The sequence below is a fragment of the Telopea speciosissima genome, chromosome 10 (genome assembly GCF_018873765.1).
Source record: "Telopea speciosissima isolate NSW1024214 ecotype Mountain lineage chromosome 10, Tspe_v1, whole genome shotgun sequence".
In the NCBI taxonomy this organism is placed as follows: domain Eukaryota; kingdom Viridiplantae; phylum Streptophyta; class Magnoliopsida; order Proteales; family Proteaceae; genus Telopea; species Telopea speciosissima.
This window is the reverse complement of record NC_057925.1, coordinates 6493037-6564328: the sequence shown is the minus strand read 5'-3', so window position 1 is coordinate 6564328 and position 71292 is coordinate 6493037. Positions and strand designations below refer to the sequence as shown.

The window sequence follows — 71292 nt, the reverse complement described above, 5'->3', positions numbered from 1 at the left end:
GAGTCTTCTACCACTGATGGATTAGAATCCCATGTTCATAACAAACCCCATTTAGAGTAGGAAACCATGTGGTCAATCACCTCTAATTCACGGGTACCTCCAATTCCTCTAATAGGGGGAGTGGACCCCATCTTGGGTAGTGTTTTTGGGTAGAGGATAGGGTGGTCATTTCAGCCCCCATGTGAAGAATTGGAGGAATTCGAAAGGATAGCAAATTAGAGAGGATAACCATTCAGGACTAGAGGGATCCAATGGTCTCGGCTTTGCGTACTTTTTCATCCTACGCTTGTTATATAACATTATTGAATTCTCAATATCAGGTTAATATCAGTTTAGATTGATTTGTTTTCGGGTTTGAGCCACAATGAAATCTTAAATTCATAAATTATAGTGAGGAAAGATTCGATAAAAACACTTCAATTCACCTTTCCAAATCAAAACAAGAATACAACTAAAAATTAAAAAAAAAAATTGATTTGATATGCTCATGTTGTAATTTGAACAAAAAAGAATAATTATATGGAGAGGAATGGAAGATAATTAATATTCAAATCAATGGATAAATAGAGTTTGTAGAGAAACCATTGTTACAAATCATATAATTATCATTAATTGTAAGGGGTGATAATTAAAATTGAAATCCGTGAATAGTCCCTGAGAAGATAATTAATATTGAAATCACAAAATTTACCCTACTATCAAATCATTTATTTGATAGCCAACTAATTTTGTGTAGTAACCAAGGAGATCAATGGAAGAAGCATGGTTACAAATCAAATTTTTTTTTCTTCATAATCTCATACTCATTGATTTGTGACAATTCCCCTTAAAACCACAAATTTACTCACTAATATTGAAATTAATAGATAATCAATTTACCTATTCATAACCTTACACTCAATATTTATTTTATCGGTTTCAGTTGGTTCGGTTTACGATTTCTTATCGGTCGATCCAATGCGGTCTGGTTTGCAGACAGTCCCATCATACCCTAGTCCAAAACCAATCCAATGAGGATCAGTTCGATTCAATCCGGGTTTTTTTGATCGATTTCAATCGATCTTAACGGTTCCGGCTAGGTTTTGACACCCTTAGTATATATATAAACCTTAAATTGGGCAAAACCAAACCCCAGAATATCCAAACTAAAAGTGTGGTTTTAGATTGACTTAGTAATAAACCGAGACTAGATTGAGCCGACTAATTGACATCCGAATCTTTGTTCCCTTAAAAAATGGGGAGGGGTTTTGTGCACAATGTTGCATTGTGCACGGTTATGCATCGTTGGATGAAGCAAGAGGGTGCATCGTAGACTCTCATCCCTGATCCAACGGTAGTGTGTATGGCTTGCATCATAAATGGCCATGCATAAAACCTTTTACTAAAATATAATTCAAAAGGAATTTGGTTATAGAGAAAGTTTTCCTCCATGGTGCGTGAAGGTTCACCACAGTATAAGAGTGTAAGGTTCACAAACCCTATAGGGCTTTAGGATAGGGATGTAAATGGATAATTGAAATCTGAATCAGTATCCGTATTCGTTTAGAGATATCCGAAAAATAATCCGAATACTCCAATTAAAATCTGTCAAAAAAAAAAATCCGAATATTTAATAATAAAAAATTAAGTAAATAATGATTTTGAGGGTTTTTGAAGATTCAACAAGTTCTAAAATATGATGAAAAGAGAATCATGATCTAAGAGATATAGATTGAGAGTGAATTGTATCCGCTAGAGGGAGGAAGATCCGGGTTACACAAGACAGAGATGTAAACAGATGGTAAAAAATTCAAATCCGATCCGTATCTGAATTTGTTTAGAGGTATCCATATTCGATCAGGGAATATCCGGCTCCGATCACATCCGATCCGAATCTAATCCGTTTACATTCCTACTTTAAGATATTTCTCAAAATACCCTTCGGGTACCCCAAACGCATCCGAAATTCTGAACCCCCTGTGGAAGGAAAACTCGGTCCGTTAGTTATTATCTGGTTTACTTTTTGACCAGACGATTAGTCAGGACGTATACTTTTTTGGTTATGGTTTTATTTAGGAATTATTAATTTTTTTTGGGTAAAGAGGAATTATTATTTCATTATTTTATTTTCCATAGAGAAGCCAATCAACAAATATCTAATCGCTTCACTATCTCTGTCTCTCTCTCTCTTCTTTTCTCCTCGCTTCGCTTCTTTGTTTCTTTCATTCCTTCAGTCTTCTCTTCTCTGTTTCTTTGCTATCTGGGTAGGTCTTGAGGCTCAGTTGGCAGGGAGTAATCTTTTCGACTCAAACGTATTACTGAAAAGTTTCCTGTTTGTTTGATCTGGGTTTCCATTGCCCTTTCCTCAGATCATACGTTCTCCATTAAATCCTTACTTCTCTGCTTCTACTGTTACAGCCATCAATACACACCTCTGGGTTTGGGCTATTGGGAGGAAGACTGGGTTTCATGCGGGAGATGGAGAGAAGCGCAGCATCATATAAGGTCAGCTTCATTTCTCAGTTCTTACTCATTTTTATATTCCTTTTCCACAGAGAGAGGATGTTTTATTTCTACTTGTTTCGTTACTATTTCGGTGATGGATAATCGTTTCGTGAGGGACTATTTGGGTTTCTCAAAGCTAATTGCTTTGGGTTCGATGAGCAGTTCAGTTCATGTCCGTTTTATTTGCTCAATGATTTTGCCCCTTTATGCAAGCATTCGAAGTGAAGTTAGATGGATTTGTTATCACTTTTGTTGATAAAGTTATTATCTTTCTCTACTTTATTATGTATTTTCGATTCAGTAGGCTTTAGAAGATTGTTTTGTAAAGATTCGTTTCTTCGTTATTAACTTCTGCTTGCCTCCCCCTCTTCTCCTTATGTTATTCCTATTGCCCTATGTTAAGGATCGGAGATGTTTATGGGAAACCCTTAGATTATGCATACTTTCCAATCCCAACTATTTTCTGGCTTTATTTCCCAATCTGTTCAGATAAAGGAACACAGTTTTTTTTTTTTTGCCCCTGACAATGAAACTTCGATGTCTCATTTTGAGAAAGCTTCTGGTTAGTTCATTTAGATAGTTCTGAGGATACCCTTTTGTTCCTTAAGGATGGATTTTCTTTATTGATTTCCTGAGCATGATATTCAGGGGGTTTGGATTTTTCACTTCCAACTGATTGCCCCCCCTGCCCTTTTCTTCTTATCGTTCGAAGTCTTAATTTCTGATGTAGACTATTGATATTATCCTATATTTCCCACCAGCTTTTTGTCACATGAAACCATGAATCTGCAGACTGTTGTTGAAATTCATTCAATATATGACTTCTTTTTAATTTTTTTTTTCAACCGTCTTTTTTGTTGTTGCAGAAATCATCTTTAATTGTTTAAGCATTTCATTTTGGGCATTTGAGGATTATGGGTAGAGGCAGGGGAAAGGGGAAGAAGTTGATTGTTGTTACGAGTCATGAGGATCCTGGTAGTGGTGGGGAGGAATCACTTCCTGCATACAAGAAAAGGGGGAGGCCGCAGAAGCCATTAAAGGATGAGATCGATGAAGAAGAGGTTGAGAAGATTGAAGAGGAAGACGGGCAGGAAACTAAATCAGTTACTTCAAACAAAGAGATAAAAGGTCCAGCAGTGACAGATAATGGGAAGAAGAGGAAGAGGTACTCGCAAGCAAAAGAGAATACAGATTCTGTCAAAGAGGAGAACGGCACTGGAACCAAATCAAGCACTGCTAACTCGGTCAAATCCAATGGTTATCGACCGAATGGGAATAGGCGTAAAAGCAAGCCACGGAGGGCTGCTGAAGCTGGTGTTGAGTGTAAGTGATATTTGGGTTAGCTGTTGCAATGAGTTTCTTCCCTTTTTCCCTTCACCAGATAACGCGTGGGTCTGAGAATCAGTTGTTGGTTCATCTCTGGTTCTTTATTGTTCTTTTTCTTTCAGCTTTTTCTGTTTCCTTTTCTTTCCTTCATTTGTAATTTTTGATTTTCAGTTCCTTGTTGATGAATGATTTTGTTTGGGAGGTTTGGAACAGGCTGTATTGCTTTTTTTAATCTTCCATTAAGGTATTAATGTTGGATATTTGCACTTGTTTTATCATATTATATATATTTGATGTGGCATGCTCATTTGTTCACACCACTGAATTTTGTTTCTTTTCATTTATATTTTTTATTGTTAAAACATGCATCTGGCTCATAACATCTCTGCATTATCTTTACTGTGTTGTGCACCTTATTGTTTGTGCTGTTATCACATCTTCCTTTTTTTTTATCTGATTTACATTTTTCTCATGCTTTCATTATCCATCCTTTTATCTTGTTCAGAATAGTACTGATGTTTAATCTACTACATGATGTGTATGTATGTGGATTCTAGTTGTCTAGCAATCTTGTATGTTGATTTTTGTTGGCAAGGCTCAAGGCCTAAGCATAGGTATTAACATAATCAAACTTCAACAGTTTTCTGCGGATTTAACAACTTCTCTCGCCCTTAGTTGCCTTGAACAATTTCATTTCTATTTGGGTTGCTTTCTCCCTTAGTTGCCTTGATAAACTTCAAAGGATTGTCTTACTTTTGGATGCACTGCTTTGATATAGTACTCACAACACAGTATTGCAGTTCCTTAGGCTTGGGAAACATGAATAGAAGCAGCAACCTTGTTAAAGAATTTCTAGATACTGAAATCTGTTGTATAAGCATCCGTTGGAGTTTTATTCTTTCAGAGTATCTAGAGATGCTCCATAGTGAGTATACAGAGTAATTTGTGGGTTTTTTTTAATGCTCTTGCACTTTTCTCTGATTTTTTCCCCTCACTTCAATAAGTTTGCATTTGTTTCTCTGGCCATTCACTATATACATCTACCCATTTAAAGCTTCTTTGCTTCTTTAAGGATTGTTCATTGTTGCTGCACCTTTTTTACCTCTTTTTTCTCAACTCTTTTGCATAATCCAAATTGTCACCATAATCTCTCTCTTGATTTGTCCTTTGAACATTGGCTTAAATAAAATATCCAATTTCTTCTCATGACAAGAAGAGCAATTGTTGACTTCATGATTTAATGGATGGTGTTTCTCTATGGAGATGGAAACACCTTGTCTATTAAAGAAAAGAGCAACAAAATGAAATGAGCTGTCAAATTCTTCACTAGAAATATATGTTAGAAACCTACAAAACCTGAATTTGTACTCCATATTCAATTCTTGTGGACTTTTTTCCTTCTACTATTATAGAATTTGGAAGCATTTGCAAAATAGAGAAATACACATTGAAAGAAAACTAAATGTTTTATGGAATTTAGTTTAATTCATATAAGAGTGTGTTAGCTAATCTTGGTTATATGTTGAGTATTAGGTTCGAGTTGAATTTTTATGGGAAAAGTAGTTTAGGTTTTTTTATGAAGCCATGCTCTTTGAATGATCTCCTAAACCTGCTAAATTCTCCATTCTCCTAAATCCCACTTGTAGTAACTATTATAACTAAATTGGGGGGTGGGGGTTGTCCTTTAACGATGTTATGTAGATGATAATTTTGAAAGTTTTGAAGGTTTAACTCAAACCTATGAAAGGAGAGGAGAAGTTATGATTCCTCCCAAGAGCTTTGACTATAATAGAACTTGCTAAAAAATCATTTTATCACCTTGTAACTATAGTAAATTATATTGGAAAGTACTCGATCTTGTCTCTCGACATAAGTAGACGAAGAAGGGTTTTATCATTTTGACTCTATTCCTACATAGTTAGAATTGGCTGTTGAAGAGTCATATATATGTGAGTCCAATCTAGGACTGAATATGAATCACCTCTTTTCATGCATTTTGGAATAAAGGTCAATCTACTAACTGAGGAGAATAAAAGTATCAAGAGGCCGTTCTAACACATCAAATTCAATATTAGCAAATACAATATAATCACTATCGTTTTACTATAATTGAAAAAATGCAATATGTATTTAACTGGCTTATTGGTTTTCTCCTTTGGTTTCCTCCCATGTCTCATTATTGTTCTTTTCACAACCCACATCCATAGATTTACATGATAGTTAAATGGTAATATAATATCATTTTATTTATAGACAAATTGATAATGACCATAAGAGGAATGACTAGTTCCATGAATGTTTATTTTGTGATGAAAGTCATTGTGAATATGCATCTCATCCTCATGCATAATGAATGTCTAAGAAGGTATAGTGGAAACAATGTTGCTAAGAATAAGAGGTACTCAGATCATTTCTAATTGGCTTAGAATATAAATTATTTTTATTTGAGCCTATGATGAACCACAAGGTCATGTATTGGTAGTGAGTTTATATAATTAAACTTTAAAATTTTTGGTCATGGGTTTTAGGACTGATGACTTGTATAGGACAACTCCATCAGGTTTGGGCTTGATCTTGTGTGGGCAGTTTACCGATGGACACAACCACCATTGAAGGGTATAGGAGATATGGACCACAAGCATCATATATACCCTTCAATGTATTGACATATTCCTGTGTGGCATTTTCCTCATATTTTGAAGGCAAAAGTTTTTCCAACCCAGCAAGATCCCATGTTTTGCCACATGGAAAGGTGGTATGGCAATTTTAACCATATGGAGATCTAGAAAAATTGGAGTCGGATTGGTTGAATCGACTGATTTGGATTGATTGAATCAGATGTGAACCATCCTGATTTTGGCCAATTTGGCACAACATCGTTGAGTTTTTAGAGATATGAAGGCCGATTCTAGGATTTTTGGGACCGATTCCAATCTGGCAGCAAGCACCGATTAGACCTCCAGTTCCATTTTAATAACCTTGGGTAGGATGTATAGCTCAAGATTGGGGAGACTGAAGAGTTCTTCAAACTTATGGCCACCTTTAGACTCAATCTAGTCGTACTATATTGGATCACATTAAGAGGAAAAAAAATTAGGGAAAAACCAATATTGAAGCACAATGTGGATAAATTCAAAGTTTGTGAGAGTACTCTTACCGTTGGCCTAGCTTCTCCAATACGGGAGCATCGATTTAAAGCTAGGGATTGAATCAATTAAGGATCGAGTTTTCCTTCAGCCACAGTGATTGGGAATCCACTTGCCGTAGGCTGAATGATGGGCGTGAGAGGGTATCACAAGGGTATTTTGGGAGTTGTACTAAAACCCTATTGGGGATTTTGAACCCTAGGATGGAGGTGGTAAACCTTCATCGCGGTGAAAGAGAAAAACTTTCTCCTTTAGTTAATGTCCCCTCTAGTTTTGGCTGATTTTTCTTCAGAGTGAACCAGGTATTTAGGTTAAATGGACTAGGTCAACTTAGTATTGATAGGGTCAAATCCTGCTCTTGATCCTTAGTTGTTTATAGTACTTGTATGACTTTCAGTAGTAGTTGAACAGCCACACTGTAGGTAAAGCTATTCAACAATCTATTTTCTTAAGTGTGACACTCCATGTAGGGAGAAAAATAAAACTAAGTAAAGGAAAAAAGAGTCTCTAGATGCCTATTGTAGAGATCCATTTCACATGCCAACTATATTTTGCCACGTAGCAAGATTATCTGGCTTTTTGACCATTAGATCATCTGACTTTCTCTTGTTTTTTGAATGGTCCTTGTTATTTTGTTAGTTCCATAGAGAAATGACCTTTTCAAACAAATTTAGGAGCCATTCTGATGGCATATGGAGAAATTAGGTTGATTGTAGAATTTATTTCATGATTAAGTGATGTTAAAAACAAAAACAAAAAAGTGTCCACTAAATATGAGCACTTATAAAATTTTTCTATGGCAATTATTTGCAATTACAATGGGTATGTCATTTTAATTTCATTAAACGTGCTGAAATTTTGTGGATAGGTAGATCTCAAGGTCTCTCTGCTCACATGTCAAGTTTCAACCCAAATAAAGTTTGTTAAGTGACAAAATAAAACATTGAAAAATTACGAGAGATCTAATAGTGGCTGGAGTACTAGATGAGAGTGCATTGAGGCTGAAATTTAACACGAAGCCTATTTACTCTATTCTCTAAAATTCAAGCGACCAGATTTGCCACATCAATCTTTGCATGACAAAACAAGATGTGTTTTTTAAGAAGATTTTTTTTCCCTAAAAAAACCGTGTGGAAAAACTTTTTGCAAAAGGAATTCTTTTAAGATTCATATCTGAAAATAAAAAGGGCCGAATTTTTCTTCAGCCACGGTGAATGGGAATCCATTCTTTGTAACGGGTTCAGATGTGCCAGGGAGGGGGGTATCAAGGTGTTTTGGGGAACATACTAAAATCCTATAGGGGTTTGTGAACCCTAGGATAGTGTGGTGAACATTTCAGTCCGGTAGAGGAAAACTTTTTCCATAAAATAATTCATGAACTATCTATTGGGTTTATCCCAGCTTGATTCTAAAGTGAGTCCCCTACCCAATGTGCTAATATTCTCTTAGTTCTATCAGAACCAGCCTCGCTTTTTCTCAGAGAAGCCCATAATATTCCTTGGTTGTGTGAGCTTTTTTTAGGCTATTCCTTGCTTGTGTTTATGCATCAGTTCAGTTTGAGTGCCCATAAGTTAGCGTGATGTCTCATAACTCTTTATCTTGGCTGGTTATCAATTATGGGAGAGAGTTCCCATGACGCTAGTGTATGTTTTGGGTGGGGGTGGGGGAGGGGGAGGGGGAGGGAGGAATTTGTACCGCACACCAATAGTAGTGGGGAGAATGATATCATTCACATAGGCCCACATGGATCAAAGAAAGAGAGAGAGAGAGAGAGAGAGTCTGTGTGAAACCTAAAACTCATTATGTGAGGTTGTGGAATAGAATCTTCACTTTGGCGTAATACCATTTCTATGGACTCTGGAACTTATTTAGTTCATCCCTTAATAGTTATGAACTATATATATTGTCTTACCATTTAACTCTTCGGTATATGTTCCCAAAGAGGAGCAAATGAGGTTATCCATAAACTCATTTGTAGTTCTGTAGGTAAATCCTATCAAAATAATCTTTCTTTCTTTTCCTCAGACCTATATAGGGGTTTTTTTTTTTGGCACAAACCCTCTAGGGCAAAATTTATTAAGCTTCATTTGGCAAAAATTGGTTTACAATGCAAGATGTCTTTCACATTCCAATCTACCATTAAAATCTAGCTTTTGATAGGGGGGGCGGGGGGCAAAGCCACTCAGAAAACGCTTGCATTCCGTTGTTTTCATATCTCCCACATTACGATGGCGATGGCATGAGAAACAAAGACTTTATGTTTCTCATTCTTAGTAAGGCATGAGCTTCTACCCTAATCTTACATCCAATCGAAGAGGTGACAACTTTGGTGAGTAGTAACTTGCATTGTCACTCAAGATGCACTTGAATTTCTGGCAAAATGTGAGGATGGGGGGAGAGATTGAATCTCTAAGCCTATGTTAATTTCACTGTAAATGAACTTTTAGAGTGAGGGCCTCAACAAAGCCTTAAGTATGGAGCGGAATCTTTAGAAAGTCATATGTTAAGGGAGAATGTTCTCTGTGTTGCAGCGTAGGCTGCACCCAGCCATATGGAGTTTTTATCGTCTATGGTTCCCTGACCGGTGCGCTTCCCTAGTGCCTCTCACAAGAGGAGGGTGGACCTCACCCTGGCAGAGTGCTATATCAAGTGCCCCGGGTGGGCCCCACCCCCTCTTGTGAGAGGCACTAGGGAACCGCATCGATCAGGGAACCACAGACGATATAAATCCAAGCATATGGGCCTGCCACTCAGGGGGGTAGGGTGGTCATTACGCCAGCCCCCATGTGTCTGGGTGCAGCCTGCGCTGCGGCACAGAGAACAACGCCCCATTTCATTATATAGCTAGGGGAATTTTTTATCTTAATTTTTACATTGCTAATTAGTTGTGAACATGATTAGTAATGGAGAAGGAGATAAGTTAGTAAGTGAGTAGGTAGTAGTTATCCCTATTATAAGCTTATTTATAGCTGAATTATCTAATGAAGTGTAACTCTTGAAATCCAACTCAATTACTCTTTCGAGTAAGAGGTCATGGTCTCCTCTATTAGACCAACCATTCATCATTAGTAGCACACATTAGCGTTGTCATTCCCTATTTTCTCTTCTTTAAGTCAATTAAGTAAGATAGGGAAGCCTTTCTCTTCAAGCTATGTATCATTTGGTATCAATGCCAACGAATTACCCACATGCTATGGAGCAAAATTTCAACAAGATTCATGATATTTAAGCTTGAAATTTGACTTTGGTTGATGAAACCATAAAAAAAATTCTAACATTGTTTGAGAATTTTGACTCACGACTCAATTGAAGCCATCATAACGATGCACCCGGAGTAGCCAATGAGCACCCTGATCATGCACTATTTCCTTCAAAGTGATATCATTCCCTACAACGAGATTGACACGCCATGAGATGATCATTCCTGCTTTGTTAATTGGGATTTTCCCTATTAAGGAATGGGATCCTAGTAAATCCTTACTTCTTTTAATTTCATTGTCCTTAAAAAAAAGGAAAATTCCAAGGAAGATGAATTGCTACGTACAAGAGTGAGGGTAGTTATATAGTTATAGGAGTGTTCACCCAATGTATAGTTATGGGAATCTTCTATCTTTATTTGGAGGAGATAAGTTAGGAATTGGGTAGTTTGATAACTGAATAGTAGCTATCCCTATTGTAAGCTTATTTATAGCCAATTATCTAATGAAATACAAGTCTTGGAGTCCCACTTAAATACTCTATCGAGGGCATGGTCTTCTCCATTAGACCAACAATTCATCCTTAATCTTTTTGTCCTAACCCATTAGCAACACACATTCTTGTTGTCTTTCACTATTTTGTCTCCCTCAAGTCAATTAAGCAAGATAGGGAAGCCTCTCTCTTCTAGGTATGCATCACCTGCTAACGTCACAAATGGTTTATCCACTATCTAACAGGGATTATTTAGGTAGGGTATTTCATTCACTATCTTCGTCACCTTCTCCCTTAATTAGGATATGTTAGAGATCCAACTATTAGATTTTGACGATCAACAAACTCTCAGAAAAGAGTTTTAGATTTACTGTCCAAGGTACGACCACTAGTTTTTGGTTTACTTTTTGAGATCTACGAGATGGTATTCGTCCCGGTTACATATTTGGACTGTATTGGAAAATTAAAATGAAAATTTTGATGAAGCTTAACAACTTGGTTTAGTTGGAACTTATAAAAAGAAACCTTATTAGTCGAACAAGATTCATTATGGTAGTTCAATTCCATTAATAATATTTGACTGCAAGTAGCCAAACTTATGGTAAATCCAAGTTAAGAAACCTTAACTAGTTCAACAGTTTAGATTGGCTTCATTAGTTATAGTGTGATAGCTAACCTAAACTAGACTTACAAAAGCTCTAAAAGTTGATTCACATTGGATCAAATCTCAACCGATTGATGGTTTGATGCTTGATTTGGTTTTGAAAGCTACAAAATATCTTGGAGCAGAGAGAATCTTTACAAGTAGAATTGTGCCATAGACATGACAACTATTTTGGACTCTCTCTCTCTCTCTCTCTCTCTCTCTCTTATAGGTCACATATATAGCTTTTGATATAGGTACAAACCTTACATATTGGATTTTTCTTTCTAATACATTGGATGTTGTTCTATGATCAAAGTATCAAAACCCTAGACCCCCTCCCCTCCATACTTGATAAAGAATGGACGGACACCTTTGTCTGAACCTTGCCGTCCTTATTCAGAGAATGATACCAACCTTTACTAATCTTCACTTCTTCTCTTCCTCAACAATCAATTATAATAGCTAAGACTTTCTTTTTTTTGGGTACAAATTCCACATCTAAATAAAGTAAGGATTTTGATTCAGAAATGAACCATTCAAAACTAAAGAAGAATGAGTGCACTCTTTTTTTTGTGTGGCAGCAATGCAGTATAAACAGTACACCATTCTTGTCTACCATAATATGATTATGTTTTATGGGAGAAATAATGCCATCCAGTTGTGCAACGTACGTCGTCTCTGTGCTCAGGCATAGGAGCACGCGTAATGATCGTCGTATCTCCTGGTCAACTGAGCAAAAACACTGAGCCTATGTGATAAACCCAAAATTACACTGGCCAATCATGAGCGTGCCGCCACGTGCTCTGGCCCAAGCGGGAAGATCATCCCAAGCCCACCACCTTACGTCTCACTTGATTAGTTCGGAAGGCAAAGCACCAACAAGGACATCCAAGAACCAAGACCAAGTACTACATGCAAGCTACTAACATCACCGACAAGATATACATCACCTCATGAGTTGAGGGTACCACCTACCAGAGGTACAATTCTAGAAGGACTCATGCACCAATGACCTTATCCAACATACTAGCTAGGGCGCATGCATGTCTATCTACCGAGAACATCCTCCCTACTGGGACTCTACCTCCCATGAGAGAGCAACCAACCAAGAGATGAATCCTACCAACTAGGAATGTCTATCTACTATGAGGGCTACTCGTTACCAACTGAGACTCTCTACACCGCCTCACTTCACTATAAATCCCAAGGTACTCTACCCCATTAATCCATCTTGAATTCTAACTATTCATTTGTTGTTCAGAGAGATCTAACTTAGGCATCTGAGAATCCTAGGCCGGAACCATACTGGTTTTTCCTTGTCACCAAAGTCTTTTTGCAGGTTACGACACTCAAAGGAACCACCAAGCGATTTCTTGACGCAACACTATGAAAACTTTGATTGACTCAAACCTATAGCTAGCATGGTTATTTCTTAAATCTGGGCGAGTCTTCATAACTGTTGACTTGGTTTTCTTTTTTTTTCTTTGGCTGATTGACTCGGGTGACTCGCCCAAGTCATCAAATGTCCAACTATGCAATTAACAACACATCCAAATAATTTTATCTCTAGTTAATTATCCAAATGTTGAATATCGGTTTAAATATTAAAAATCAAACAGAACACATTAAGCTTGAACAAATTATAAGAAAATATACAATATTTAAACCCAAAGTACAATTACTTATCATTTTTATTTATTTTTGGTAAACTACAATTACTTATCATTGAGAATAACTCTTAAAACCTTATTTGTAGAGTATGGTATACGCAATATATATGCTCCGATTATTATTTGGTTATGCTATAATTGAGTTGGTTAGGACTCTATGCCTATGACGGAGTTTGACGTAAACATAGAAAATCCAAATACAAACCTAGATGAATCCACCTCACCAATCATCCTAATAATTATAGTGGTGAATCATACAATAGAGTTAGGTCCAAAGTTAGTTAAACAACAAAAAAAAAAAATAATAATAATAATAATAAATAAATAAATAAGGGGAAAGTTTTCATACACAGCCATGTAAGCATGCACGGTCGTGTCCCCTCTCACAAAGAGTTGGAAAAAATCATAAACCCCCACCCATTAATTAATGCCTTGAAACTCCCACCCTCTCACGTACACAGCACAGAATTTGAACAAGTCGGTAAAAAATGGGAAAAGGAACCTTAACCGGTCGCTAGGCGCGGTGTATCTACACCCAGATACAACCGCACGTGAAATGACGGGAACACTCCTTTGGAAAGGCAGAAAGGACTAGAGGTACGCAGGTCATTTCACATCTGGCTGTGTCTAGGCGCAGGTACACGTCGCCCCCAACGACCTCTTAGCTTTGTTTATCCCATAAAAAATATAGTCAAACATTTTCAAGAATAAATAAATAAATAAAACAGATATTCAAGTTTTAAAATGCGTGTTAATTAACGATAATTAAGCCTTTAAATTTGACATGTGATCTCTCAAGAGGATTTTCCGTCCATCTAATGATCAAATTGTTAGGGACTTGGGTTAAACTCATCCTCAAAAACTAGCATTTAAGGAGATGGCCAGTGCTCAAGTCCTTATAACTCCCTACACTCTTCCATTCATATTCGATGTGAGACTATTTTTTCGCCTTTCGCATGGAACCCCAACAATCTTCCCCTCCATGCAGGAGCATCGAGTGCTTCTCCTCTACCTTTACACACGAGAGCATTTAAGATCACACTGGGTTCTCGCACCCTGATTTTGCTAGAATCTTGGCCCTGCCAAACCTGGCTTTGGTACCACTTGTTAGGGGCTTGGTTAGAAGTCATCCTCAAAAGCTAGTCGTTAAAGGAGAGGGTGTCCAAGTCCTTAATTATACATTCGATTTTAATTTCGAAACCTTCTTCCTTCATTCTCCTTGCTCACTTTTCATTTCCTAAATCTCCTCGCACCGCATCCACCGAGCCTCTCTCTAATACCACTTGTTGAGAAAGAACCCAAACAAACAATTGCACACAACACAAGAAATTTATCGTGGTTTAACATGATTTCCTACATCCACCCAAGAGTATCAAAGTTTTTCTATTATTTCTTGAAAAACTCTCTATACCACTCTTCACCTCATTAATAGCTATCATTTCCTTGTAGCTAAGGGTTTTCACAGAGAAACAATACATAAGGAACCCCAATACACTAATCCCCATACAAATATAAATTTTATCTCGTATATATAATGATCTAAAACGTGTCTCAATTACAAATACATACCCAATAATAATGATGCGGATCCATAAAATACAAGACATCCTCAAACCCCCCAACACGTATGACTAAAATAATTAAAAGCTTTCCATTATCACATATACGACACAAGTGAAAAATGTTACAATTGATTGAAACTATGGAAGCTTCCAAAGTAAGATAAGAACCCATCGAACATCTTTAATGAATTGCAAACTGTTCAAAGGAGGGAGAAAGGAAAACAACAGCCTATGTTGGTGCCCACAAACAATAATGGAGAGGGAAAGACGCCCACAACGTGTTTGGTAATTGATACTGTGATCAGTCGTCATCAGTCTCTGCGCACTCTTATGAGGTTTTTGTACGTAAAAATGAAACAGTTTGATCTTTAAAAGGATTCACATGCTCGACTGCGCATTGCCTACGTTGGCTACGGACGCTCCAGAGTCTTTTGTCTCAAAACCTGCCTAACTACTACTCTAATGGGACCAAACCTTTCACCCTCTCAGTTGTCTCTCACTCTTTTGTCATTTTCCTTGTTAATTTTCTTTCCTTCATTCATGGTGATGACAAGAAAATCTCTTCGGCCATGAAATTAAAGGCTCTTTTTTTTTTTTTTTTTTCTGACATTCAAACTCTACGAGTACATATGAGAGGTAACCATCTGTCCCTTTTGTTTTTATAAATATCCCTCCTCAACTTTTAATTGGCAAAAATGAGACAAGTGATTGCCTCTCATATGTACGTGCACTTGCGTGTAGAGGAACTGAACTCCTTTCTCAATATGGGTGGGAGTTAATAATGAGGCTCACTAGTTTAAAGTGTACCAATCATACCATCAAATTATTGTGGATGAAGAGATTTTCTCTTCACCTTGGTGACAAGAAAAAACTTTCACCTTTTGAAGATATTAACTATTAGGCTTGATTTGGTATGTTTGTTATTTCAATTTTAGATTGAAGTCCATGAAATAGTTAACAAATAGATTTTGAGAAATTGTTTGATTGCATCAACCTTAAATATTTTAAGAATAAAACATACAATTGGTGAAATTCAATTTTTGAGAATAGATTTTCTATATTTCTTTGTGAGATGGTGATGGTTGGGGCACAACGGATAAAGGGGTGGTGGTGATACCATTAGGAGAAGAAGAACAGTGTTTTATTTTTAATATGAAATTACTATTTTGCCCATCAAATGAACCATATGCTCATTAGAAAGCAAGAATAAATAAACTTTCAATTTCAAAATTAAAAGAGCTCCTCACCTAATGTGGTCATCATGCATGTATTTTGATAGGGTGAATTTGCTTATCTGAATTGATGGACCACTTCGATCAATCTAAAATATATCAATCTAAACTGGACAAAATTGGAATTAATTTCAATCGATTCGGATCAAAATGATCCAATTCTGATTCAAATGAACTAATTCTATCGATTCAATCTTGATTCCTTCAATCTGAATTGGGGGATTGGGCATTGGAGACATGGTTCTAGAAATCAATATCATATTAGGTCAGGGATTGGTATCGGCCCTTGGAAAAAAAAAATGACATGTTTAAGCTTTTCAGACTGATCTGGATCAATAAAAACAAAAAAGACAAAAAAAGAGAAGGACCATAACCAGTGCATAAGGCTCCCCCTTTAGCAAGGTCTTGGGAAGATCAAATGTAAGCAGCCTTACCCGTGTTTTGAGAGAGGCGGTTTCCGGATCCATATAAGAAGGTATTGATAGAGAATGGTTGGAAAATTCTGAGCATCCTCAAAGTCTCAAACCATCAATCCGTGGGGTCTCAAGCGTGCTATGAAATTTGGCGGCCCCCAAAAAATATCAACGATTTGACACAAAACCCCCTTATTTTGGCTATTTAATATGGGAGCGGGAAATCAATACACCCGATGCCCCTTTAATAATGTCACATGCCAATTTAAATTTTATTAAAAGTATATGGATTTGTAGCAACAGTAAAGGTTGCTCTATTGTGATCAAGTGGTCATGGGTTGAATTCGGAAACAATTTCTTTGTGAAGATAAGGGTAAGATAGTATATATAATGATCCTCCTTAGATTCTGTAGTAGCGGGAGCCTCGTGCACTGGGTTTGCCCTTAGCCCTTATGTGGATTTGTGGTAACGATTTTAAATTTGGGATCAGGATCGAATCAATTCATGTTGAGTTTGATATAAATTCCTTTGAATTTGATCCACATTGGAGTTTATCAGAATTGATCTAAGAAACCCTAGAGTTGGTCCTCAAATCTGAAACCCAGTGATCTAATCCCAAAAATCTTAAAATCGACTGTTTCGTAATAATCAAAACTGGCATCAATCATGGAATAACCATGACCGTGTGATGAACTCTTGGGTCATTATTAAGGAAGAGACTTCTCTACTTCCAAGGCGGGCTGTACTTTCATGCGCCCAATTTTGCCCCACCTTAATGCAACCTCTGATACCGATGGGAGTATGGTTCAAGGAATCGGTATCGGTAGAGACCAATTTCGATTATTGATTGATACGATACCGATCCACATGTACTAACCAGGGGTAAAAATGTAAATAAAACCATTTTTTTACTAAAATTTAAGGATCAAACCATTTGATCCAAACCGATATCGTATCGATATTGGCCTCTATCGATACCGATTACTAGAACCCTGGATGAGAGTGGATGTGGAGATTCCTATCTACCATTATTGTAGAAAAATTTGAGTTGTCAAATTTATAACTCGATCTGAGTTTTACCATGTGGCAAATCTGAATCCGAGAGATCTTAAAAATATTATGTTGGTAGCTAGGGTTACAATAGAAGTGTATGGACATACATAGGAGAGAATGCCTATACACAAAAATATATGGGAACTAGTTTTCTGTCCGGGAGTGTGGCCTACGCCAACACTCCCATGTGTCTCTTCTCTGCAAAACAAGGGACAGAAGTGTCTTTTCGTATGAGGAGACAGTGTTAGACTCATGAGAGTGCTGACATAGGCCACACTCCCGACAAAATTCCATATGTGGAGTAGTTTTTGGGAAATAGTTCTCTGTTCTGGAGTGTGGCCGCCAACAGTCCCATGTCTCGATCTCTCTCCTCCTCAAAACAAAGGGCAAAGATATCTTTTCATATAAGAAGAAGAGAGATACATTAGTCAGAGTGTTTATGTAGGCCAAACTCCCGGCGAAAGTTCTTTTTCCCTTAATTTTATAGTCAAAATATAAAACGTGATCACATGATCATTATCAATTTTTTTTTGGTCATGCATGATCATAATCATTGAAGTAACCTATATTTGGGTATCAAAACGGGCCTCCCGATTTGGAAAGCAAAAAGTGAAACTCAGACCTTTGGGTATGGTTTCAATTTTGTTTGGCTTCCATTTATACTGAAACACCAATTCTCTGAGCTTCACTGTCTCACCAACATATACGTATATATATACTCTATCTAAGCAGATAAAGCTCTCTGTCTTTTCTTTCTCGAGAAATGGTCTAGTCTGTGTGTTCACGAATACCCACTTTAATGACCAGAAAAGGAGATTTGAAAAGCCCCTACAAGATTATCTCTCTCTCTCTCTCTCAACTCTCAAGACACGCACTCACATACACAGGCCCCCCTCTCCCTCTCTCTCCTAAATTGTTTTGGAAAGTGTCTCTTCAGAGTACTATAACACAAGCTGGCATGGCCCAAATGGCGGGTGTCGGCTTTATAGTTCCCCAACAGCCGCAGAATAGAGGCCGGAGAGCTGTGAGCAGCAGCACAGATTGTGACAGCCTCCTTTTTCCAATCAGTCCTTTGAGTCGTTTATTGCACTCTCCTCAAAAGCCCACACAAATTCATGATCCATCCATCTCTATCGCTCTCCAACCTTTACGGCCATGGAAGGAAAATAGACTAGAGAACAACCCGAATGGAGTTAACGTCGAACTCTGTTGCTGCTTCTGCGGCTTCTAGTTCGTCTGATTCTCTCAATGGTTTGAAATTCGGCAAGAAAATCTACTTTGAAGATGTGGGCATTGGAATTCCTTCCAAATCAGTTTGTGCGTCGTCGTCGGTTTCGGTACCGGTTTCTCAGGAGTCGATGCCACTACCACCACCGCCGGCGCCACCGAGGAAGGGTAGAGGGGTTGTGCAGGGTGGGCAGCCTCCGAGGTGCCAGGTTGAGGGGTGTAAGGTGGATCTGAGTGATGCCAAGGCTTACTATTCTAGGCACAAGGTTTGTGGGATGCACTCCAAGTCTCCTAAGGTCATTGTTGCAGGCTTGGAGCAGAGGTTCTGCCAGCAGTGTAGCAGGTCAGTTAGGTTTTGTTTCTTCTCTCTCCCTTGTAGATTATTGGTTTCGGGTACTGGGATTCAGTTACTCAAGTTCTACTTTGGTGGAAGATTAGGATTTGCAAGGTTTTCTGTTGAGCGTTTGATTATTTCTGCCAGGGTTGGAGGTTAGACTTCTTGTCTTGTGCTTCTGGTTTTGGTTTCTGAAATGGTTCTGTCATCGTTCTCGATGATTGGTTGTCTTTGTACTGATCTTGAGATAGTCTTCAGTGTTTTCTTGGACTTGTTTTGGCGTAGGCGTTGGCTATGAGTTATGTTGTTGCTTGGATTTCTTACAGAATTGTTTTTTATGCTCATGAGCTACCTATTCTGTACATGTGATGTGTTTTATGACTCTGAAGTCTGATATATATTTTTTTGAGTATTATTGGGCTCTGATATACGCTATCTTGCATTTGGATGTGTTTATGTTGTTGATTTTGGGAATTTGATTGCAAGTCCAATTTTGGATGTGTTTATGTTGTTGATTTTGGGAATTTGATTGCAAGTCCAATTTTGGATGTGTGGTGCTGTTATTATGCAAGTCCAATTTTCTGCTTCTTCTGTTCCAATAAGGTCAATGGCCTCACCCCCCTCCCCTAAATCCATTTGATGGCTGCCTTGGCGTGCTCCAGCTACATTTTGCTGTTGTAGTAATACTACTTTCTGTGCAAGGGAATTTTGGAGTTGAAGAAATAAATGTTTAAAAAAAGTGGTCATTTGCTTGTTTTTTTTTAAAGTTAGTTTATTTGGTATGAATTCTGTTGATATGGTACTTAGGTACTTTTTGTAGGTTTTGGAAAAGAAAATTACACTGAGGGTTATAATTTTCACTAATAAGTAATGACATCTACTAACTATAAAGGCCAACCCATTTGGTATAAGCCTTTCAGTTGAGTTTACCTCAACTAACCATAAAAGACCCGGAAAACATGGGTGTGTACACGTGTAGTGGTTACTCTTGAATCTGGTTCTGAATGACAGATCAGTAGAGTTTTGAATCATGTGGACTTCAAATTTTCTAATTACCCGTTGCAAAGTCTTGTTGTCTGAAAAGTCCATTTTTTAAAATAAAAAGTGATATCTATTTTATCAAAAAATTCCGTGGACTGAAAAATTTCTATTTCTAGAGTTATTAAGTTGGATTTGAATGAGGAGAATGAAAGGCTATGCCAATCCTCTTTCTCTCTCTCTTTTTGGATGAATTATTGAATGGCATTCCAACAACTGTATTGAACCACGCTTGAGTATATTTCTCAAAAGTCCCATTGGTGACTTGCCAATGTTGTGTGACTTGCTCTGCCCTATGCTTACTTTACCTCCTTTATACTCCATTTGATTGCTTTGCGAAGAGGAGAGAGAGAGAGAGAGAGAAGTCCAAGCCACTCATATATTTGGTCAGGAAATGGGAGAGAGGTCAGATGGAAAATAAAGAAATTTCAAGAAAAGTGATCCTGACTTTCTCATTGCACCCAATCCACCCATTATGTGCGAAAATTGTAGGAAGACAAAATCAAGTTAGAGGGATAGAATTAAGGAAATAAATTAATCATTTGGGTCCCACCTAAAAAACCAAAATGCCACAAAATTCTCTAGTAAGTAAATAAATAAATTTGTTTTTATGGCTAAAAGCACACAGCTTTAGTGATGTGGAGCAACAAGTGTAAGAGGATCTCTTTTTGATGCCACCCTACTATAAGGGTTTGCCTTGCACCTTTTAGGGCTCATGTAGGAGTTCTTTAGGTATGGGACCCACATTGGGTTGAATAGGGACAAGGGTTGTGGTATGGTGGTTGCATTAATTGGGTCAGAAAATTTCTGTTTCTTGTTTAATTTCTCTTCTTTGGGGCCGCAAGGGCATTTTTTAGTTTTTGGCCTTTACTTTCCCTTTTGTTTTGGTGTTAGTGTGAGTCTATTCAGTTTTAATGTTGTTTCAGGTGAGTTTTGTATTGTCATTTTATGTTCAGACTGATTTATGAATTTTTAATATTTTATTGCAAAGTCCAACTTGAGTTTGGATACCATTCTTTTCACTTTGTTGTTGATTCTTTTTTCAGGAGTGGAAATATGTTCATTTTACTTTAGGTAGGTATCAGTGGAAAGATTTCCTCAGTTGGCTACCTAAGAGTTCCAATCTCATGAATCTTATGTAATGGGAACTATTGAGATGTTGGGAATTATAGAGTTATAACCCTACATTGGTTATTTGTGACCTTGGATGTGTCTTCATATACCATTGGGCTATCTCTACCTAATAGCTTAAGCTTTTGGGTTGGACCCCCAAGTGGTATTTTGTGGGTTATCCCATTTTATTTAATATGGTATTAGAGCCAGGTCCGTTTGTCCTCCCGAAGTTGTCTGTCCACGTGTACAACCAGGTATGCCTGAAGCTACATAGGAGGAGGAGTGTTGAGATGTTGGGAATTATAGAGTTATAATCTCACATTGGTTAACTAGGACCTTGGATGTGTCTTCATATAACATTGAGTTATCTCCACCTGATAGCTTAAGCTTTTGGGTTGTACCCCCCAAGTGGTATTTCGAGGGCTGGTAGAAGTCACCTTATAATGGGATTTATTATAGAGTTAATACTTAAGAGCCTAAGAGTATTTAAATTCTTTGCTTCAATTTACAAATTTGTGAGTGTGAGCAATTGCACACTTTCGTCTTCTTAATTTACAAAGACTTATTCAACCAAAACAATTTCCAAACATGTACTGCTGGTTGATCATAGAGAATTATATACGACAAATATAGCAGTTTCTCTTCATCCATTTTCAAACCTTAAATCTTTTTAAACCTTAGGTAGGAAGATCCTACATCGATTTAATTTATTTCCAATTCTGACATCATAAGTTTTCCAGTCAACTATTACTTCCATTATCAGTCTGTTTGACCAGCACTGCATTCTGTAGTTTATCATATCTTACCGATTGCATTGCTCAATTATCTATCCCATACTGAGTGGTTTTCATTCTAACCAATGAGTTCAAAAAATGGCTGTACCTGGTGCAAGTCCCGCTTGCCAGGGTCCCTGGTGGGTGAACTGGAGTAGGTCCTAATCTCCGGCAGTTTTTTGCATGAAGCAGGGCTGTCCTTGGACTTTAACCCACATCTTCATGGTGGGAGCTCAAACTTTTACTTACCATCACACCAAGCAACAGCCAATGACTGAATTTATGGTTCAATCTTCAAAGAAAGAAATGCAACATAGGAAACCCTTACAGGAGGGATAATAGAAGCATGATGCACAAAGAAGACACTAAATGGGAGGGATAGAAACTTAGTTGGCATCTTTCTCTCTTTTTAAATCTGGTCCCTATTATGCCTTCCCTCTCTAGCTGGTATGCTTTCTCATTAACTGACCTGAATGTCCTGATGATGTTCAGTCTTATTACCAAAGAAAATTTTTGGGCACATAAAAGCCCCGCCAGGGGCAAATTTATTTAGGCTTCATTGGGCAAAAAGATAGATACAATCTTAAGAAGATCCTTTGGAAAGGAGTTTCTCCAAAGATCCAAGTGAGTATAGCCCATTTTGAAATTGCATGAGCACAAACATTTAGAGGTCTATTTACATGATAAAAAGCACAAGATTCAAAACCTGCCACAAGAAGTCTTACATTTGAGACGATGGTGGACACCTCCATAGGCGGGCGCACGGAGGCTTCCACAAGACAATGTATTAACACCTGGCAGTCCGAGTGGAGAACAATATTATGGAGGCCAAGGTCAAGGGCGGACTTTAATCCCATGCAGATAGCCATTGCATTACCCACAATTGCTCTGCTGGGGAAGGCATGGTCAGTGGCCACTATCAATAGCTTCCCATCCCCATCCAAGGTGAGCGATCCCAAACCCATTGCATGGGGTTTCAAGGAGATGGATGCATCAGTAAAGATATGGCTGACCCCAGGAGAGAAAGCATGTGAAGGTGAAGGGGGATGTGAATGTTGGGCATGTGATTGAGAAGAAACATGAGAAGGCACAAGTGCAGCGAGTCTCATTCACATAGCTGTTAACCATATCCATCCAAGTACTAAAGGGAGTGATAGATCTTCTGAATGTCATGTCATTCCTACGCTTCCAGATCTCCCACAAAATCACTGCATGAGCAGTGAAACACTCCTTTTGTTCCCTCTTAGTCATACTTGGGCAAGGCCCCCACTTAAGCACCCAATCAGCAATGGACCAGCCAGGGTTTGTAGATGATCTCATAGATATACAGGAGGCGAACCATTGCTTGATGGGCATATGGACAATGAAAAAGAGCATGTCCAATCGTTTCCCTAGCACCCATAGCTCCGAAGGGACCATATGACGTCTTTGGTGGTTGGACTGCTCTCCCAGAGCATTTATACAAGCTTTCCAAATAAGCCTTCGGATTTTTTTTGGGGAACCCATGAGTTCCAGATAATCTTCCACTTGACCTTTGGAATCAGACCCACTCTTGTACTAGAGGAGGACAGGGCAGGGGCTAAAGAGGCACCCAGTCTGTAAGCTGACTTAGAAGAGAAATGACCCTTTGGGTGAGGGCCCCAACAAAATTGATTCTCAGAGTCTTCATTACTAAGAGGGATCTTTAGGATGGCTTCCACTTTCTGAGGATAAGAAAGGGTGTCGTACCTTACTAACGTTCCACTTAGCATCGCTAGTGAGGAGGTCAGACACCCAAACATTATTTCACTGTGGGGGTATGGGGGAGTGTACACTATATCCAGGGAGAGATGATCCAGGGCTCATCCAAAATAAGAATCTTTCTGCCATTGCCCACAATCCATAACAAACCATCAAGAAGTAATACCCTACCTTTCATAATATGCCTCCATGCCCAAGAGTGCTGGTTCCCAAGTGAAGCCTGTTGAAAGTTCCCATATGAGAAATAGATGCTACTAAGTCGAGTATATTTGGAAATCCTGTAGGAGAGTAGCAAACGTCTTAAGAAGATCATTCCCTTCTTATTACTACTATTTTGGTCTTGCTCTTTGGAATAGGGGCTGTGCATGGGGGGCTGCTTTCTTTAACAACCTCCAAAGATGGATGATGCATGTCAAAAGAAAATAGGGATCCGACAAAAGAATATATCTCTCCTTTCAAGGACAAGGAAAAGAGCCTATCGACTTCCCCTCTATAAGTTGGTTGTACTCTTATTCCAATGAGGCTCTCTCTTCGAGCACTGGTCACACACTCTTAACCTGGTGAACAGAAGAAGATTAGACCGCCCGGAGGAAAGCTTGAGATTTTTGATAGTGTCCCCACACAACGATTCAAAATTAGCGAAGTCGCTCAAAGGGAATTTGGCTTATGTAAGAGCTGCCACCCCAGCTTAGCCAACATGGCCAAGTTCTGTATGTGAAGATCTCTAATACCAAGACCCCCCCTATGAGTTGGTTGTACTCTTGTTCCAATGAGGCTCTCTCTTCGAGCACTGGTCAAACACTCTCAACCTGGTAAACAGAAGAAGATTAGACTGCCCGGAGGAAAGCTTGAGATTTCTGACAGTGTCCCCACACAACGATTCAAAACTAGCGAAGCCTCTCAAAGGGAATTTGGCTTATGTAAGAGCTGCCACCCCAGCTTAGCCAACATGGCCAAGTTCTGCATGTGAAGATCTCTAATACCAAGATCCCCCCTCTAGTTTTGGTTTACACAAATAGTCCCAAGCAACCCATTGAATCCTTTTCTACTTTTTCTGTCCCCAAAGAAATCTACATCCTGCTCTATTGAGATCATCCAGGAGGCTGTCTGGGAGCTTGAAGTGGGCCATGGTGGTGTAAATAGGGGCTGCCGTTGCTACAACCTTTACAAGGACTTCTCTACCAGCTGGAGAAAGCATTTTTTTCTTTCACCCTGTTAGCTTGTTTTGGACACGATCCTTGATCTCTTGGAAGTCAACCTTCTTGTTTTGGCCAATCTCAGAAGGCAAACCCAGGTATTTACATGGGGTGATAAGATTTGGCACCCCAATACACCTACCATAGATTCTACGTAGCTGAGCTGGAGTATTTGGATTGAATGAGACAGAAGCCTTGTGGAGATTTACAGCCTGGCCAGATGCTGCACAATAAACACTCATGATACTCTTCAGATGCCGAAGTGAACTGTGATTTGACTGTAGGAAGATTAAACAGTCATCTGCAAAGAGGGAGTGGGTCATCTGCGAAATATTTGTCCTTACTTTGATGCCTTGAAAGCTATTTTGTGAAGCCGGCATTGAAATCAAAGATCACCTTGGCGGAGGCCTCTTGAGGGGGACAAAAATTCCTTTTAGACTCCATTGATAAGAAATGAGTAGGAGACAGTGCTAATGCATTGATGAATTAGGCTAACCCATTTCTCGGAGAATCCCAATCTTAAAAAGAGCTGTAGAAAGAAAATCCCCTTCAACCCTATCATAGGCCTTCTTCATGTCTAACTTGAATGTTGCAATGTAGACCCTACCACTCTTCTTACATTTCATGGGATAGAAGATCTTATGTGCAATAGCACATAATAATAAATATACTGTTTAACAAATGTTGTTTACTCTGGGTCAATGGTAATGTCGAGGATTTTTTTCAGTCTAGTAGTTAGGACCTTTTAAAAAATTTCATAAGCCACATTGTAAAGGTGTTAGAAGAATCGTGGGTTAGAAAGAGAGAATAAGAGAATGGAATAATAATGTTCTATTTCATTGATAGGTAAGCAGAGGGGAAAGTTACAAAGGACTGAACTAGGCGATGTGGGACTAAACCCACATAGCTAACTGTAGACATAATTTCCCCTAACTAGCTGACTCTATAAGAGCAGCCACTTAAACCTAATAACTGTTGGTGACAAAATCCCAAACACTCACACACGGGGAGATGCACGTGGTGCAAATACCGTGGGTGTGCCAGAACCTTTGCGCAGGTTCAAACAAGGCCGAAAACAGCTTGATCTGACTCCTAACCAGGCAAGTCGGTCTCCCTCTTGCCTGAGTAGCTCTAAGGTCTTTTGGGTTAAGCCAACAATCGTGAGTCACAGTTCGAAACACTATTGATCTGTAAAAGGGAGAAACTTGGGACACAAACAACAACAATGAAACTGAAATAATAAATGTACTATTTAATCATACCAGATATGGACGTGAGCCTTGTGTATACACCCTCGTCACTCCCAACATATGACCGTACATTCCTTCAGCCCAAATAACGACAAAAACCAGCAAAGAACGAAGTAAAAGACAGAAAACAGTAATGCAGAGAAGATAAAAATAAAGTACTGATCTTGTCAGATGTGTTTGTGTGTCCTCTCCAGATCAGTCGCCCTTCTTATATAAGATACGCACTCCCCACTATCAGTTCGTACGGTTACCCTCCACCAGAGCCACCTTTCTCTATCCACGCCTCTCAGCCCCAACCAGGAACTGCTACGCGTCCCATCAGTCCTACCCTGCCTCCAACTACTAAGATCGTGGTGGGGTCCACCCATGCGCTGCATCTCCACGTTCTTTGAGCGACGCTATTCCCCGTCAAGTGCCTTCTGCGCCTTTGACATGTGGCCCAGCCTTTGGCGGACGGGGTGCAACCACGTTCTACGCCCCAATCGTCCACGGCCCACGGCCTGGCCGTCCAGCCTTGGTCCCCCTGGCCCGGCCTGATCTGAACCGACAGATTCTGGCTGCAAACAATGCCCCTCACAACCTCCTTGAGCGGTGCCACGTGGCTCAAGCTCATCAGGGGGTTGTGCTGGTTGAGAAGACCGAAACGGCAGCTACGCTTGGCTGATTTTCCGTGCCAAGCCCTCATGCCTCTTCATCTTCTTAGGCAGTTAGCAGCGTTTGAATTTCAAACTCCTTGCTGCCTCATAAATGGTGGCTCAAGTTCCACCCTTCATTTAAAACCCTTGCTCATTAACGAGGGTTTCCCTTAAAGCTTTTTGCTTCCTCCAACCTCTCGCTGTTCCAAACTCTTCAGCTTGCCAAGTTTCCTCTCCTCATCGCCATGGCCAGAAGACCTGCAGAACCTACGGTGGCCCAAGAAGTAGAGACGGTGTTGGCACAGAAGCGCTCCCTCCTGCTTGCCTCGATCCAAACCGAGGTACAAATCCCCTCTCTTGATCCTCCGTTTTTTAAGCTTGGCCCTGCTTTCACCTCTCGCCCTACTGGTCTTTCCAATTTCCCCAAATACGAAAGGGAGGAACTACCCTTCCAGCTGCAAGCCCCCTTGGAGCTCAAGGACAAAGCCTTTGGGCGACTATGGCCCCATTACCTCCCTGAATGGAAAACCTGGGTAGACCGTGTGGTTTGCGACCGCTCTAAGCTCTTGACCAACCTTGGCATCCTGCAAGCCGTTCAACTTTCGGCTACCTCCATTCCTTTTGACCGCCCCCTACTCCAGGCCGCCTTTCAGTTTTGATTGCTGTCGTCGAACACCTTTCACTTTCGTTTTGGATTGGTAGCCCCAACCCTCCTGGATGTAGGAGCCCTAACCGGCCTGAAGGCCGAAGGGGAAGAATTTAATGGCTCAACCCCTGGCCTGACAAATGCCCAAGGGATTGAGATAAACCACGGCCTTGAGCTCACAAAGCCCGCAAGTTACAGTTTCTATTTGCGAACCTATCGTCAGACCCGTGGCTCAGTTTTGCCCTTGGAGCTAATGGCCGCCTTCTTTTTCTGGATCTATCGTTATCTAGCCTGCGTTCGTTTGAGCAAAATCTCCAAGACCTACCTGCGCCTGGCCAATGCCTTGGTCCAAGGCCGTTTGATTGACCTAGCCTCTTTCACCCTGGCTGCCCTCTTCCGGGGTTGCAACGATATTGTCGAGTCCGACTTCGCTTACGACGGTGGCCCGTTCTGGCTCCTCCAAATGTGGCTTCGCGCCTACTACACTGATTTGTATGCTGTGCCCTCGCCGCTCCCGGTCCGGACCTTGGCCGGCTGCTTGTTTGCTTCTTCCCCCCATCATGACCTGAAGACCCTGTAGGAGTACTACGATTTTTGCTCTTCCTTTGAGCCTGAGCCAGATGGTGACTTCTTCATCCCCTTCCACACACAAGAGGCCGTTCCTTCATGGCTCTCGCTAGCTCTTGACCATCCCATGTCTGCCCCGGCCTTATGGAGTAAGTTCCTGGTCTGCCGGGATCTTCACATCGGGGTTACCCTGGAGCCATTTGGGAACAATACCTGTGGCTTTGAGATGTACAATCCTCATTATTGCGCGTGCCAGTTTGGCTTCTGCCAAGTAGTTCCCTGCCCCAACTATTACTCCATCACAGATTGTGAGCTGGATAGGCTGGTGTATTCAGATGTGGCCGACATACTTTTAGCCTCGGCCATGAATGCCCTGGTCCTCTCCCAGTTCGAACTCCAGTTCTTTGTCAAAAAGCCTGTAGCGTCTAAGGAGTTCTCAGCCTGGTGGGGAGCATACTTCTCTTCACTCCTCCAACCTCGGCCTCGCCAGAAGAGCAGCAAACCTCTCCCCTCGTCCTCAGGTACTGCCGGGCAAAAGGCCGTTGCCTCCAAGCGGAAGAAAGCACCAGCCTCCAAGCAGCCCGTTGGTAAGCATTATGCATTGTCTTCCTCGTTCTCTTACCCTGGCCATTTTGCTGACCGATATCCTTGTTGTCACAGCCAAGTCTTCAGCTCGGCCTACTCCCCCAATTCAGTCAGCCCGAAGTGACCATGGGTCATTGCCGGAAGACACCGAAGAGTCCGAGGAAGAGCCTCCCCCAGTAAGCAAAAAGCTTAAAAGTGTCCGTCCATCAAAGGCTGCTCTGCGCAAGGCATCTCTCCCAGGTCTACTCCAGAAAGATCATACTGCATCCGCAAGGCCTAACGCCTCCGTGGCATCCCCTTCAGCCTCCTCTCATCCTCGTCCTGAGGTGGCTGGTTCATCCTCTGCAGTGGCCCTCCCTTCGATGTTCCTGAAGGACTGAACTCGGTCCAGCACGCGTTTGAAGCAAGCCGTTTCTACCAAGTCCTCCCAAGTCGTACTCACCAGCTCCTCAGAGTCTGGATCCTCCACCCCCAAGAGTGGCTCTCCCGAAAGCGAGACCGAAGAGGGAACAGGCGCCGATGTATTCGGTGGTCATGATACGGTTGAGCCTCCTGGGTCTAGGACCCCTGTCCATGAGGCAGATCTCCCTCCCTCACCGAGTCACGTTGCCCTTGTTTTGGCTCCTTCGGTATATGCGCCCTAGACCGAACGCCGTTTTGAGATCCTTACTGCCAAGGCTGACATGTTTTCTTTTCAGGTTGTCAGCTTGGAAGCCCTTCTGGCCGACCTTGGTTCTTTTCACGATGAGAAAGACATCAGCGATCCCTCAGGCTCCGGGCCCGCGTCCATTCCGGTCCAAGTAACGCAAGCAAAAGCCCTTCTGCATTTCTTCCTGCAGTCCCCTTTTCGTGAGGCAGTCGGCGCCGGAAATTTGACGGCCATTGCTGAAGCACTTCGAACGCTGCTGTCCTCGCCAGACTTTCCCATCTCGGTCAAAGAGTGGTTGGACGGCGCTGTCGCATTTATGTTCGACGTAACCACCTCGGGCCCCCTTGCTCTAAAAAAGGTACAAGCTCTGGAAACCGCCCTCAAAGAAGGTGATGCCTTGGACGAGAAGGTAAGGAAGATGCAGGATGATCTCAAAACAGTTCTGGATGAAGTAAAGGAAGGACAGGACAAGCTAGCTCGAATGGATCAGGATATCCAAGGCTTGGAAGCCCAGCTTGCGGCTCTTCGGTCTAATAGGGCCGCTTTGGCTCAGGAGGTTAAGGAGAAACTGCTTGGCTCCCAGGCCGTGTCTATAGAGGCGGCCTCCGTTAAGGCTCAAGCCAAGCAACAAAGGGCACTGAAGCCGAACCGCCAAGCCAGCCTGGCCGTAGCCAACGAACGTCTGTTAGTGATGGAGAAGAAGTTGAGTGAAATCCAAGAATCCACCCCCTAGGACTTTTTTAAGTAGGTTTGCGTGCCTTCCCTTCCCCTTTTGATATTGGTCTGAGAAAACACTAGTACTCTGTTTTGCTTGTCTTTTCTTTTCCGTTTTGTTTCTGCCTGCTTGGGCTGTGTTTCCCCCTTTTTTCCTTTGTGAATAGAATTTGCTTCTTCTTTTCACCTCTCGGCCTTGCTTCGGGGTGCTCCACCTTCCTTCGACGTCCCGCTGCTTATCCCAGATCCCAGATCGTGGGATGGAAAATCTGAAGAAACTTCCCATTGATAGGCCTCATCTGTATGCTTCCCTCCAGATCTCGCAGCCTATAGGCCCCGCCTCGGAGTACCTAGCAGACCGTAAACGGTCCTTCCCATGTTGGGGACCATTTGCCCAACCTGGGATCCCTCGCACCAACCGGGAGCACGGCCTTCAGGACAATGTCCCCTTCCTGGAAGTGCTTCATGTTGATCCTTTTGTTGTAGATCACCGCAACCTTCTTCTGAACCTACATCTTGTCCAAAGCGGCTAGTCGCTCTTTATCCAAATCATCAAGCTCAGCCAGCATTGCCTTGCTATAGGCCGTTAGCGTGAGTCCTTACTGGTACGCCACTCGTGCTGACTTTACACTAATCTCCACTGGAAGCATTGCGTCGTGGTCGTACATCAAAGCGAAGGGCGTAGCGGCTGTGCTGGTTCGCTGCGACGTCTTGAATGCCCATAGAACCTCAGAAAGCATATCTGCCCATCTTCGCAGGTTATCATCCACAACCTTAGCTAAGCACCCCTTTAATATCTTGTTGCTAGCCTCGGTTTGTCCATTGCCTTGCGCGTAATACGGAGTAGAATAAGTGAATGTGATCCCCAACTCAGCCGCAAAAGCTATGACCTCGTCCGCAGTGAAGACGCTCCCATTATCACAAGTGATAGTCTCTGGGAGCCCAAACCTGTGGATGATATGGCTTTTGAGGAACTGGATGATGTCCGTTTGACTAACTCCCTTCATTGGCACCGCTTCGACCCACTTAGTAAAGTAATCAGTAACAACAATGATGAAGCAATGCCCCCGTATGGCCGGAGGAGTAATCTTTCCTATCAAATCCATAGCCCATCCTCTGAATGGCCACGGTTTGATCACTGGATTGAACTCCGCGGTCGGCAACCGTTGCACTGGCCCGTGGGTTTGGCATGCCCAACAACCCTTAGCATATCTGACACAATCCGCTGCCACCATCGGCCAGTAGTACCCGTGATGTCGAATCAACCACCTCATCTTGGGGCCGGCCTGATGCGCTCCGCATATGCCCTTATGAACTTCGGCCATAATCAATGTCGCCTCATTTAGACTGACGCATTTGAGCAAAAGGTCATCTCTTCCCTTTTTATAAAGGTCTCCCCAAATTAGCATGTATCCTGTAGCTTTGTCCCTGATCCTTCTATCGAACTCCGGTCCAGGGCTGCTCAAGTACTGGGTGATTGGTGTTCGCCAATTAGGCTGTGTCCTCGACGTGATTGACCTCCACCTGACTGCCCTTGAGGATAGAAGACCGCATCTGCCTCTTGATGACGATGGTCCTTTCCAAGCTGCCTTATGGCAGCCCGATGCCAGACACCGCTTGAGCCAAACTGTTTGCGGCCTAATTTCTCGACCGTGGGATGTGGCAAACGACCACGTCCTGGAATCCCTCAATCAGCTTCTTGGCCTGCGCATGATACTTAACCAAATGCTCGCTCTCACATCGATATTCATCGGCCAACTGTGAGTCTCTAATGATCTCTACAGCGTCGGCCTTCAGGCCGAGAAGCAGGCCAATCCCAAGTATGAGGCCCTCGTACTCGGCCTGGTTGTTGGAACAAGGGAAATCGAGTTGAAAGGCCACTTGAGTCTTCGTTCCTTCTTGTGACAAAAGCACAACTTCTGCCCCTGCGGCCTGCTTTGTCCTGGATCCATCAAAGAAAAGTTTCCAAGGCATTAGACATACGAGACGTACCTCCATCGCACCTTCTCCTGACTCGATAGGAGGGTGGTCCGCAAGAAAATCTGCCAACGCCTGCCCCTTGACTGATTTTTGGGGAACGTACTGGAGGGCGAACTCGGTCAGGGCGAGAGTCCACTTCCCTATCCTCCCCTTGGAAATGGGGCGCGTGAGCTTGTATTTGATAACATCGGTCTGGCAAACCACATTCACCGTAGCCGGTAAAAGGTAGTATCGCTACTTGCTGCAGGAGAAAAACAAGGCTAAGCAGAGCTTCTCAATGGCTGAGTATCTTCGTTCCACCTCGGTTAAGGCCCGGCTTAAGTAGAACACAGCCTGCTCGCTCCTGGTCTCGTTGTCTTGTACAAGCAGGCTCCCTATTGAACCTTCCGCCGCAGACACATATAGCTTTAAGGGTACCCCCTTCCTTGGAGGCATTAGGACCGGAGGCCTAGTCAAGTAGGCCTTTATCTGATCAAACGCTTTCTGGTGAATACTATCCCACCTAAAGACTTCGCCAGCCTTCAACTTTAGCAAAGGGGAGAAGACCTTTGTCTGGCCCGCGAAGTTGGATATGAAGCGCCGGAGGAAATTCACCTGTCCCAAAAACTTCTGTAACTTCTTTTTGTTTGAAGGCGGCCTTGCCTCCTGGATGGCCTTGGCCTTGTTTTTGTCTACTTCTATCCCCTTTTGATGAACCAAGAAGCCAAGGAAGTTACCGGCCGCCACCTCAAAGGCACACTTTAATGGGTTCATCTTCAGGCCGTGGGTCCTCATCTTGGAAAACACCCTTCTCAAGTAATCAAGGTGCTCATGCTCGGGCTTTGACTTGATTACCACGTCGTCGATGTAGACGCCCACGAAAGTGCCGATCATGTCGTGGAATATCGTATTCATACCTCTCTGGTAGGTGGCACCGGCGTTCTTCAGTCCGAACGGCATGACCAACCATTCGTACGTCCCCAGTGCTCCGGGGCAACGGGAGGCTGTCTTTGGAACGTCCTCTTCCGCTAGAAAGATCTGATTGTATCCAGCCTGACCATCCATGAAGGACATGATCCAATTCTTTGCAGCCGTGTCCACCAGCATATCGGCCACTGGCATCGGATATTCGTCCTTGGGAGTAGCTTTGTTCAGGTCTCTAAAGTCGATGCATACCCTTAGCTTCCCATTCTTTTTTATGACTGGAATTATATTCGACACCCATTCTACATACCTGGCGCTCCTAATGATGCCCGCTTTAAGCAACCGCTCGATCTCGTCCTTAATTTTCAGGACGATGTCCGGCACCATGCGCCTGGGCAATTGTTTTACCGGTCTGCAATTATCTTTAATGGGTAACCAATGTTCAACCAACCTTGGGTCTAGACCAGATATCTCAGAATAATCCCAAGCAAAACAATCCTTAAATTCCTTTAATAAACTTACAATTTCCTCCCTTAACTCGGGTGGGAGTAGACCACTAACATAGATAGGCCGGTGATCTTCGGCCGTTCCTAAGTCTATCTCGACCAAAGGATCCCGGACCTCTGCTAGTGTTTCCTCCATCTTTGGCGGTACGGGCGGCAGGTCTTGCAGCCCGATTTCGGGATCGCTCACCATCTACTCCCTGGCCGAGACTTCAGCCACGACGTTCACTTCGCAAGACATTCTCTACTCCAGGCTTGCAATTGTCAGCCAGCGCATTATGTCTGTGACAACCGTTTGGTTTGCTTTTATAACTCGTCTTGGTCAGTCTTCCTCCGCCGTTCCCCGATGTTCGGCAGAGCCCCTGTCTGAGGTCCCTTCAGTTGAAAAACCTCCTCCAAGATTGTAGACGAGGTAACCAAAGACGTAGGCTTCCCATGCTCATCTGCTCCGCGAACTAGATGGGGCCTATGCACCCGTCGTATAAGGCGGCCTCTGCATGGCTGGCGTCGACCATGAATGGCCTGTTGTTGGCCATTACCAACTCAATCTTCCCTCCTTTACGCCAGAGCATTAGGAGCTGGTGTAGGGATGAAGGGACGCAGGAGTTTGCATGAATCTAGTCTCGCCCTAAAAGGGCGTTGTAATTGGCCATGGCATCCATGCCGAAGAAGGCTGTTAAGGACGTCTGGTTTCCGACCTTCAAATCGATCGGGAGTACCCCTTTAGGCCTAGTCGATCCACCTAGGAAGTTTGTGACCGAGACATCAGCAGGTAACAGGTCGGTCTCATCTCTGCCGAGACGCTTCATCATTCTTGAGGGTAGGATGTTCACTGCTGCCCCGTTGTCGACAAGAACCTTGGCCACTGGCTTACCGTCCATGTGAGACTGGATGTATAGCGGCTTCAAATGCCGGGTCATTTCCCAGGTTGGTTCCTTAAATATGTCGGCTACCTTTCCTTGTGGTACCGAGGTGTCAAAAGTGTACTCTGTCTCTCTCTTGTGATGACCGTCCGGACGTTGTCCTTCGGATCTTGACGGTCTGGTTCTTTGTAGTCCACCTCCTTCTCAGCCTGCTCCTTAGCGGGCACCAATTCTAAACCTAGGACTCAGAGGGGCGAGTCCCCTTCGTCCACGTCTCCCTCCAATTCCGTCGCCTGGCCAGGCTGGTACTGGAACGTCTTTGGCAAGAGGTACACCATCGAGATTTGTACCTAGGCTGGTATTGTCCTAAACATCATTTCGACCAACCCGCCAAAGTCGATGTCCGGCAAATGGATAGGGTCACTGGTGTCTGTACTGCCAATCCTCGGGCTGGCGTCTGTTACTATGTCTACGAAAACATTTGGGTCGCTGTCCTCGGTCTTGTAGTCTGACACATCCGGCTCCAAACCTCCTTCTGCCCCAGTGGCAGCTCTTGGGCCTTCGGCCTCTGAAGGCTCGTTGACTGTCTGGCTCTGTTCCGTCGAGCTCACGCCTTGTCCACTTTGATTCTGGGGGACTGCGTCCCCGCGACCCTCGTTTGCATGGGCCCGCTGGTTGCGCCTTTTGGCCGCCATCTTCCTTTGCCACCTTCTTTTCTGCATTCTGGTTATGTAAGCCGGGTCAAGGTTGGCTGGGAACTTCGGATGTCTAGCAACCTTCCAGTTTTCTCCATTCGTCTTGGGCAGGACCATCCTCGGCCTATACCCTTCATGATGTTGAGGGACAGCCCATCCAGAGCGTTCTGCTTGAGAGTAGTCTGGCCTGTACTATTCGTATGTCAAGCGGCCTTCGTACCGAGACCCTTCCAAGCCGGTCTTTGGCCGATGGCTTGGAAGTGTAAGTTGCTTGATGGGAAACCAACTCCATGCCTTGTCTGGGTGTCGGGCTTGTCCCCTCCTTGGCTTCAGAGGCAGGCCGCTTTCTTTGGCCGAACAAAGTCTTGCCTGACTGTACTGGGGTTCCCTTCCGACGTCCCTTAATTGGTTGACTACAACTGGGACAAACATTCTGATGGAGCCTTGGCGCTTCGCTCAGCCTGGGCGTGGCGATCCCTCGTTCTTCCCATCCCCTTAATTCTTCTGGGGGGTTGAACTCACAGCGGGTATTCACAATAGGTCGCTTGCTACGCCTTCTCCTTTTTGAAATCGCGATCCGCTCTCCTCAGACCGAGTGGGTGTGTTACTAGACTGGCCCATAACAGGTGCACTAGGCCGTTCTGGTGGGGTCAAGAATCCCTGCATCGTCCTGCTTGTTGTCACCTCCGGGTCGTCCGCCGTACGGCCGCCATTGGCCTGACTCCGGAATGGAATTGCCCAAGGGTTCAACCGAAATCCCTGTGGTCGCTCCGGAGGATTCGACCTGGGTGATTCGCTTCCCTGCCCGAAGGTTCAGGCTGGCGCCGTATTTTCCTTTGGTCCGGCCAGCTTCGAAAAGTAAGCGCTAACCATGTTTACTGGAAAGGGATCTTCATTGACCATCATGACTCTCTTTTCCTTCCCTGGGAACTGGAGGCGTCCACCTGTAATTGCTTTCTGCAAGGCATTCCGCAAAACCACACAGTTAGTAGTAGTATGGGTACGAGTATTGTGCCATTTACAATACTTCTGGTCTTTCAATTCGTGGCTGGTGGTATTTGGTGCCCTGGTGGCAACTTGATCTGTTTGTCCTTGAGCAATTGATCGAAAATCAATTCGGCTTTCGAAATGTCAAAGGAGTATGTCACTTTCGAGTCAAAGGTCCTTTGTGGTGCCGTTTTGGATTGCTCAGCCTGTTTGGCTTGGTCATTTGGTCTGGCTAAGGCCTTACATACGTAGGGCTTTCTTTCCGTTATTTCGGCGGCGTCTATCTCAAATTCTACGTAATCAACCTGTTTTTGGTTGCTACCCCCTAACAACGGGAAAGCGTAACCGGCAGTGTCCTTGTAATATGTCCCGATTGAGGCCGCTTTTTGCTGGCCTTCCTCTTTCAAGAGTTGTTCATAGGGTGCGGCCTGTAACACTAACTGGCCAAGGTCAGCAAAGTACTGGCCAACGAACCTCTTCTGAAGCTCGAAGCCTAATCCCCCTAAGTCCATTTTTGCGTATTCGGCCTCAGGCAAGGTGGTTGGGCATTTATATTTGGCCGTTTTGAATCGGGTGATGAACCCCTCGACAGTTTTCCCCGATTCTTGGCTCATTTTGGCTAAGTCCCCTATAGTAACCTCCGGCTCAGTGCGATAGAATTGTGTGTGAAACAATTCCTCCATCTCCTGCCAGCTCTGTACTGAATTGGCGGGCAAGTTGAAGTACTAGGTAAAGGCCGATCCCGTTAGGGAATTGGGAAATAGCCTGAGCTTGGCTGCCTCTACCCCACCTACGTTGCCACATTGCACCTGAAAGCGGGCTATATGCTCAATGGTAGACACTCTGTCCTCGCCCGAGAACTTAGTGAATTTCAGGATTTTGTGGTTTCTCTCTAGGTCTACCACATCGAAATACTCTGGGTAGGGCTTCCTGTAAGCAGGACGTGGGGTCGTCCTGTAAAAGGGATTAATGCTGTCTTGGATGATCCTTGTCACCTCTCCTCGGTCGATTACCACTGGTGCCCCTTGCACAGCAGGGTGGCCTGCCGCGTTGGGTGACCACGGACTACCGTGATAGGTCAGGCCGGGCTGAGCACTTGGGAACGCCTCCGGCCTCTGTTCGAATCCGGGAATATTTTCCCTGATGCTTACCCCTGTGGCTCTATACCCTGGGATGCTGGCACCCGCACTACTTTGCCCTGGTGGAGGGTATCCCCCTAAAGGGATAGCATTTGCCCCTGTGGCGACCGTGTTACTGGGACCTGGGCCGGGTCTGGTGCCCCCTGTTTGCGCAGTACTTGCGGCGGTTGGCCACTGCATTCCTGCAGGGATAGTTGTTGCGGGGATGCTACCTGCCCCTATGGCGGTCGCATGACTGGTGCCCCGAGGACACCCGTGGGGAGGCTGTTGACCACGTAACTCCCTATGGGGCTAACAGCACCAGGCGAGGCAGCCTGATGTAGGGGGTTGACGAAGGTTGTCGGTGGTAGACTAATCCTAGGCCGGTCCCCGATGACGGGGTTCTGGCTCGAGCTGCTGCCATATGCGGCCTGTGCGGGCAAGCTCATTCGGCCTAACTCGGGTCCCCTACCTTCGGCCACTGCAGCAGTTCCATCAGGTGGTGTAACCGTTCCATTCGGCCTTGCTCCTGATGTGGCCTGCTGTCTTAAAGCAACGAGGGTTTCCCGGAACTCCTCAAACTAATTCTGTTGGCTGGCGACGGACTTATCGACCACAACCATCATGTGCCGTAAGTCATCGGAAATGGGTATGAAGACATCCACGAGCTGCTGTATACTACCCGCGAGGGGATCTACAACATCATGCACCATAACTACCAGCTGATGCGCCGAGTCATGACTGGCATTGCTGCCATGTGAATTACATGGTTGGTCCTCTACTTGGTCTGCAAGTTCGATCGCCGTGGGGTTTTCCATTTCTTCATCCACCATGGTTTCCTTCTGAATACGAGGACGTCCAGGCCCCTTCTTTTGTTTGACCATAGTAGTCGTTGGCTTATGAGGGTCCCACCGAGTGTGCCAAAATGTGTTGGTGACAAAAATCCCAAACACTCACACACGGGGAGATGGACGTAGTGCAAATAACGCGGGCGTGCCAGAACCTTTGCGCAGGTTCAAACGAGGCCGAAAACAGCCTGATCTGACTCCTAACCAGGCAAGTTGGTCTCCCTCTTGCTTGAGTAGCTCTAAGGTCTTTTGGGTTAAGCCAACAACCGTGAGTCACAGTCTGAAACACTATTGATCTGTAAAAGGGAGAAACTTGGGACACAAACAACAACAATGAAACTGAAATAGTAAATGTACTATTTAATCATACCAGATATGGACGTGAGCCTTGTGTACACCCTCGTCACTCCCAACATATGATCGTACATTCCTTCAGCCCAAATAACGACAAAAACCAGCAAAGAACGAAGTAAAAGACAGAAAACAGTAATGCAGAGAAGATAAAAATAAAGTACTGATCTTGTCAGGTGTGTTTGTGTGTCCTCTCCAGATCAGTCGCCCTTCTTATAAAAGATATGCACTCCCCACTATCAGTTCGTACGGTTACCCTCCACCAGAGCCACCTTTCTCGATCCACGCCTCTCAACCCCAACCAGGAACTGCCACGCGTCCCATCAGTCCTACCCTGCCTCCAACTACTAAGACCGTGGTGGGGTCCACCCCTGCGCTGCATCTCCACGTTCGTTGAGCGACGCTATTCCCTGTCGAGGAGCTTATGCTCCTCTGACACATGGCCCAGCCTCTGGCGGATGGGGTGCAGCCACGTTCTACGCCCCCTCGTCCACGGCCCACGGCCCACAGCCTGGCCGTCCAGCCTTGGTCCCCCTAGCTCCCCTGGCCCGGCCTGATTTGAACCGACGGGTTCTGGCTGCAGACAATAACATAGGAATAAAACTACCCTAAAAGGACATAGTATTCTGGATTACATATTCCAATACTCCCCCTCAAGCTGGATTATACAAATAAGAGAAGAAGGAAAATCCAGCTTGAACTAAAAAAAAAAAAGAACTCCATAATAATGCTAACACTCCCCCTCAAGTTGGCGCATACAAGGTACTAATGCCCAACTTGAACAAAATGGGAAGAAACTAAGTTGCAGCAGAATCCAGCTTGACATAGGAATGCAACTCCCAAATAAACCTTCAAGAATTTTAAATAATTGATCTCCAAAACCTGGGCAGCCTTGATCAGCAAACTTTCACCAATCTTCAACAGCTGTCTAGTGATGAATCTCTGACTGATAATCTTGAAGATAAGCAACTAGGGCAGCAAGCAGCGGAAACAAATAAATCAGGCAGCAGAAATGATCAACCCAACTATAGAACCTCATATAGGCAGGCAATAACCAAACACCTTCAATACTCTTCATCTCCCCCTTACGGCAAACTCAACCCATTAATGAAGGATACCCAATAGCAATGGTGGAGAAGACTGATCTTCTATATTTTGCACCAAACATCCTGCAAGTTCTGCTTTCTGCAATGGCTGCAGGTGTAGTGTACATAATCCCAACCTCATGTGTAGTAGTACACATGGACAGATAATGGAGATGATATAAGAAATAGGGCAAAAGTATAATATTCCAGAATATTGCAAGAGGTGCTAAGGGTAATGGAAAAAGGAAGAAATGGCAAATTAGAGAATACCATTATCATCCAAAGTGGTTGTGGGTATATGCCAAAGGTATGTTTTGGGAGGTGGTGAAGTAAAAAGAGCAGTGGGATAATGAATTATAGAGTAAAACAATTCAACATATAAATTTTCAACAATCTTCAAACGATCAAACACACGCTTTTGATGGAAACTCCTGTAGGGGAGAAACTCCTACCTCCAATATTCAAATCTGATAAGTATACAGATCTGATTTAAAGTAAGGAAAAGCTCCAATCTTCAAGGCTTGATCAATCTTCAAACAAGGAAGAACTTTTTTTTTTAGACCAGCAATACCCCGACTCCAATTCTACTTTTTTTTTGGTAGACTTGAACTGATCCACTCTTTCATCTACCTTTCCTTTTGGACTGAGACAAATGTGTGTGGTCTTTAATTTGTGGAGAAGGAAGTCTGACTAGAAGAATGACTTCATGGAAAGGCAGACATCAGGGCCCACAGTATCCCAGTAAGTTTGGAAGAAGGCTGGAGACATGCCATATCAGGGCTAGGGGCCTTCAGGGGCTTCTTGCTAAAAACAGCTACTTTCACCTCATCATCATAAATGGGAAGACATAATTCCCTGTTCATCTCTTCAGTGACCTTTGGGGGTGATGTACTGAAGGGCTTGCTTAAAGTCATTGGTACCCTTAGAAGTATACAAGCCCTAGAAAAATGAGAAGATTTCCTTGTCTATCTCCTCTTCTGTCTCGATCCATTTGCCCCTATGAGTCTTGAGCCTCACTATCTTGTTCCTACTTCTCACTAGGGTGGAAGCATGAAAAAGCTAGTATTTCTGTCCCTGCATTTCAACCACTGAATCTTGGACTTTTGCTTCCAGTGGAGGTTTACTGCTAGAGGAGGGATTTCAGTCCATGTTGGGCAGCTTGCTCCATGTCAGCAAGGTGAGGGTGCTAAGTCATGGACTGGATATGATTCAACTCTTTCATCTTTGTGGATACCTCAGTGTCAACATTTGGGGCGTGTGACTTCTTCCATTGTGCTAAGCTCGCATGAGGTGTCAATTTTGTGGTGGACCTTAAACATGGGGGACCCCCTACAGGATGTTTGCCAGTTTTTCTCAGTTGTTTCTACACAATATATGCCTCAAAGCAGAAAATCCTCTTCCCTTGGGGGGGGGGGAGATATAACCACCATAGGGCAATGGTCAGACCCACAGGCTGGCTCATAAATCACTCCAGCATCACTAAACATACTCCAATCCGTAGAGCATAGGGACCGATCCAACCTTCCTGAATCAAATCCTACCTCCATCCCTTGTTCGAACATTGTGAAAGAAGGGACTAGTAGAGCCCATATCCATCTGAGCACTTTTGTCCACTATCTCCATGAAATCACCTATTTGAGTGGCTGACTGCTGGTTGCCACCTTGTTTCTCATTCCCATTCAGAATTTCATTGAAGGCCCCCCCAAGAACCAACCGGGGCTTGCTTTTGTGTTCACCCATAGAGGTAAGATGTCACAAGGCGTCGCCTAGACGTCCAGGCTCCTTGGTCGCCTTGGGCGTCTTGTTGGTGTCGCCTTGAATTTAGACCCTCTCCAACGGCATGGTCGCCTTGCCGCCTTGATAACTATGGATGTTAGAGAGGGGGCTGATCATAGGACTTGGGAGGCCCATACACAAGAGTTAAATTCTATGGCTGATCATGATAGGAATCTTAATACTGCAGTGCAATAAATCATACATTGGGAGATGTAATAAACTTGTACAGAGATACGAGTTTCCCAAAATACACACTGACCACCACTGAAACCAATGGGGTCTGCCATATAAAAATTAAAAAAACAGAGGGTTTGAAAGGGAATGAAGCTTATCTGGGTTGCTCTTCGTCTCCATGAGAAATAGCATAGAGCGGCAGTGCTTCGACGCGAGCATCTGGAGAACCTGACAGTTCCAACTTAAGATTTTCATCCACCGATCCCGCACTATCAAATTCTGTTGGCTGAGAGTATGGTGTGCAGCTGTATGGAGCAAAATGAGCTGCCTTCTTCCATCTCCTTGATGGAGAGAGGGGATCTCCAGCCATGTAACTAGATCCAACAGTGGAGCTCTCAAAGACATCCTCTTGCAATGAGGAGCTTCCAGTTGGTAAGGTAATTTGTTCTTCCACTAAGCCATGATCTGGGGACTTGGGTAGCGCAATCCGGGGAATGAAGACAGGGCCAAGCTTCCTCTTATAACCATTAACAGGTTCACCGGCATTGGCGAGGTAGTAAGGGTGGGTGTTCTCCTCGCACTCCATGAGGGGAGGCCTCAATCATCTCGAGGCAAGGTGAGGGGGAGGGGGACTCACCAGAATATTAAAGGATGGGGGAGGAGCAGAAGTTGGCATGATATGGGGTGGCCCACTAGAGGGGTGAGGGGGTAGTATGAGGGGATGGTAACATATAGGGGGGAGAGTGGAAGCACATAGGAGGTGGGGTACATGGTGGAGTACCCCGGTTTGCATGGAGGGAGGCACAAAGGTTGGGGGATGGGTTGGAGGGCCATGGGGTAGGCTGGACTTGGGTGGAGCCCGATCCGGTTCTAATGACCCGCCTCTCCACTGGCTTCTGCCATTGATCACTTCTCCCTCAATCGGCTTTTCAGCCCTCTCCGAGAGCTTCATTCCAATGGAGATGATTCTGTAAGCTGGCGGAAGTCCATGGAGTTGCTGCCAAACTCTCATATAGTTAAAAATCTCTGGTCGACAATCAATTTTGGGCGACCACTTCTTAAGAGAGAGTCAATGACCTCCAACACTCCATGAACCATCCATGAGTGCTCTGTGCATATCAAATCTGTGAAATAATTTAATGAGGTATGATCCATCCGGCTGGACTTCAACTTGTAGACCTGTAGATGGATTTCAAGCATGACCCGGAGCTCCATGGATTGCTTCAGGATGAGGTTGCTTTTGTGCAATTACTCGGCCTATTAGCGTGAGCTTCCATTCCTCGACAATATCACTTAGGAGGGCCTTATCTACCTCCATAGGCTCAGTGGACTGTGAGGGCCTTAGGTCGCTTAAGAAGTCTTCAAGAGGCTCCTGCGGTGGCTCCATGTGTTGGGTAAAAATCAGAGGATCAGCAAGGGGTGTGTTGATAATGGCTCCAGGAGAGTGCTGCCGTAGGCCATCAACAAGCAAGTCTGAGATAAGTGGGGACCAGGTGTGGTGTGGGCTGGGCTCTGACTGTAGGCAGGGTGGGAGGGGGCTAACTAATTTGATTATGGTGGGAGGTGTGGTGCAAGCAGTGGATTGTGTGATGTTAGGCTTAAGAGGGGGTGTCTGGCATGGGTGGTGTGCTATTTGAGTGGAGAGGCAGTGGCTTGCGCGAGAGGATATGCTGGAAAGGGGGGGGGGGAGGAGGTGGTCCGGTGGAGCTGTGAGTAGGGAAAAGTGTCAAACAGTTTATGGAGGCCACTGGGATCTAGGAGGGGCTGGCTTGATAAGCGCTAGGCCAGAGAACTCCCGATGGTTTGGTTTTTTCGGTGAACAATTTTGTCACATCACCAAAGAATAACTTCAATCTCCGAGTGTGAGGACCCAAATGGCATCACCCAATCACCAATTGATGATTGTGGCTGGGCCTACCTCCTGTAACAAGTCATCTGCCCCTTATCAACTGCAAATCTAGACCAAAATAAAAGTACAATAAATATCAGCCTTAGCGGAATAATATTTGCCTATGGGACTAGAGGGCAGACATATTGGCTTTAGTAGGATCCCTAAAGATTGCAGCCCTTCAGAGGAGTAAATTCCCCACTAAGCAACCATGAAAGTTCAGTTTGATGGTACCTTGATAAGGAGGAACCCAGCTGGGCTCAGAATGCTAAACCTGGACTAAATCTGAGATCCCTTTGCTTGCCTCTTCGAAGGGTGCCCAATGAGTGACCCGATTAGGTACAAGATCATGTTCTTGTGGGTTAGATTGTTTCAATTTTGAACCAGTTCTCTGGTTTAGGCCTGACATGTGTACTGGACAGTTACTGTTCATGCCAGATTCTGTTTGGATTTTTTCTTTTTGGATAGTTAGGCCCCAAGGAGTCAATTTTATTTCTTTATTCTTCTTATTATATTATAATAGTTGGGCTGGAATAGGTTACTAACCTACTATAAATCCAGTATTGTTTAGGTCAGTTTCCCTTTTTGATTTGTTTCTATGCTTGCGTAGATTCTATTTTTAGTTTTATAGGCAGTTTAGGAAACCTCCCATACAGATTGCAATTGGGAGATTGGGTCAATCTTTGTTTCTTTTTTTATTTTCTGCTTCGAGTTTTTATAAAGTTATTTAGGCCTATGGGCAAACCCAACAATTCGATAATGGAATAAGTTAAGTTTTAGTTTTAAGTGGAGGTTGGTGCCTCTCATTTGTCTCTCTTCGCTCTCTCATCTTTCTTCTAAAGTACTGTTGATGGGTGCTGTTCACAGTCCCAGAACAATCCCTCATCTTCTCTTTTTTTACCTGTTATTCTCTCTTAAACCCACCACAGGTAGATCCTTCTTTTGATCTGCATTAATTCATATTAGAGCAAACCTGGTCATTGATCCGTACGAGAGGTTCCTGTTCTTTCAAGAATTTAAAGTGAATCAGAAATGCTTGTGATTAGCTTATAAGCATCTTCAGGAGTGTAGACGGCAAAAACAACTATGAAGTCAGATGCCGCTGCCCTCATTCTAAAGAATGGATGCTTCCTTTGACAAGCTGATCTCAGTTGAATAGTGCCTGGAGGATCAAGAAGACAAGCCACTGATGATGGAGGATGAGGTGGCACCATTGATCGTTGAAGATCAGCTTGTGGAGGAGCATAAAATGGTTCCAATTGATTTCTTGTTTCAAGTTGCATCTTCGACGATGAACTCTTTGTCGCTGGTTTTGTACCACTGGATCGTGGTCTGGTCAATGATTTTGTAGGGTCAAGGAGGACAGTTGTTGATCGTGCGTTAAAGATTCTCCCATTCTACAAAACACGAGGGCAATGTCCATCCAGGGCAAGTTTTTAGTTTTATTTTTAAGAAGAACGAATTGATGATGCAGCATTCTGCTAGAAAGGAGAAAGAAAACCAGTACCTGTTGCTTATTATGTTTTAATAATTGGTCTGGATTAGGTTCGTATAAATTTGACCTTGTTTAGGTCAGTTTATTTTTTTTATTTGTTTCTACTTTTGAGTTTTGAGTAGTTTCTATTTTCAGTTTTATTGTCTGTTCAGGAAACCTCCCATAGAGTGCAATTGGGAGACTGGTTCAATATTTGTTATGTAAGCCTATCACCAATCCCAACGATTTGATAATGGAATGAGTTCAAGGATTAGTATTAAGTGGAGATTGTGCCTCTCCTTTCTCTCCTCTGCCATCTTTCTTATAAATTATTATTTATGGGTAATGTTCAGTCCCGGAACAACCCCTTATCTTCTATTTCTTTCTCTTATTCTCTCTCTTAAGCCCTCCACAAGCAAATCCTTCTTTTGATCTGCATTATTAGCCCCTCAAATAAGCAAACTTATCATTTTCTGGAAAATATATTGGAAACCCAGCAACAGACCAGCAGTAGCAGTGTCTTATTTTTTTGCCCCCCCCCCCCTTTTCTTTTTTAATAACTACAGTTGCTGTTTGATTCTTCAATTAATCTTCAATATTGTTAAACAGATTCCACCTATTTACAGGATGACGTACTGATATACTGTTGATCTTCAAAATAGTGGGGCAGATATAAAACTTTACAATGGTTTAGACAAGTATGATCTTTTCCCATTTTTTATGCTGTAAATCGTACTATTATTTAAAACTACGAACTACCTTTTGATTGTTTGGTTTATATAAATAGTCTGTATAATCCTAAAAGTTATTTCTCCACTTCCCTATCTGGCTCTCCAACTCTCCCCTCTATATTTACTCGCTCCTCCTCCTCCTCCTCCACCTCTCTCTCTCTCTCTCTCTCTCTCTCTCTCTCTTTCTCTCTCTCTCACACACACACACCCCATCCACTCCCCCCTGCTTCATCAATTCTCTCTCTCTCTCTCTCTCTTGGGAAAAAAAAACTACAAACATATGTCTACTGATGAATTGAAGTAAGCAAAGCATGTCTTGATTTCATAGTTTTTGCATTTACACTTATTTAAACTATTCTCCTCTCTCTTCTCTCTCACCCAACATAGGACCACATGTGCACCTTTTGCTATGTAAAAATAAAAAAAGCAATGATAGATTAGTAGACCCAATAATGTATCAAGACTATATAATATAAATTAAGAAAACTAACAACAGGGGTAAAAAAAGGAGTAAGAATCCTTATTTGTTCACTTTGAAACTTGAAAGTTGGAAGAAGATAGCAGCACTTGGCACAGGTAAGTACTCTTCTATGGTTAGTGGTAACCAGGCCCCAGGCCTTCAAACAGCACCGTGAAAGGACAAAGTCATGGTGGGGATCAGCAATTCTTCTCTAAAGATTTATTTCAATTCAATAGCTCAATGTGTTCCTCCTAGAAGATTGGCTGGTTTATGTATGTATAATGCTTAAACATAGCCTTGTTGACAACTTGGACCCTTAAGACAAAGGAAGCTTACATACGTCATTACCGCTTTTCATTTATTTGATTAGCTGATCAACTAGAAATTCTTGAATGTGTATTTATTTTCATCTAAAAATAATTCATTCTTTTTCCATGTTTCTGGCTATTTAGTCCTGTATGTGTTCTTTAGATTAACATCATCTGTGGTAGTTCATTCACAGGTTTCATCAGCTTCCCGAATTTGACCAAGGGAAGCGGAGTTGTCGTAGACGTTTGGCAGGGCATAATGAGCGTCGTAGAAAGCCATCACCTGGCTCTTTATTAGCTTCACGCTTTGGGCAGCTGTCGTCATCTTTCCATGGTTAGACAAGATCAGTATAATTGCTTTGGGAGGGGACTAAAACTGCATTTTTCAGTCATATTTTATCTCAATTTGGTGATTGGTTTAAAATTTTGATGATTAATTGACAGCAGCCAGTAGTAGAGTTGGAGGCTTTCTCATGGATTTCTCAATGCAGTCAAGACTGCCTACGAGGGAAGTATGGCCAACCGCAAGTGACAGCGATCGGCATGGCAACCAACCAATGACTATGGGGAAATTGTTTCCACATCCATGGCAAGGGAACCCAGAAAGCCGACCAGCTAATGTCTTCTCTCATGGATCCCACATGTATACAACAGGTGGAACGGCCTTCTCCAATGCCAGAATTCCTTCGAATGAATGTTTTGCAGGAGTCTCTGACTCCAGATGTGCTCTCTCTCTTCTGTCAAATCAGCCATGGGGCTCCAGAAATCATGCATCTGGTCTTGCAGTGGACAACTTAAAAGATGCGGAAGGAGCTTCAGTGTTTCATTCAGTAGCACCACATGGTCCTTTAGCAAGTGACATAGCAAGAAACACATGGAGTTTCAAGGGCAATGCAGCCGGTATTAGTCGTTCACAGCAAATGCCACATGATCTGGGTGTTGGACAAGTCTCACAATGTATTGATTTTCAGTTCTCTGATGAGCTTGAGTTAGCTCATCAGAGAAGCCGTCAAGACATTGGACTAGGAAATGCTAGGGCATGTGGCTCTTCCAATAACCAGATGCACTGGTCTCTCTAGAGACTGACTGTTCTAGTACTTGGATTGCTTCTGTCCAGTCTCCAGATTAGAATGGATGTCTAATGTTTTCCATTTTATGCTACTAGTGACTCTTAAATTTACTCAGCTATATTCTGAGTTTGAGCCTAGTGGGCTACATTTGCTGTCATTGGGAAAGAGGACCCTTGATTAGTATGTGTGAATGTTGTCAGAACTAACAATATTGTCGCCGCTGCGTAGGCACTTATGGTGGTTTGAAACAATATTACTTAAGACATGCTTTGGAATGGTATTATCTGTATTAACTTAATTGATGGACATCTCAATCCTGTGGAGTGGTATTTTCATTTTCCAGTAATTGTATGGTCAGTGTATATGACTGTTTAAGATGTCTTTGTCAAAACTTGATCTTGTAAATAAGAGCAGATCTCCTAAAACAAACCAGTCAGGTATAAACCGTGGCCACAACCTGAGATGGAGAAAGACATCTGAGGGTGCTATGTGGATCACCAAAATCCAGTGAATTAGCAAATATTCATTCGGTAGAACATGCTCAAATGCTGATGATCTGCATTGCAATTTGCCCTGAAGGGTAAATTCCACATACTGCTGGTAGTTAATTAATGAGAACAATTAAACAAGTGAGACAATGGGTACTTTTTTTTCCGATTGTATTTCCATTTTGGATAATGTGAAATGTATACAATCAATATTGTTATGCTATGGTGAAGCTGTGGAAGGAAGAACCCTCACACTTATCTCTAACTGCAATTACCACACCCCAAACACAAACAGCTCTTGGACTGCACTTCTGATGTGGTTCTATCCTAAAGTGGTGAGTGATGGTTGCAGGGTCCCAGGAGGTCATGGGATCGACTCTTGAACATAGAATCCACTTGTATCTCTCACTGAGTTCTATAGTTGGAGCAGATTCAATGGTCATCCTCATTAGTTCCTGGACAGTTGGATAACAGTGCCTCCACTGATTCATACTGAAACAAGAACAGTATGAATGGAAAACAATCAGAATTTGCCATGCTTAGAAATAAATCCTGAAGGTATAAGTATGGATCTTCATCTTACCTGACATCCGCAGAAGAGGCAATACCGATGTCCATCTCTGAGCTTCATCAATATCTCTTGCAAATCCTGCATCCAAAGATGTCTGTGAGTGCAACCTAAACAAAACCCACCAAGTAAAAAGCTCGGCATTGAACTGGATGACCACTGGCTATCTAACCCATCTCAAGGATCAAAGCAATTGAATTTGTCTAACCTATTCTGTTTTTCAGAGCTAATGACCAACATGGTGAGGCCACTCAACTCCGCAATGGATTTTTTGATTCTCTTGAATTAAAGAATTCAGAGTTGCAAACTCCACTTGATGCATACGAAAGTTAGAAGCAAAGGCACAGATTAAACGACAGAATTCAATCCATGACGAGAAACAAACCTCTTCTGTTATCTCTTCTTCTTCTTCCTCCTCTTCCTCTTCATCTCCATCACTGTCTTCGTCTTCCTTATCGGATTCGATAACCTCCCTGTTCTCCAACTGGGCAAGTGCCGCTTTGGCCTTACTGAAGTCACCAGCAATCTTGCGGCTTCTCCATTGAGACTTTTGTCGAGAACCGAACTCGGCCATTAAAGCCTCTTCCTTCTTGCTCATCATCTCCGCTATGGCTTCTTCTCTCCTTTGCTTTTCCTTGTGCGGGTCTTCCCTCCCAATTCCCGCCCTCGACCGCCGTATCTCGAGACAAACCGGTTCGGCCAGACCGGATCCGTCCTTGCCCAGCGCTGAACCGGGATTGTACCCCATCTGCTTCAACATCTTGAACCCAATGTTGGATTGAGGTATCGCATAATCTAGTTTCGCTAGGGTTTGATCGTCTTCGTCTCTCTGCTTCCGCTCTCGATCGAGTCTCCGGTGTTCTTGCCAGTTTAAGGTCTTCAGTTTCTTCGTTGAGGGTTGATTGATGAGGGTTTTGGTGTTGGAGTTCTGTGAAGAAGAGAGAAGTTAGGGTTCTGTAAACTGGCGAAGAAAAGTTAAAAAGGAAGAGAAATCAAGGAACCATGGATTACCTTTTTTTGAGAGATTTTAGAAGACTCAGTGGTTTCGGGAGGGAGGAATAGAGAGAGATCGCCCATGTAATCTTCTTCATCAGCTTCAGTTTTTGTATCCTTATTTGTTTCCGCCATTGAATCGAACTTGAAAATACTACGGCGGAAGAATAACAGTGAACGACGAGTGTTCCAACTTCCAAGTCCCAACTGCTGCCGAAGGTGGCAGATTCCCCACGTGGGTCCTTGACTCGTTGGCTACTGGCCAAATTTTACATTTCATAGACCCTGAAACGCCATTTTTTCCCCTGATAGAACAGAGAGTCAGAGACCCAGCTAGAACGTGATGCAGGGGATAATAATATACCATGTTCATGGGAGAAAAATGCATTTACGGCCATTGCTCTAATTTTTTTTTTTCTGGGGTGGTAAGGGATCTATATCTCGGCGTGTAGTCCCTGCACCAGTGTGGGGGCCATGGTTTGAGGTATCGGATCGGTATCCGCCGAGACAGATTCCGATACAGATCTGATTCAGCTGTACGGACGGGTAAAAATGTAAAAAAAGTACTTTTTTTTTATTATAAGTAAATAGGGACAAAAGTTTCATATTTACCCGAGTTTGGGCGATCCCGATCCGTATCGGTCAATCCGATCCGATCCAGCCGATACCGAGATCACAAACCATGGTGGGGGCCAATGAGAGTATGTGCACAGGCATCAACATGAATGAGGTTTCTATGGACTGGAACGGTAATTTCACATGTTCCTGAGTTTGGGCGTAGGAGCTACACGATCGGTTAGTGTTCCTCCCTCCCCTTTTGTTATGTGCTCTTTGTTTTTTAGGTCAAAATACTTTCTTAATGAAGGAACAAAGTTCCCGAAGAGTGTACAAAAATAGAAAAGGAAATGCTACTAGGAGGGGAGTCATTCTAGATACAATTTGATTGAGAGGCTGCACCAATGGAGGCAAGATGATCAACAACTCCGTTCGCTCCTCTGAGAGTGTCTGAATAGAACTATTGCGAATAAGGGAAGTAGGACCAACAATCATTGATTAAAGCCGAGATCCTCCAAGGCATGGAATTGACTTTTCGAGAGAGAATATCTATGACTAATAGATTATCGCTCTCGATGATCAAGTAGGAGAAACCCATGTTTGAGGCAGTAACAAGAGCGTGTCTGATTGCCATAGTTTATGTTACCAGAGTGTAGTTCCAGCTGATCCCCAAAGAAAAACAGCAAATGAAAGACGAGTTGAACGATCTACAGATTCCTCCTATACCTGTATTGCCAGGGTTACCTTTGCTTGCGCCGTCCACATTAAATTTTGTTATATGCTCTTCTTTCCATAATAAAATAGGAAGGTCTTTACAAAAAAGACAAAAAGAAAGGTATACTATTACATTTGGGTAGCTAACATTTAGAAAAACTATGCTTGAGATGACTCAAGTTTAATATATTATGTTTAAAGTTTTTTTTATATATATGGGAACTGGCTAGGCTCGTCAGCACTAGGGTGCCTAGCATGTGTCATCCTCTCTCCTTCTCCTTTGAAAAAGACCTTCTTGCCCTTTTGTGTCATGCCTTATGATTGGTGCATGATGTTAGTTTACTGAGATCTGCATGCCCAACCCTATATATAAAGGGAGACTATGACACCAATGTGCACAGATAGAGAATGCTACCCGATCATACACGCCACCCTTGTGCCTTGACATAGGGGCGTGCAAAATGACCATCACACCCATGGTCATTTCCAAGGTTCCAAGGGGTGTGGTGATCATTTCACGCGCCCCTATGTTAGGGCGCAGGGGTGACTTGTGGCACGACCGGGTGGCGTTCCTTCACCCTAAAGATAATTATGAATAAAAAATTGATAATTGCAAATTTTCAAGTCGCTTTCTTTGGGTTGGGCTGAGGGGAACTTTAAAACAAGCTTTTGATATTTCTGTTTGTCACCAGTGGATATCACTAATATTTGTGCCAAAAAGAGAAAATTTATTTTCCCAATTCCTTTCCTTGTAGTTCTCCCGGCTCCCACAATCAGTACATGACACATACTCTCTGTTCGGCATTACAGAATTGAAGGAGGGGATTGAGGGGAGTTTCTCAGTAGGTAGCAGAAACTGGTCAATTGCAAAACCAACACCCTGGTAGAGATTTGTTAAGCATATAGAAGATTGGCATAACATGATAAAACGAATGGAAAGATTTTGTGTGTCTTATCCATTGATATGAGGGTTGAATTTATACAAGATTATTACAAGATACAAGGGATCAATTATCCCATATTAGTGCCTAATCACATCCTAAGATATTGCTTTGTGTAATGGAAAGAATAAATTAGAATCAATTAGCTTAGTCAACATATATACAAGATTATGAAAACTCATATGGTAAGACTCCCCCTCAAGTTGGAGCGTGGAGGTCACAAACGCCTAACTTGGAACTGAGATGCCGAAATGGTTCACGACGGAGGGACTTGGTGAAGAGATCGGCTAATTGGTCGGAGCTAGCAATCTTAATTGGCTGTAGGAACCCCTGTTGAAGTTTTTCACGAACAACATGGTAGTCGATCTCGATGTGCTTGGTTCGTTCATGAAAAACAAGTGTGCTAGAACCATGCTAGGCTGATACCATGTTAAGCATATAGAAGATTGTCATAAAATGATAAAATGAATGGAAAGATTTTGTGTCTTATCCATTGCGTTGGCGCTCCTCCTGCAACAGCAAGGAATAAGCCTTGGCAACCGATGGAAGAGGATCCATCAAAAGAATCTGGCTGCGAACAGCCGAGTAAGAATCATTGAGGCCTTGTAAGAAATCCATAAGAGAGTCGGCTTCAAACCGGCCATGAAGGGTGGTAGCGGTGCCGCAAGTACATGACGAGAGGGTGCGATAGGAAGAAAGCTCATTGCAGAGACCCTTGAGTTTGGTGTAGTAGGCCGAGATGGAATCATGATCTTGGCGCAAAATGGAGATAGAGCGGCGGATCTCAAAAATTCGAGGTGCATTCTTTTGAGAGAAGCGAGCCTGCAGGTCGAGCCAGGCATCACGAGCAGTATCGAACCAAAGGATACTGTGTGCAATAGTTGGAACCGTAGAGTGAACGATCTAAGAACGAAGCATACTATTGCAACGAATCCAAGAAGAGAGATCGGCCGAAGTTGGCTCCGGTTTGGGCAAGGAGCCATCAAGAAATTGGAGTTTGTTCTTGGCTTCAAGAGCCATGATCATGGCGCGATTCCAAGTTGGAAAGTTATCGCCATCAAGTAGCGGGGTGAAGAGTGGCGTGCCCGGCTGATCGAAACTGTGGAGGAAATAAGGAGAAGTAGGTAAAATGGTGGTGGCAGCGGTGGCGGCAGGGAGGGTTGTGGTGGTGCCGTCCATTGGAGAAGAAAAGCAAGTGTCCTAGAACCGTGCTAGGCTGATACCATGTTAAGCATATTGAAGATTGGCATAAAATGATAAAATGAATGGAAAGATTTTGTGTGTCTTATCCATTGATATGAGGGTTGAAGTTATACAAGATTATTACAAAATACAAGGGATGAATCATCCCATATTACTGCCTAATCACATCCTAAGATATTGCTTTGTGTAATGGAAAGAATAAATTAGAATCAATTAGCTTAGTCAGCATATATACAAGATTATGAAAACTCATATGGTAAGAAGATTCAATCTGCTACTAGCAGCTTCAGTGAGGAGAACATTCTTGGGGAGGTCATAGGGGTTTTGTTTATAAAGCTTAATTTCCTAATGGCCAAGTATGATTTTGGTACCTGAACTAATGGATTATATTGTTATAGGATAGGAGAATATATATTCATAGTTTGAGCCATGGATGAGTGTTGTGGGTTTTCCACAGATTTTGGCTGTGAAGAGCATCAACATGGTGGGACTTTCTATTCATGAAGAGGAACAATTCTTTAATGTAATTTGGAAGGTGATCCATCTAAGGAACCCAAATATCATGATGCTTCTGGGTTATTGTTACACCTGCACCCAAAATATACCCTAATACCCCGGGGCAATTTAGACCTTACTGAAGGGTAATGCCTTATGGCTATGGTCAACACTGATAACCTTGGACTCAAAATATTATAATAAGAATCCCCTCGAAGTTTTGGAGGTGTGGGCCAAAGCCCCGTAGCTTTCCTTGAAGTTTGGGCCCTGACAACAGTACCAGAGTCACGATCGGACTCACTCGAAATGAAACCGCTCGATGATCCGCCAGTGCTATTATCTGCCTTTTTGGTTTATTTTTCTGTGGGAACCACATTCCCGTGTCTCGGACACCATACTTAGACCCTTAGACTAAATGGACCCTCACCCTTACCATTAAGTTATTAATTGGGTCATGAAAGTGGGCCCACAAGACTTAACTTAAATAATTAATGAGTTTTATATTTAACTCAAAACCAAACAAAGCCTAAGGACTAATAGGTCTTTTGAGACTTAAGGCTAAACCAAACATGTCCTAACTAACTAACTAGACCTAATGGGTAAAGACATGGCCAAACAAGACTTAAAGCCCAACAAAAACCTATTTAAACCTAGAGGCCACTAAGTGTTTGAGGGCACCTAACTAAACTGACCCTAAGGCCCATTTTGTTTTATTGCCAATAGGTTCTTTTTAGGTTTGAGAAGTTGGGTTGGTTCAAGGACCATGGGTTTAATCTTGGCCCAATAGTTGGACCATGGCTTGTTGTAGGGAAAAGGGAATAAAAGTTAAGGTAGTTTAGGGAGCTTACATTTATTGGTTATTTTAGCCTTAAGGGGGGTAAATAGAGGAGGGATCTCTTAAGCTCTTTCATTTCTCCCAATTGTTAAAACCTTAGAGGAGAGAAAGGAGAAGAATAAAGGAAGAAGAAGAAGAAGTAGAAGAAGTGAAGGGAAGGGAGAAGAGAGGAAGTTGCTGTCCTCTCCTCCTACACCTCATCCCCTCCCTCCCCTCTTGCTGTCCGGAGAAGGAAAGAAGAAAAGGAAAGGAAAGAAAGGAAGAAGGAGAAGAAGAAAAGAAAAGGAAAGGAAGAAGAAGAAAAGAAGGTGAAAGGGGGCTCACCTAGCCCTAGGTTTTGGTTCTCCATTGGAGGTGAGTGATTTCCATCTCTCCCTTTCCATTTCTCTAATTTCTAGCTTAGGGTTTTGGATTTTGAGATTGGAAATAGCTTGGGTTCCACTTGGGACCCAATGCTCTTGTGTTGGGGCTTGTTCTTAGTCCCTTTGGGTGCCATTGCACACCCTTGCACCTCTCTTTGAAGTGCCATTCAACCCAAGCCATGAAAACCTAGATTTTTACCCAAAAACTCAAGTTTGGGTTGAGGAATTGGATATAGACTATAGATGGCTTAATGTTTTATGCCATTTGGATATTTAGGACCCTAATGAACCTTGGAAGTCATTCCTACAAGCCCTTAAAGCCATTGGAGGCATTGGGGATCAATTTGGATGAAGTTCGAACTTAAAAAATCCATTCCTGCTACGAGCGGACTAAGGACCGGACTCACCATCGTGCATCCTCCCGTGGATCCACCCCCTTGGGTGTGTCTCGGACGTGTCTCAGGGTTCGACCGGATGTATGGGCGGACTCACACAATAGAATCCGTTTGTGGATCAGCCCGCAGTTTACAACATGACCACTGCTCAGTATTTTGGCCATAACTTTGTCTATACATATCGTATCGACATGATTCAAGTTGTGTTGTAAAATAGACTCAAAGGGATACAGTTTTTTAAAGTAATCGTGGACCCAATCCAAATAAAAGACCCTCAAAAGTGGGCCCAAACCTAGCTGATGTATTTTGACAGCAACTTTAGAACATAACTTTAGTCCGGTGACCTCGCCCACATTGTGGCTGCTTGTTTAAGACTTAATAAATCTTATTGGGGGTTAATTATCATCTAAAGTGGTCTCCCTAAATATATTAATTAATTGACCTATCGAGGTGCCAAGGTCTACCCTTGATGTCCTCAAAACCCCCTTGCTGTCCTAAGGGACTTGTGACTTTAACCTAGGAATGGAAAATCCTAAGGAGAGACCAATCTATGGGATCTCCCAAGACCAATGAATGATATGAGACATTATGCCCTTGGGAAGGTTTAGGACACCCTCCCCTACCTCATGAGGCTATTGGATCTCACGAAGAAGGCTGGGAATCAGACTGACTTAAGGATTTCATATTTAGAATTACTTGTCTGTAATATTTGGGGAAAACATTGGTGTTGGATCCAATCCCTTGAATCCCCTAAGTCCTATAAAGGGCTAGATGTTTAGGACCTCCAACGAAGGTTTGGACTCACCTCCCTAACCCTGGGACCCTTGTGGTTCCATGGATGAAAGGCTGAAGGTGAAAATCTTCTCAGATTTCAAAAGAATGGTGGCGGGGGAACTACCGGATTTACTTGGCTGACTCAGTTCCTTCATCCGCCCCTGTTGTTTAGACCCAAACTTTAAATAAACTGTTGTGACCCTTCGTGGGACCCACCTATACACTTCTAACATTGTTCTCATGCGTCCTCAGACTTTGAAATCTATACGGGAGTACGTGCACCAAATGAAACTTTACAAAACACATCGAACGACAAGCAAACGAACTGTGAGTGGGTTTTGGGTGACATTTGGGCTTGTTATATATATATATATAGATCATATAATTGTGTTTATGCTTGCATTCATTTTTAACATGTTGCATCCTTGCATATAAACTATGTTGGATATAAATTGATGAATTGCTGATATGTTGCTTTACTTTATTTCATTGGGTTATGGTGCTGGGTATGCCGGTGTCGGAACCCAAAATTTTTATTATTAAAATCATTGTTCACCATCCTGGTCTGTATATGCCGTGCCGTGCTGATATCCGGGTACTAGATGGAATGGGACGTTGATGCACCCGGAATACCTCTCGGGACGATAGGATTTGCATGTAGTATATCTGCGGCTAGGATTTATGCTCCCTTATGCTACGACCCTTGCCAACAGGGGTTTATGTGTTGGATAGTCTGAGCACCTGATAGCTGTGGAGGCGGGAGAGGCCAGGTCAGGGGTAGTGATGGCTATCGGGGTCTGCCACTGGGTGGTCATGATGGCTTCTACCAGCGTAGGCTCCCTCGTGATAATTGAGGTTTCACTGGGGCGATAGGATAAGTGACCCTCAGTGTCTTCCGAGTTATCACAATAGCATATACCATGACTTAGATTGTTTGTTAGGGGAAAAATATATTTAACATTTCATACATCATGGACTATATGTGAATGTATGTATGTGCACTCCCCATCCCCTCATTGGGCTCAGTGGAGCTTACCCCCGTTGCGCAACCCTTTTTAGCTATATGCAGGTGATGAATGATGGTGATCTTCTTTCTTTTGATGTGGACTGATAGGAGCCCGTGATTTTGGATCTTGATGATAGCGTACACTCATGGTCTGTGCCATTGAGGCACAATTTATATCTTTTGTTATTTTGTTTATCATGGGTAGGTATTGTATATGTATTTGGTAGTATTTCTACAGTTTCAGTTCCTAGTAAAACTTTTGGGTCGAAATGTAAAGCATTAAATTGTCTATCACGTAGACTTGAACCTTTTGTATTTGTAACGCTTCCGCTCATTTCTGATCTTTTGGAATGAAATATTCCTTTACTTTCCGCGTTCTAATACTATTGTAATTTAATATTAGTGTAAGACTGTGCATTGACCACTTCATCGAGATCCTTGTAGTGGTTAGGATGTTGGTAAGCATCCTATCATGCCCCATTTATAGTATTTTATCCTTTATTGGGATAGGGGTGTGACAGTTATTGTATGGAACATGGACAACAATTTCTTGTACATGACTAGGGGTGTCAATCGATCGAGCACGGTCAACTTTGCTTGGATTTAATTGGTCCCCACCAATTTAAGGTCCCGTATCGATTTTGCCCATTTTGCTAATTGAAAGTCTAGGGCATGATCATATTTATATTCGCTCGGTTGATTACAGGTCCATAATTGGGCTGAAGGTAATTGGACTAATAATCGGACTATAAATGGATTAATTGACAAATTGGGTTACAAATGATCTTTAAATGGGCCATACTTGGTCTAAATGGGCTTAAACAGGCTAATCGGACTATATATCGTCGATTAATGGTTGGTGTCAGTTGGATGACCATCGGGCCACTACTCCACAATTTATTATTAATTGGTCGATGATTGAGCTTGACACGTTTAGCAATTGATCTTATCTGATCTCGGACTTCAATATGTCGACTCATGTCGAGACCGATCCGATCCACATGTAAACAAGGGTAAAAAGGTAAAAAAAAAATTAGATTTTTATTTTTTTTACAATAGACGGGCAAATGTGTCATATTTGGCATTAGTTTGGATGATCCCGATCCAGCGGATCCAATCCGATCCACCGATCTGATCCTGATACTGAGATTTACAAACCATGATTGGAGCTTTCGTATCAGGATTGCTATCAGGATTGCTCTTGATATACCGTACACATTAATGCAGTAAGAATTCCATCTTGAACATCTGTATCATCTAAAAAGTCTTTGGAAGAGGTAGTTGATCTAACAATTAACAGAGAATTCTCTTCCAAGGTTCAGTGGAGCCCAACTGAGTCTATGAAAGAACGAACTGTGACCCATCAAAATAGACAATGCAGCCACAAAAGTCAATTCTTTCATTCTTTGTCATAGTCTCATGGGTAAGTAATTAGCCTCCGGGCCCATCTAAGGTTCAGTGGAGCCCAACTGAGATCTAGGAATGAGCTGTGGCCCATCAAAGTCCAAGATCGGACAAAAATTCCCAATGGAGAATCATTAATCAAGATAGGTGAAGTCCTAGACTTTACAGGTTTTGTTTATCTGGTAAAGAGTGGGGAAGAAAAGAATAAAAAAACACGTATGAGGCCAGCTGGCCTTCGGAATTAAAGCCTAATTTTGGGCTAATCAGGACACTGCCCATGTGCTGTTGGCTGATTGCAATCTTTTATTTTTTTGGGGTAAATTGCAATTTGCATGGCTGTATCATTGTACTTCTCCATTAATAACATGACCACATTGTTTTACAAATTAAACTGTCCTATAGCCCATTCTATTTTTAAGTGGGTCCCGCTTGTTTAGAGGAGAAGATGAGACCCACATGTTAGTGAGATTTTGTTGAATAGAAATGTTAAGGTAAAGTTGATGTAAAGTTATTTGTTTCATTTAACAGTAACCAAAGGAGTGGAATTTTGAAATTATTACACTAATAGATAAAATAATTAATGATATCCCCAGAGCTTTTGTAAGTTCATCATCTTAAATTAACAAATAAGGTATGGGTGGGATTTTGAAATGCAACATCAGCATTATACCACCCCACCTAAGATCCCTCTAGACAAACAGGGCCTACGGATTTTTGGTGTCCGATTTGTCCATGGATTTCCTTAGTATTGTTTCTCAATTTTTGCCCAATAAGGCCTAATTAAATTCCTTAGTATTTTTGTGGTCCTTGGTGAAAAAAAAAAAAAAAAAAAAAAAGTACTATGGTTCTAAGTCTTTCTGATGCGTGGTAGCTCAGATGAGATGAGGTTGAAAAATTGTGGACATAAATACCAAGGCTTGTCATTAATATTTCAAGTTTCAATTCAATCAGAACAAAGATTTAAAAAACTGGAATCGGATTTTGGGTGAATAAGCCAATTATAATTTGAATCGGCTAAGTTCGAACCCAATTCTAGTCGTTAGAGAGCGAGCAATCCACACAACGTTTCTAGGGTTCAAGCAGAATCTAGTGGATTCATGACTGATTTCGGTTGATCTGACATGGAATTAAATCGGGTGAATCAGCTGATTCAAACCAGAATCAGCCTAACCTGATCCTAATTCTTGCATTCTAGAGTGGCCGATCCATAGTTCCATACAGTGTTTCTAGGGTTCAGGTGGAATTTGACTGATTCACAATCGATTCTAATTGGTATGGAATATAATTGGATCAAAATTGTGCTAGACCCAATTTAGATACTGATTCCTTGTTTTGAAATCCTGGATTTGAGTTTGCCATGTGTGACAAAATACAATTTAGGGTTACAAGAGGGAACGGAAGACTATAGGGTGTATAAATATATACATTTGAAGGTATAACAAATTTTTTTTTGATCGTCTCCTATTGAGGAGACTAGGGGTTGGGGTCTCAGACTTAGGCTAGCACTCTACTGTACTGGCAGCCACCACTTATGCCTCTTAGCGCTTCCCCAAGGTATAACATTATATGAGAAATTAATTAAATCCAAGTAGAATTGTAAATAATAAATGTAATGGACAACATATCAGAAGATCAATGGTTCTGTCTCTTTGAAAAGTCAAAACCTTCGTGCTCACTAGTCATTTACTTCCCCATGTAGATAATAAAATGTAATGGACAACATATCAGAAGATCAATGGTCATTCTGTCTCTTTGAAAAGTCAAAAGCCTTTGTGTTCATTAGTCATTTTCAAAAGTTCAGATCTGCGATCCACAAGGGGACGGGTGGGGAAAGATCTGAACCCTTCATGAAGGTATGGGATCCACACCCCATGAAGGGGTCAGATCTGTCCTCTCCTGTCCGGCTGTCCCCATGTGGGTAGCTGATCCAGATTCGTCATTTTCTTCCCCAAAGTTTCTTATATTTTATTCTCCAAAAAACCATTAAAATTCAAAATTCCAATAAGACCCTTAATTTAAGACTGTCCTAGAGTGATGTAGATACATCAGCAGTTCGCTCTAGTTTGAAGGGCATTTTAGGCTGTCTGGTCAAGTGGCGCCCCTGTGTCAAGGCGCAGGGACGGTGCACCGGGTGGCGTTTCTAGCTCTGGCGTTTTTTCTCCCATTTTAAAATTCATTTTATTTTCGAACTTTTGTTTTCGTTTAAAAGTAGGAATCTCCTCTTTCATTGAGAAGAGAAGCATCAAATAGGACAGGAAGGTTGAGAGTTTGAGACGGACGGCCACTCCGTGATATGGCAACTGGAGGCTCTGAAACTCCAGTTTTGCTCTTAGGTTGCCTCCTCCTCCTGGTCAACTCGGTGGCCGTGGCGAGTCAAGACTCGGTTTCATTCAACCGGAGCAGTTTTCCTGAGGGTTTCATCTTTGGCACAGCTTCTGCTTCTTACCAGGTCTGTTCATGGATTCTGTGAATATGTACGTTTCTGAGTTTTTTAGATACCAAAGCTTTAATTTCTGATTGCTTATCGTCTTCTTTCTCTTCAATTTCTTCTTCTTATTTTCTCAGTATGAAGGTGCAGCTCAAGAAGGTGGTAAAGGCCCCAGTACGTGGGATGTTTTCACTCAAAGATATCCAGGTCTCTCTCTCTCTCTCTCTCTCTCTCTTACATAGCCAATTGTGACTTTGGGGTTTTGAGAATTTGGAAATGTATCGCCAAAAGCTCTGAGAAATGTTCACAGAATGTATGGGAGACCTCTTTAGGGTAAACAATTTGCATTTGTAAATTGTAAGGCCTAGTTAAGGCCTGAGTTCTAATTTGGAACAGTGCAGAGCAGGATTCATAAATGTAGCTATCCCACCCAAGTAGGGATAAGAACGGGGTGTGCCATGGAATAAGCAATTTGGCTCTCCTCCAGCTAGCCGTGGCGGGAGCTGGAGGGTCCAACCCAGAAAACGAAGGTGGTTTTGGTCATTTCATAGGTGGGATTCAAGTGGGTCCCATGAAAAATAACCAAATCTCCTTGTTTTTGGGAAAAAGCTCCTGTCCTGCAGTGGTGGGAGCTGGAGCGTCCAACGGTCCAGCCTAACAAAACCACAACAAAACAGGGGGTGGGGTGGTCATTTCATGGGTGGGCCCCACCTGGGCCCCACATGGGAAATGACTACCCCATCCTCTGTTTTGTTGGGCTGGATGCTCCAGCTCCCGCCACTGCAGGAGACGAATCCCTGTTTTTGGGTGTTTTTGCTGGGCTGGAATAAGTCTTATCCTTATCACATCTATGTGTTGGAAAAAGATCTTCTCCAACTTTCACTCTCATTCCAACTCCAACTTCAACTCCAACTCTTTTCCAACCGTCCATTGAATAATCCATCTCATCCCATGTGTCTGGGTGCAATTTGCACGTAATATCATCCCTTTTTATAAATGAAAAATTGAGATTTGATTGATAATAGTCCGATAAGGGACTTTAAAGAAATAGATAACAATTTGAAACCGACCGATAAGAGAACCTCTTGCTTTATAGTTTAACCTTAAGTCACTTTGTGCCTATGTTCGATGTTCTTGAGTTGATCCGAGTTGTTAACTCACCCAGACTCACCCGAGTCCAAACTTAACTTTTGTTTTTTAAAAGAAAATTTGGACAAAGTACAATTTATACTAGCAAGAAAATAAAGGGTTTCTTTGTTATGTTTTTGGCCAACGTCAAATTAGACAAATTTAACAAAGTGGGGGAAATGATTGTTGATCGATTAATTTAAGCGGTTTTTTTACAATGTGATTGGTGGGTCACATGGTCCCACTCCTGTTTGCCACATGCAATGTGGCGACACGTGAGTCAGTCGTGATATATATAATAACTTCCTAACTGTCATTAACTTTAGTGACATATAGTCAAAACTGGTTTAAAATATTTTACGCAGATGATGGGTAGGGCCAGCTGTAGCATATGCACAGTAGCACCACCAACATCACCAACATGGAAAATGTGGTTCCCACAACGTAAACAGAATCTTGATAGATTTTTTTTTCACACCCACTTGAGTTATTGGACGGTTCAGATAGAAAGCCGTCTAATAGTATAAAATGAAAGTTGCCGGTGACAGGGCCCACCACTAACAAAGTGCAGCATCAGTGACCCTTTTATTTGATTTCTAAATTGGACGGTCCTTAATTTATTGGTTTTTGAGAAATACTATTGTGGCGTGGCAGGTAAGATAAAGGATCATAGTAATGGAGATGTAGCCGATGATTCTTATCACAAATACCAGGTAGAAAGTCCTCATCTTTATAACTTTCATTACCACGAAATGCCCCTCTTTTTCTCCCTTTTACCCCCTGATTTATTTACCTTTCGTTATCTTTTTAATGAAGATTAATTAGTGAATAAAATTACTACTTATTATTCTAAATAGGAAGATGTAGGGATAATGAAGGAAATGGGATTGGACGCTTACAGATTCTCCATCTCTTGGCCCCGGTTACTGCCTCGTAAGATCATCCGCCAATTTTTTTTTAAGAATTTATTTTTAGGACCCAAGTAGCTAATCTGGACCATTTGATCAATTCTTGTAGATTTTTAGTATTGATAATTTTTTTTTAAGAGTCTTTAATATTAGCAAAAGTACTTATTTCTTATAGTTATTATTATTATTTTTTTTGGGGGAGGCAGGGGTGTAGATGGGTAAATTATAAGCTCTGTTATTTTTAGATATTTCACACAAGACTCTATTTATTGGATGGCCGAGGTGCTGTTCGAATGGCAAAGATGGATGTGCACCATCGAGCTGGAAATCCTTCTCTTCATCGCATATGCTCCATGCTCAGATGTGCGCATCCATTCTCGTCGTTCGAACAGCACCTCGACCATGTGTCGAGTTGTGGTGCCGCACCAGACATGTTCCAGCTAGGGGGTGCGCTGGAAAGGAGTCCGATTCTTTCCACTAAAACTCTAAGAGCCATGTAAAAGGAAAATCTTCAAGTAAAAATCATTTGGGAAAATAATGGTGCTGCCTACTTGGTCGCGTTCACTGCGCCCATACACAACGGGAGGCGAAATGATTGTCCTACCCCTCTTGTTGGATGCCCTGCAGCACCACCTCATTGCCCCCCGCACTCATGTAGGAGCCACATGACTGTACAACAAAACTTTCCCCAATTCTTTTATGGGAAAAGGTTTTTTGAGCTGCTCAGACAGGGTACACTAGTATCTTTGGTTCTATCATTCTTCTTCTCACATGAAATGACCTTGCTGCTCTCCTATGATTTATACCATTTTATCGCAACCCATTGGTGTGGTCCCTTATGACACTTGCTCAACTAACCCTCTCCCTTCTTTTATTAACTTGATTATTTTTCTTTCACATGTTATTTTTTTTACCAAAAAGCTAACCGAGCCTAAAGGAAAATTTTTTAATTTTTTGTTAATAGATTTTTCAAGTAAGGTATTAGGAACATTAAGTAGGGGACAAACTTGAATAGGTGAGCTGATCGAACATTTGAACCTGATTATTAGATAACTAGTTTCTACACTTTAACCCACCGTAACCTTCCTCTTCCTTTGGGAAAAGCTTGGAAAGTCAAATATAAACAAAGTAAAAAGAATGTTCTTTAAAGTGAGGAACCCAAATGCCACATTTAATGAATTGATGAGATACTAATTAAAGAATTTCTTAGACGAAAACTTAGTTGATTAAATAAATAAATATTTAATTAATCAAGTAGTTAGAGAAAAACTTATCACGTTCTATCTGGTCTATACAATTTCTTTGGTGGAACATTTGCATTTTGAATTTATTTAAGGGCATGTAATAGTTTCTTCCCTTTGATTTTAGATCCTTAAAATATGCTATATAATGACAGCTTTATATGCCTATTTTTTTTTTTCTTTTTTAGGGTGGGGGGTGGGATGAGGTGGGACATTTTAGGCTGCATTTGTTTCTAGGTAAAGCCCACACCCTATAGGCGGGTCCCACACTCCCATGGAGGGTTAAGATCTGTCCTCACCTGTCCCTATGTGGGTAGCAGATCTGAACTCCAAAATAAAAGGAAAAAGTGTCTATCCCATTACACATGAAAAGTTCTTGTCATGCGTAGTTCACATTGGAAGGTCATCCTAGTGGGATCACAATATTTGTCATATGGCAATTTAGTTTAGGGTCCCAAATTTGTGGACAAGATATACTTCAATATTCCCTGATTACATATCAATGTTTAGTCTAGACGGAGTTTGTCAAGTAACAAAACAAAGCTAATCAGGTTTGGGCTTTAAAAGAATGTAGAAAAGTGATCAGAAAACGTATAGTTAGACATGCATTGAAATACATGGAGGTACTATGAATACATAGGGAGCTATTTGATTGAATTAGGTTTTGAAATTGATATATAGTTAATTTACACCATTTCCATCTATCCAATGGTTAGAATAGTTATATGATTTGTCGAAGTGGAACAATAAAAGTGGGTCATATCAGAAGGCCTTCCTAGGTGAGCCGCTGAAGGTCATTAATTATGTCTATTCATCATTCATGGGCTTCGAAGTGAGGACCTTTATCCGCTGTTGTAACTGGATGTGCACAACAGCGCTCCAGTTACAGCAGCAGATAAAAATTCTTGAAGTGATGTCTAAAGATGCATCATTCATGGGCTTTGAAATGATACCTAAGGGTGACCAGTCGAAATTATTATTATTAATTTCAGGATTTGGGGAAACATTTGGGTCATGAAGTCTTTATCCTAAAATTCATTTTCATTAATTATTAAATTTTTGGGAGAGGGTTCTCCAAAAGGCAGTGTGGCCCCTGGTTCCCTGCACCGGCGTGTGAGCTGATGGGAGCGTGAGCAACAACATCAACAGGGCAGTCATGACCGCCCTTCATGGGGGTGAGACGGTCATTTCGCTCCCCTTTGTGTCTTTACACAGCGGCCACGCTGCCTTTCGGAAATTTTCCCTAAATTTTTATACTTCAGTACCAAGTTTTAGAGTAGACTTTGATCATATATTTGATAAAGATAATACTACAACAACAACAACTCAGCCTTATCCCAACTTTTTTTCTTATTTGTGTTGGCCTTCGTGTTTTGGAGTTCTCTCTATCTGCTTGTATCTTCTGCGCATTTCCCTACTAGCATGATTCAACTATAGGTATACGTCGTTGATTTTTTTGTGGAGGTTTCTCTAGTTTTTTTTTTTTTTTTTTTTTTTTTTTGTATTTTTTATTATTCTTTCCTCTTTTTTTCGGGGTAAAAAAATCTTTGGCTTCGCTAAATATATTAAAAAAAAAAACTAATTAATGGGGTCGGTTACATAGATCCTTGCAAAGACAAAATATTAATAATAAAAGTAAAAATAAAAGAACAACAACAACAACAACAATAACAACAACCTTATTCCAACTAAATAGGGTCAGCTACATGGATATATATTATTTTGGAATTTATTTTTAAATATCTCCTTATGTTTAATTCAAGATAATGTTGTCGTAGCTAAATCTAAATTCCTTACAGTTCCAACCTAATTATTTCACCAATTTTGATTACAACAAGATTTTTCCTTGATTATATACTACAGATACATTTTGATTTTTTTTTTTAATTATCTTTCAGATGGAAAATTGAGTAGGGGAGTGAATGAGGAAGGAATCATATATTACAACGGTCTCATCAACGAGCTCATATCCAATGGTTGTTATATATACTTAGGAAGAAAGTTCTCTGTCTGGGATTGTGGCCTACACCAGCACTCCCATGAGTCTATCTCTCTCCTCCCCATATGAAAAGACACCTCTACCCCCTTGTTTTGAGGAGGAGAGAGATAGACACATGGGAGTGTGGACAGCAAACTACTTCCCACTTACTTATAAACACACACACACACACATACACATCACTTACATTGTTTGATATCATATGCAGGTATGCGGCCCTTCGTGACTCTATTTCATTGGGATCTTCCACAAGCCCTAGAAGACGAGTATGGTGGTTTCTTAAGTCCTCACATCATGTAAGTAACCAAAAAAAAAAACTATCTTTTGTTTTTAAGTCCCCAACCTGCTTAATGAACTAGATGATACCAAATGAATACACAGTGATGATTTCCGTGACTATGCGGAGCTATGTTATCGAGAGTTTGGTAATCGAGTGAAGCATTGGATCACCTTGAATGAGCCATGGTCCCTCAGCATTGGAGGATATGACTTGGGCATCCATGCACCAGGCCGGTGTTCTAAATTTGTAGGAAATTGCAGCAGTGGGAATTCAGCAACAGAGCCATATTTGGCAGGCCACCACCAGCTTCTTGCTCATGCAGCCGCTGTTAAAGTGTACAAGGACAAGTATCAGGTTAGGAGGTTTTACATACTAATACTAAAATATTTTGAATTTTTTCTTTTCTTTTTTTTTCTTGACATCCAAACATAGCCTTATAGCTCTTCGTTCTTTTCCCATATATATATTTTTTTAATGTTCCATGTTTTTGTGAAGATCCAAAAAAATTTGAGCCCTATTAATAATGTTAGGGTTGAAAGTTTAGCGAAAGGTTTTTACACACGATTTAGGAAAGAATTTACTTAACCAACACGCCTAGTTTTGCCACATAGAAGAGTGATGTGGAAAGTTTGACCATTGGATATCTAGAGAATGGTCTGAATAGATCACGTGTCAAATTTCAACCTTCATTTCAATTATTGACCCTACCATTTGATACCATGCTCTCTGGTAGTCCTAGATTTTTCGATTCCTTATTTTGCCACTTGACAAACTCGGGTTTGTTTGAAATTTAGTACGTGAGGGGGAATCATGGGAGTCTACTTGTCTACAAAATTTCAGCTCCATCTAACTTACCAAGTGGTGGATCCAGGTGTTCGTTGAGAAAAGCTGCTAAGTAGAGATCCTTTCTTTAATATTTGTGTAGGAAAACACGAAAAATTATCACCTCAATTTGCCTGCCCATCAATTTTCTCAATTCCCTCTAATAGAGGGAGGTAGATCCCACCCGGGCAGTGTGTTCGGGCAGGGGGTAGGGTGGTCATTTCCGCCCTCTATTAGATGGAATTGAGGAAATTGAGGGGCAGGTAAATTGAGGGCATAAAGATCCGTAGGAAAACCAGATCCCTAAGGTTAAATCCAAGCCCACTTTTACACTATAAAACCCTAATACTTGCCCAAGGATTTCTGAAACCTCGCAAGGCCATGCTCATAGTTTTCAGACCCTATAAATACACAGAAATGTTCAAGCCCAGTACTAAATTTCAGCCATTGAGGTTTTGCACTTTCTTTATGATAATCTAGTCTAAGAGAGTTAGGTTGTGTATTGATCGATCAAAATGGTGTACTGTGAAATCGGTGGTGGTGCAGGCTTCACAAAAGGGCAAAATTGGAATAACATTAGTCTCACACTGGATGGTGCCTTTCTCCAAAGATGTATCCAACTATGTTGCGGCTCAGCGAGCACTTGATTTCATGTTTGGATGGTAAGTACTAAGTACTATTATTATTTATTTCTAAGTGTTTTAGTAGTATAGACTATCTAGTTAGGTTCCATGAACAATTAAGTAGAATTCTAATCAAGATCCAAGCAAGAAACTGATGAAAACATTTGTGATAAACTAAGTCCTTAATTTTCCCTTGTAAATAGGTTTATGCAACCATTAGCCTATGGTCACTATCCAAAAAGCATGCGATCTCTGCTCGGAAACCGCTTGCCGGAGTTCTCGAAAGAGCAATCTGTGATGGTAAAAGGATCCTTTGATTTCTTGGGACTAAATTACTATACTGCTAATTATGCAGCTAATTCTCCCTACAGTAACAGTGTTAACAAGAGCTATTTCACAGATTTTCACGCTAATCTCATGGGTAAGTTGAAACAAAACCCTAATCCGGTTTGTGAATATAATTAAGCTTGAATTCATAACGATTTAATTACAGATTCCTTGTATTATCATGACAGGGGTGCGGCATGGGGTCCCCATTGGTCAAAAGGTAAGAGGAATTCTTAGCAATATATATACTAGCCCTCCATATGATTTCTACTTGTTAATTAATGACCTATTGAAATGTGTTGATGAATGATTAAATTGGTAAATGCCATACACACATACATATTGTTGGGAAAATAATCCTCTCCAATTCCCTAGAGTTGTGCAGTGCGGCAGTGCTAGGTGGAGATGTTGACATGTGGCAGATCGGACATTCAACGATTCGAGTTCAAAATCAATGAGCTTAGACCGTTGGATGTCCGATTTGTCACGTGTCGACATCTCCACCTAGCACTGCAACACTGCATAACTTTAGGAATTGGAGAGGATTAAAATCATCCCATATTGTTGGGCGTATGATGTCTCATATTCAGTTGCTTGCATTGGGGCCATATGGGTATTTCGGTAAACTTCCTATACGTATAGGGTTTTGCTATGTATTTGTAGTGTGCGTTCTTTCTCTGCAATCAATTGGAGAGAAGTGTGAGACGAGTGGCTGTAACCCTATTGTCCATTGATAGTGAAGTAGATCTCATCTCTGATAAAAAAAACAATGCCCAGAAATGGGGATTTGCAAAAAAAACGAAAATAGAAGAGAAAAATCAAATGCACAAACACACAACACAAAGATTTTACGTGGTTCACCCCCAAGAAGGTACGCTATATCCACGGTCGGCGATAGAACTTGGTTTCACTACTTCTCTGAAGAACGATTACGAACCCTCAAATCTCATCCTGTCCCTCTCAACGAGATAAGGATCCTAGAAGCCCAAACCCCAAAAAGTATAGAAATTCCTCCAGAAGCTTGAAAAACCCACTTGGTCTGGTTAGGACCAGAACTAAACATATGTCGAAATACAAATCATTTTGAAGATCTCAATGAGCTCTATAGGACATAGCGCCTTAGACGCTACTGTATGCACTTGTAGGCCTTTCTGGAACGTTTTGATAGCCGAAACAACTCTCCGAAGATCCCCCAAATACTGCACTTTCTGAAGTAAGATTAGGTTTCACCAATAACAATCTCACCATGGACGTAGACAATCCTGCCTAATCATGCAAATCTTTGTATGCGGCTGTGTGATTGTTATTTGTGATTACTTTTTGTTTTTTGCATCGTTTTAGGTTCTTGTTTTTTCTAACATATGTAATATGAAATTTAAACAGACTGGTTCGGCTTGGCTCTACATGTATCCTCGAGGAATCTGGGAGCTTCTGCTTCTTACAAAGAAAAGATACAACAATCCAACAATCTATATTACTGAAAATGGTGAGGCAAATAATGATTCTTCCAATAACCATGTCTCAAACTTGCTGAGGTTGGGACTGATGAACAGTTTAATTAGTTTGATTTGTGATTAGGAGTATCGGAAGTCAATAACGATACACTAACGTTGGAGGAAGCTCTGAAGGACAACATGAGAATAGAGTACCATCGTCGCCATCTTATATTCATTCGCAAAGCCATCAAGTGAGAATTTCTTTATAGAATATTGTGTAATTTAATTGCCATATTTCCTCTTAAGGTGTGAGGGCGGGCCTTGGTGCAACGGTAAGGTTGCTCCATTGTGATCAAGTGGTCATGGGTTCGAGTTTGAAAACAGTCTCTCTGCGAAAGCAGGGGTAGACTGCGTACATTATGACTCTCCCCAGACTCTGCAGTGACGGGAGCCTTCTATGTGTTTGCTTAGTTATTTCGTATATTTGGTAATGACTACAGTATATATATCTGAACGCAGAGAGGGTGTGGATGTGAGGGGATACTTTGCTTGGTCACTTCTGGACAACTTCGAGTGGGGCGATGGATACACAGTTCGTTTTGGTATTAATTATGTGGACTACAAAAATGGACTGAAGAGATATCCGAAGCATTCTGCCATTTGGTTTAAAAAGTTCCTCCAAAGATAGGTATACACTTCATGTATGTATATTAGGCCATTATACTTATACTCAAATATAAAGTATGTTATTGCAATGGGAAATCAAGAATTGGCACCATGGGTCGTAGTAATGTGCATCTATCTATCATGTTTGGATGGAAAAAAATTTGAAGAAGATGGTCTAGAAATCAAGAACATTTCAACAAATCTGGGCCTCTATCTCATTAATTTGACGTTTAAAGTGTGGTGTGTTAGATGAAAGAAATCCGTTGACTAGGATAACCTCAGGGGATTGAATGTGAAAAATGGGAGTCGCCACCTAGATTTGGGGTTTAGGACCCATGAATGGTACCCTTCCTTCGTAGAAAAGGTGTTAAATTTATTCAATGACTCAATGGTTGGTTTGCCCCATATCTCTTGATAAGTGTCAGATTATGGGTTGAGAATGTGTTAGGCACTTAGTAACCGCCCGATTAATGACCAGTCTTCATAGACCACGTTATTTGCTATACACTTGTTGGTTATACGTATTATGCAACTAGTTAATCTATTTTTTGGAAAATTTAACCTATCTTGAGTGGAGATTTATGAACCTAATTAGGTTAATGAGAACTAATGTTTAAATCCTATTCGTTAACTCTAAGTTAGCTGATTATGGATCTTATTTTGATCTAATTCATACATTTTTGTTAAGTTAGAAATTCTAACTCTATGGTCGACGGTTAACTATACAAAATGATTAAAAACCTAAGCTAGATTAAACATGATGAAAGGAGGAATCTTGTATGCATGAAAATCAAATTTAAATATCACAAATAACTAAAATATGATTACAATACTTTTACGCATGCATGTTACTTATTAAAAATATGTATTAGGTTAAAAAGTATAAGATATCAAATTACCAAAATGCATGAAAACCTCATGAGAATGCTATTTTGTAGTTTAAACATAATTATGAAGGTTGAAATATGCAAAGTGAGTGACAAAAACCCTCCCAAAACTCTGAGTGAAATTTGGTCGTAAAATAATCAAAATACACCAAGATGGTAGAAAGTACTAGGGCATGCGTTTTAAAATCATTGAAAGGATGAGAAATGATGTTAAACATGCTAAAATGAAAAAGTACCCAAAGCTTTGATGCTGGAAAATCATTTTGGACTTGGACTTGGTGAAATGACCAAAATGACCTCGGAGGGCAAAAGTAGATATGCACTTTTGGAAAATAACGTAAGTATTTTTTTAATTGCAAAAAATTATGCATGATGATCCTACATGCTGATGTATCATGTACACATACTTAAATAGCTGAAATTCATCATGTACATGTCATGGCAATTTTATAATGCATTTTGTCATATTTATGAAAAAAATATGAAATATGTTAAATAAATACATAAAAAATGATACAAATGACCCATATATGAAAATACATGCTATACAGCGGATTACATTATTCTACATACATACAAGTCATAAAAACAGCACATGTATTTATATTTTTGTTTTTTCTTCATTTCTTGCGTCAAATCCTAAAATGACATCTATGTCTTAGGGGATGGGAAGCATGCACAACATGGCTAATGAACCCACAAAATTAAACATACTAAAAGAATTTGTCTCATTTATTTTGAGTAATTTTCTGTATTTCTATTATTTATTATATTTTTTGAAATTCTAAAATAGTGGCATAAAAGTAAAAAATACAAAAACTGGGATTAGTGGCCAAATTGGCCCAAAACAAAACACATGTTTGTCAATCAAACATGCTCTTTAAACCCATCATAGAAGTTAGACCCAAAAC

At 41.8% G+C, this 71292-nt stretch overlaps 4 protein-coding genes across 5 annotated transcripts; 3 read left to right on the top strand and 1 right to left on the bottom strand.

Annotated features, from left to right (window-relative positions):
• Positions 1-2227: 2227 nt before the first annotated feature.
• On the top strand, positions 2228-4111 carry LOC122641630. Its single transcript, XM_043834917.1, has 2 exons — positions 2228-2484; positions 3351-4111. Exon 2 carries the CDS (start codon positions 3399-3401, stop codon positions 3813-3815), a length of 417 nt encoding a protein of 138 aa, XP_043690852.1. The 5' UTR covers positions 2228-2484; positions 3351-3398; the 3' UTR covers positions 3816-4111.
• A 14197-nt stretch (positions 4112-18308) lies between these two features.
• Positions 18309-47288, top strand: LOC122641627 (squamosa promoter-binding-like protein 14). 2 transcript variants are annotated; one of them, XM_043834914.1, is made up of 3 exons: positions 18309-18792; positions 46028-46167; positions 46281-47288. In XM_043834914.1, exons 1-3 carry the CDS (start codon positions 18410-18412, stop codon positions 46910-46912), a joined length of 1155 nt encoding a protein of 384 aa, XP_043690849.1. In that variant the 5' UTR covers positions 18309-18409; the 3' UTR covers positions 46913-47288. The 2 variants fall into 2 exon arrangements, with proteins under 2 accessions (XP_043690849.1, XP_043690848.1); XM_043834913.1 differs by having other exon boundaries at positions 18318-18792; positions 46278-47288.
• A 298-nt stretch (positions 47289-47586) lies between these two features.
• On the bottom strand, positions 47587-49087 carry LOC122641628 (G patch domain-containing protein 11). The gene is made up of 4 exons (XM_043834915.1): positions 48971-49087; positions 48345-48887; positions 47975-48040; positions 47587-47883 (listed from the first exon to the last, which is right to left on the bottom strand). Exons 1-4 carry the CDS (start codon positions 49085-49087, stop codon positions 47824-47826), a joined length of 786 nt encoding a protein of 261 aa, XP_043690850.1. The 3' UTR covers positions 47587-47823.
• Positions 49088-59888: 10801 nt separating this feature from the next.
• On the top strand, positions 59889-69585 carry LOC122641626 (beta-glucosidase 12-like). The gene is made up of 13 exons (XM_043834912.1): positions 59889-60085; positions 60202-60271; positions 61847-61905; positions 62050-62125; positions 65240-65317; positions 65549-65636; positions 65722-65974; positions 66989-67104; positions 67269-67486; positions 67581-67612; positions 68776-68878; positions 68971-69079; positions 69348-69585. The coding sequence occupies exons 1-13, from the start codon at positions 59930-59932 to the stop codon at positions 69514-69516; spliced, it is 1527 nt and encodes a 508-aa protein (XP_043690847.1). The 5' UTR covers positions 59889-59929; the 3' UTR covers positions 69517-69585.
• Positions 69586-71292: the final 1707 nt, after the last annotated feature.

Bases quoted from the DNA above. Each gene is read 5' to 3' on its own strand.
- LOC122641626 (XM_043834912.1), top strand. From the start codon at position 59,930: ATGGCAACTGGAGGCTCTGAAACTCCAGTTTTGCTCTTAGGTTGCCTC. The intron at 61,906-62,049 runs GTAGAAAGTCCT...TATTCTAAATAG, and splicing joins ATTCTTATCACAAATACCAG to GAAGATGTAGGGATAATGAA. The intron at 65,637-65,721 runs GTAAGTAACCAA...ATGAATACACAG, and splicing joins TTCTTAAGTCCTCACATCAT to TGATGATTTCCGTGACTATG.
- LOC122641627 (XM_043834913.1), top strand. From the start codon at position 18,410: ATGGAGTTAACGTCGAACTCTGTTGCTGCTTCTGCGGCTTCTAGTTCG. The intron at 18,793-46,027 runs GTCAGTTAGGTT...GTTCATTCACAG, and splicing joins TTCTGCCAGCAGTGTAGCAG to GTTTCATCAGCTTCCCGAAT. The intron at 46,168-46,277 runs GTTAGACAAGAT...ATTAATTGACAG, and splicing joins GCTGTCGTCATCTTTCCATG to CAGCCAGTAGTAGAGTTGGA.
- LOC122641628 (XM_043834915.1), bottom strand. From the start codon at position 49,087: ATGGCGGAAACAAATAAGGATACAAAAACTGAAGCTGATGAAGAAGAT. The intron at 48,041-48,344 runs GTTTGTTTCTCG...CTTTGGATGCAG, and splicing joins AAGAAGAGATAACAGAAGAG to GATTTGCAAGAGATATTGAT. The intron at 47,884-47,974 runs GTAAGATGAAGA...TTCTTGTTTCAG, and splicing joins GCCTCTTCTGCGGATGTCAG to TATGAATCAGTGGAGGCACT.
- LOC122641630 (XM_043834917.1), top strand. From the start codon at position 3,399: ATGGGTAGAGGCAGGGGAAAGGGGAAGAAGTTGATTGTTGTTACGAGT.